Source organism: Magnolia sinica, chromosome 18, assembly GCF_029962835.1.
Source record: "Magnolia sinica isolate HGM2019 chromosome 18, MsV1, whole genome shotgun sequence".
Classification (NCBI taxonomy): Eukaryota; Viridiplantae; Streptophyta; class Magnoliopsida; order Magnoliales; family Magnoliaceae; genus Magnolia; species Magnolia sinica.
The window spans coordinates 7,819,185-7,891,273 of record NC_080590.1 but is presented as its reverse complement, the minus strand read 5'-3'; the positions used below and the strand labels follow the sequence as shown (position 1 = coordinate 7,891,273).

The following is a 72,089-nucleotide window of genomic DNA, read 5'->3' as shown; positions in this document are numbered from 1 at the left end:
TCTCAAACATGTTGGCACTAGGGGTAGAAAGTAAATTAGATGGGCTTGGGTTAAACTCTATCGATATAATCCAATACATTGCAGCTAAGCCAAAATGGCTAGTGGGTCATGCTCCGGCTAGAAAGCAAATTCATTAGGCTTGGGTTGAACTCTACTGGTCTATTCTAACCCATTCTATCAATGAGTTAGTTAAATGATCTGCCCCAACCATGTTAGAATCAAAATAAACCAAGAACTCATTTTTTTAACTAATTGCCTTAGTAGTGTAAACAAGTGTTATCATGATAATTTTATAACCGTTAAATCAAACACTAGAATTATTGGTAAATTGATAATGTATTTAGGAAATAGGTATAAGAATTTATAGTCATTACACTTTGTCATGACATTATTGTGAAATTCTTGAAACCAAATAATGAAATCAATAATTTTGGTGATGATTTGATATTAATGTGATGTGAATATGCTATTATTACAATTTTATAATCAATAACTTAAACATATGAACCAACAATCAAATACAATTTTGATCACGACACTGGTAAAGTAATTTATAATTATTACACATTTTATTTACATTATTATGATAATTAGTAAAAGAAACATACCCTAATAAAAGATAATTTTAGACATAGATTTGATATATTGCACATAATCATTAAAAAAACTCACATAAGATAAGCATAGGCTCAAGGTGGAATCTATGCCCCTACCTCTAAGCAATCTTGGGTCATACTGCTCACACTCCTAAATCTTGCCACTGCCTCCATCATAGTGTGAGTTGGGACCAGCTCTAAAAAGCTAAGCCTACGTAGAAATTAGCTTTAAGTCAGCATCAACAATGACACCGCAGTCAAAAAGTGTAGTTGCCCACTAAAATGATCATAAGTGGTGTATGTATTCACTTATGAAGTTGGGCATGCCTTTTGTTCTTTTTTTTTCTTTTTTCTTTTTACTGTGAGTTGGTTCTCCAGGGCCGGTTGAGCCCAACCCTATTACAATTAAATGAGTGACATGTGGTTCATCTTAGGTGGGTTGATGAGGCTTCATACACTAATGACTCACAAGCCCTATTTGAGCCAGCCCATGTGATAAATAGGCCAAGACTAGGCATGTGAAATCAACGAATGTTGTCCACACGGTGACTCAAGATTGTTTGCATGTGTTGGGATTTGGACTCGGATTGCGTAGCCCAACACTGAGGTGGGTACTGTGTTGATGTGCAAAGTTTTGTAGCCCTACCATAATATATACGTTATATCCACATCATCCTATCCACATCATCCGTCCATTTTTCTATATTATTCTAGGGCATGAGTAGGGTTGTCAACAGGCTGAGCCTGGGGTAAATCTTGGCCTAGATTTTGAACCATTTCAGGCCAGGATGGCCCTATTCAAAATTCTGATTTTTCAGGCACAAGCTCACCCTAACATTCTCAGGCATGAGGTGAAAAATGAGACAGATCTAAAGATCAAATGAACTACCCTATATAAAGTAGTATGAAGTGGTAGAGATTGAAAGCCTATTATTGAAAACTTCTAGGAGGACATGGAAGTTTTGGATCAAGTTGATATTTATGTTTTCCTTCATTCATGCCTCAAGGGTCTTATAAACAAATAAATAAGTTGGATGACAAATAAACATTATGTTGGCCCCTAAGAAGGTTTTGACATTAGGCGCCATTGTCATGGTCACCGCTGCTTTTAGTGGTGTGGTTCACTTGAGCTTTAGATTTGCCTCATGTTTTAGACTCGTGTCTTAAAATAACATGGAAAAATGGATGGACACTATAGATATAAAATACATCTTGTGGGCCGAAAGAACTTTGCCATGTCATACAGCACCTACGTTGGTGATGTGTTCTACACCATGCAATCCCAGTCCTTGCAATTTGGGCCATATACAGAGATGTTATGATGATTTCAATGGTCCATTTTCTCCGTAATATTTAATTTTAACGATGACCATGACCTTTGAGTTTTTTAGTTAGGCGTGATCCAACGGAGCTTCTTAAATTCACCTCCTGCGAATTAGTGGTTAGACCATCAGTTCAGACCGAGTTCCTTACTTTCGTCCATATAACAAAGCAGACGGCCCCATCGGATCATGGAAGCGGATTGCCTACTGAGTAACTCAGTACGGTAAGCATACTGAGTAAACTCTGTGGGCCCACCTTAATTCAAGCATTGTATCAAGTCCGTCCATCCGTTTTATCATATAACTTTAGTGCTTTAAACCAAAAATTAATCATATCCAAAGATAAAGTGGATTCCACCACCTGAAACAGTGTGAATTGAAGTGTATTGTCGAAAAGTTATCAGGGGCCTACAGAAGTTTTAGATCAAAATGATATTTGTGTTTTCCCTCCATCCATGTCTTTGTGATTTTATGAACAGTTTGGATGACAAATTAACATCAATGGGGGCATTAGAAATGTTTCAATGGTGGAAATCAATATTTCCACTGTTTCCTTTGGTACTGTCTACTTGAGCTTTTGATATATTACGATTTTGGGTTCAACCCCTAAAATGGCCTAGAAAAACGGATGGACGGCGTGGATAAACTACATGAATTCACAGTGGGTCTAAAAGAGTTTACTCAGTACGATAAGAGCGTACTGTTACTCAGTACACCGTCCTATTTCTCGGATCATGGTCCCACACGCAACCAGTGGAGATGAAAAAAAAATGTACGACTAGCTGATGTGAGGCCCACCATGGTGCATGTACTCATTCAATCCATCCAACAGGATCACCACATAATTGAAAACGGAATCTCCCAACAATCATGCTGATCCAATCATCAAGTGAGCCACCTCATGAATTTGTCCATTGTTTTTTTATCATGCGGCCCAGCTGATGGTTGGATCGGCTTGACTTATAGAGTATCTCTTTTTAAATATGGCGTGACCATTTTAAACCGGTTGGATTCCGTACACATACCACGGTGGACCCCACGCCCAAATTGCATGTACAACTAATATAGATGAGACATTTCTGAATGTGCCCCGAATGGCACGACGCGGAAGCGGATTACGTAGTGAGTAACTCACTACGTGTGAGGTCCACCATGATTTATGTATTTTATCCGCTCCTTCCATCCATTTTCCCAGATAATTTAGGGCTTGAGAATGTTCACATGAACCACACTACAGGAAACAGTTGAATTGAATTTATACGGTTGAAAATTTCCCGGGGGCCAAAGAAGTTTTGGATCAAGCTTATATTTGTGTTTTCCGTTCATCCATATTGCATGATCTTATAAACATTTTTGATAACAAATAAACAAAACTGTGGGGCCTATAAAGGTTTCTACCGTGGAAATCATTATCCCCACTGTTTCATGTGATATGATCCACTTGATCTTTGGATATGCTTCAATTTTGGGCTCAACCCCTTAAATTAGATGGAAAATCGGATAGACGGAGTGGATATACCACATACATTCAATGTGGGCCCAAATAAGATTACTCAGTACGATGAGAGTGTACTGAGTAACTCAGTACGCAATCGGATTTCGCACGGGGCATGTGGTCGATCCTGATGGGCGACAACGGCAAAACGAACTCGCTAGAATGGCATTCTTGTAGTTTGGAGACAAATCCAAGGGCCATATCCCAGTCGCGACTCCTCCGAAGTCCGATTGGCCCTCTTCCTCACCCTCTCTCTCCAAAAACGAAACATTTCGATCCAGAGAGAGAGAGAGAGAGCCCCACAAAAACAACCCCTCCCATCTTATGAAAAAACCAAACCCAACAGAGAGCGCGCGCGCGAACGAGAGAGAGATAGAAAGAGAGAGCTTTTCAACAAACACAACACCTACATACATGTAAATGCATTACAAGAAATCCGAACTCCAAATCGGAAAAGAAAGCATAGGTTTCTCTTCCGATTTCAACCCCACACCCCCTCTCAACAACCATTTCCTCATCCAAATCAATAACCTCCTCCAATCCCAACAACCAAAATCCCCCCCAACTGATCAGGCGGGCCCCAATGATCTTCCTCCTTCCATCCTTTCCACGCCCCACAAGAGGCCCATCATGGCCCACTCCCCAACCTTGAATTCCCTCCGCTCTTCCCATTCCCACCTGAATTCTTTTTCCCCTTCTCCTTCTTCACCGCCTCTGCTGCCCACTGCTGCCTTCAAGACCGCCTTCCGCCTCTTCCGCCGTCTCCGTATCCGCCAGCGTCGTGGCCTCCTGATCTTCATATGCTTTCCCTCCCTCTACTTCTTCCTATCAAATCCTGCCCGCTCCTTCGCCCTAGACTTCCTGTCCGCCATCGCCTTCTCCGCCGTCCTCGTCCTCTCCATCAACCTCGCCCTCCCCCGCCTCCCCTCCATCCGTCTTCTCCTCCGTCGCTCCTTCCCCATAAAGCTCCCTTCCAATTGCACCCGCCGCCCGCCCCCACCCGTCCTCTGGTCCATTGGGTCCAACCCCAAGCCTGAGAAGCGGCCCAATTCCGGCACCTGGGTGCTGGCCTACAGCAACGGGGATGTCTACGAGGGTGAATTCCACCGTGGGAAGTGCTCTGGCAGTGGAGTTTATTACTATTACTTGAGTGGGCGGTACGAGGGGGATTGGGTCGATGAGAAGTATGATGGGTATGGCGTGGAGACTTGGGCCCGGGGGAGCCGGTACCGCGGGCAGTATCAGAGAGGGATGAGGCATGGGTTTGGGATTTACAGGTTCTACACGGGGGATGTTTACGCTGGGGAATGGTCTAACGGGCAGAGCCACGGGTGCGGAGTTCACACATGCGAGGATGGGAGTCGGTATGTGGGGGAGTTCAAGTGGGGGGTCAAGCACGGCCTTGGGCACTACCATTTCAGGTAAATTGATATTCGAGTTCTTGAATTTATTGGGTTTTAAGGCTTGTTTGGAATTTGAGTTGTTTTAATTTGGAATTTAAGGTGATTGAATCTGAAATCTTGTAATTTGAATTTTGGGATTGTTTAGTCATACAGGTCTTTTAGATTGGTTTTTTTTTTTTTTGTTAATAAAAAAATAAATAAATTTGATTTGGGTGGTTTTGATATGTGGTTATTGAATTGGGTTTATGGATTTTGTGGTCTCAAATTTCGAATTATGTGGCTTTAAGAAATTTGAAACCTTGGGTTATTGGATTTTGGATGTCGCAATAATGTTCTATCAAATTATCATATTGTGTACATGGGCACTTCTTCTCCTTCTTTTCATTTTTTTTTTTTTTTTTTTTTTGTCTATTTTCAAATTGTAATAGGTAGCTTTTGACATGACAGTTTGATGGTTTCATTTTGTAATTTCCCGATGATTCCCTGTTTTGGAAGATTTCCATCGATCATTTAAATGCATGGGTTTGCTTGTGTTCTGCTGCTACATCAGCGGGACAAGGTCTATTCTTCTTAAACTTCCAGCTCTGGGGAGTGATAGGTTTATCTCATTTCCCTTTAGGCATATTATCGCTGTGCTGGTGTCGTGTCATATATCGGTATCTTCTAGACATTGATCAGATAGCTGTAGCCGATTAAAAAAGAAAAAGATCAGATAACAATATATAAAAGAAAAGAATTGATGACCTATGGTCTAATTGAAGGTCTGGTCCTTGATAGAGTGGACTGGTGGAACAGGATTTGTGTAGCTGACCCCAGTTAATTGGGATGAGGCTTAGATGATGATGATGATAAATGTATATAAGACCTCGCAAAATTCGAAGTTACAGAATGTTTATTTGATTTGTGGTATTGATTATCATTCATGGAACATCCGGTATCTCTATGGTTAGGAAAAGAAAAAGTTTGTTACAGATTGGGCTTCTGTTGCATTATTCTTTTATTACTCAAGCTCTCCATGTGCAGATTCTTAAACTTCGCATGATTGGAATTTTTTTTTATATATATCAAAAGTTGTTTCATTTCACTTTGAAAAAGTTGTTTGGAATCTTGAGAAATGTTGTAGCCCACTCAACTTGGACAGTGGGTAACTTGCAGCTCTTTTTTGGTGCTAACTGGCAGCCCTTTGTAGTTCTATGAAAGTGCAGGATACCAACTCCGCTTGCAACTTTTCTCCACAATCACCACCACTTCCACTCACTTTCAATTTTGACAGCTTTTGTCAAAAACCAATCCAAGGCCACCCTTTTTCCTCTATAGGACATTTAACTCGACTTCTTAGCTTTATCCTTGAACTTCTAACACTGAAGCTTGCCTCTTATCTTTTGCATCTCTTCTCAAATTTCACTTGGTAAACACAAGGGGGACAGCTCAACCAGAAAGCATATAACAAGTGGGGATAGCCATGCCTTAGTTGTGACACCTTAGATCACTGACTCCAGTAATTATACTTCCTCAATCTAGAGAAGACCATGCTCTAAATTACTCCTCTCAGATAAGTTCGGATCAGAAAGTATTCCATCCACCTCTGTCGATTTGAGATTGAGACTAGTCTCTATCCACCTTTCTTTTCCTTTTTTCCTTTTTCTTTTTTCTTTTCTTTTTAATTTATATATATATATATATATATATTATTTATTTTGTGAAAGGTACTTTCTTTTCCTCATTGATAAATGCCAAAAAAAAAATTAAAAAAAAATCCATGTTCCACTTCCATCCCTAATGGAAGAGCTTGAGAACTTTAAGCTTTTGGAAATAGTGGTGATGATTAGAAGGCAGTCTATGAGCTCTCTAGCAAGAGCAAAGGAAGCAATCTTACTACTCCTTGGACCCCAAAAAGCAATCTATTCAGCAGGGTTAGGAAACAATTGGCCATTGAACAACGTGAATCTATTATCATGCAAAGGAAACATGGCCTAAAGAGATCGAAGAATTTCAGGTCGTCCACGGAAGGATCCTATGGGGCTAGAACACACCCAGTATACCACCATCATGAGTCATAAGAACCCATCCATCTCGTGTTTGGCAGAAATTGAAATAACTGCCCCAAGCACACCATTTTCAGAATTTCAACAACCCATGCCTGTCGCAAATTAGTTGGAACCAGCTATGAGATGGTGCCCTATTTGATTTTTTTGGGATGACTTCTGGTAGCTACCACTATCATGTCATGGCCATCCTTGAAAGTTTATGCTTTTTTAGCTCCCTCCTTTCCAGGTATACCTCGACCACTGTTAGCGTTAGAGAAGGCCAGCCCCGCTGTGTCATGGCATTGAGGAGCACTGCCTCTTTCTCCTGAAATACCTTATCTTTACTTCAGGTCCAATGTCTCAAAATCCAACTCCCTATTTGTATATTTCCTCCATTTCCAACAAGATCTTGTTTCATGGATAGGAAAGGATATGTTTCTAGAATGTATAGCATATCTTTTCATCCACCCTTGAATTGATTGCTATTATTTGTCTGACAGAACGCTGCCTTTGATCTCCTACTGAGGGCACTAACTCATTCCCATGCCCATCAATCAGTGAAGTCTCTCCTTTTGGAGAGTAAGATCTTGTCATGGTAAATGTTTTTTTTTTTAAAGGCCTGGAAACCAAGCCATTTGCAACTTGTTTTGTGGATAATTGAAAATTTTATTTAGAGAGAGAGATAAAAAGCAAAGACAAAAGGCCCAGAAAACTAGGATCCAAAGAGTTACAGAGAAAATCAGAGATAAAAAAGCATTGAGAAGCTGCATCAAACAGCTACAAAGAACAGGACCCAATTCATCTCCAGTCCACAAGAGACATGTCATCCCTACTGGCACCAGCCTCCACAAGAAAATCCACTTTTTGGTTCACCTCTCTAGGGACTAGATTAGACAGTTACTTCTCATCCCTACAGGTGCTCTTCTTGCATGAAATTTGTCTTTGAAATGTCCAAAATGCCTAGTTCTTTCTCCTTGAATCTACATCCTCTTGTTGTTATGCAGAAGGTTCTTGTCAAATTTCAATGTCACTTTCGGCCCTTGCATTAAACTGTCTCTAGTATCCTCTTCAGGCATGTTAACAGTGGTAGGCCTGCTTGATTAATATCCCAGATCCAGCACAAGTAGAGCTGTCAATTGGTTGGGTTTGGGTTGGATCGTATGGTACCCGTACCTAGGATGACTGGGTCTGGGGATCCCATCGGGTTCTTAGATCTAGGTTCCTAGTTGGGTTTGGGTAAAATGAGAGCATTTCCACATGACAATTTGCATTTGTAAATACACTGTGCATCACTATTAAAACTAACTGGACCCTACCTGACCCAATTTTAAAGCGAGTCCAAGTCAATGGACCCAACCTAAACGTGACTAGACCCGAATTTAACTGGGTCCCAGAAGGTGACGCCTTGACGGGTCCAAAAACTTGGACCCAGACCGTTAAAATTGGGTTCGATCAATTGGGTAACCATTGATAGCCATGTGGAGATCCCTAGTGAGGTTCATCTCTCCCATTGATGTTATGTGGTGTTGATCCACGTCTGTGCCCATGAAGCTTTTGAGTTTTGATCCAATATTCTAGCACCAACTCTGTTTACTGTTTGCAGAAATGGGGACACCTACTTTGGAGAATACTTTGCGGACAAGATGCATGGATTTGGAGTTTACCGTTTTGCAAATGGACACCGTTACGATGGAGCATGGCATGAGGGTAGAAGGCAGGGACTCGGGATGTATACTTTTAGAAATGGAGAAAATCAGTCAGGTCACTGGCAAAATGGCATCCTTGATACTTTGAGCACGCAGAACACTCATGCTGGAATCCCAGTTGCTGTTAACCATTCCAAAGTACTCAACACGGTTCAGGTATGAAAGGTATCTATTCCTTGTAGTAAAATGAATGAAACAAAAAATTCTGCTACACCAGAGTAGATACACGTCACACGTGCAATATCCATGTCATCCATCAGATGGGCCCCAGTTTATATGCCAAAAATCAGGCTGGTCCAGTCATCAGGTGGGGCCATGCTTGAATAATTGGTCAGTTCCTTATAACCGTCCCTTTTTCTTACCCATGCTGCTCAACAGCCCCATTTGGGTTCACTGCAAAGTACCTGGTGGTGCCCACCTGTTGACTGGCTCAAGTCTAGTACATGTGCTACAGTGGAGGGAGTGTTGCAAGTAGCCATTGAGTTTCTCAGAGAATAAATACAAAGATGAATAGGCGAAAGTAATGAAGAATTTGCTGATTGGTTCATATTGTCAGGAAGCACGGCGAGCCGCAGAGAAAGCATTCAATGTGGCCAGAGTCGATGACAGGGTAAACAAGGCAGTAGCGGCGGCCAACAAAGCCGCCAATGCTGCGAGAGTTGCAGCAGTGAAAGCTGTCCAAAAGCGAATGAATTACAGCCAGGACGACGACATACCCATATCAATTGTTTGAGTTTTCCCCACTTTTGGTAATCAGCATGTCGTCCACATCATTAACACATCAGATGAGAGAGCAGGACACTAGAGAGCATTAAACACAAATTTTCAGCACGGTGACGAAATGTAATTTTTCCTTTATATGCCTTTTTTCCCCTTTTCATAGACAATGCGATCATGGTTGTCCGGTTGTCCGCTTGGAACCGCATTCCGTTGTCGACAAAGATGGCTGATTGAGGAGCAGGTGGGCTCCTCATTTGGTTCATATTTATGTACATAAAGAGTGGGTAATGTATGCTTTCAGGTGGCGCCAATGTGCAATGGTAGCCTTTTTTGGGGTGTGGTCAGGGGGGTGTAAGTACTGGTACCTGGATTAAAAGAAATCCAAGGGCCAGCCAACCATAGATGTTGTATGTGACCTGTCTTTACAGTGAGATCATGGCATCACTGGTCATTCAATGTCTTCTTTTTTATTTTCTGTTTTTTTAAAATACATGTAGAGTTTTGATCCAATAGTGTCCACCATACCATATAGTTGGTGTGGGGCCCACCATTATGTTGTGCCGGACATCCAAACCGAGCAACAGAGGCACAATGTCAAGAAAATGATACGTCCCAAAGATCAAACAGATCTTAACTCAAGGTGGCCCACACCATCAGCAAGTGTAAATTCATACGTAAAAAACCACTCAGATCACATATGGTGTGACCTGCCTGTTTTCTGGAATGGCCTAATTTTTGTGCCGCCCGTCCTTGTGGGGTGCACAATGACCGGGTTGTCTGTCATATAAAATACATTGTGGGCCCCACGTGAAAACTAAGTGTGGCCCTCTCGGCTGTTTCTTTTGATGGAGCGGCGGATTTTATTTTTGGGCCCGGGCCTAAAATTTAGGGGCGCACTTGATGGGCAGCTTGCAGGTTTGGTTATGCTCTGGCAGAAATGTTTCATGCCATGAGATCAATGGCTTGCAATGGATGGATAATGAAATACACCTATCTACTACTAGTTCATCAATGCAGCACCAAATTCTATGGTTTAAAGACTCAATCAAGGACTTGGGGGTTAGTAGAAACTAAAAGCTCCAACAAATTTTCACCGGCACAGGTGGTTTATGCAAAGAAGCACAGAGCCCCAGGTCAAATCACCCACTAATCGAGACGACCACCCTCAAAAGAAACCAGGAAAGCAGGCTCATCCCTTTCCAAGCATCCCATCCAAAAGAACCAGCAGGTGTGAATTTTCATACTATCTGGAATAAGTATATGATACAAGCCAACATCATATAACATGGAAGTCCTTGAAAACCATGAAAGAAACATGGAACTGATCAAGGATATCAACAGGGGCATGCATGCTCTTCCCAAACCCAATGTAAAATTCCGGGGATACTTTCTAATTTTGAGGAAGATCTTGCAGGGATATTCGTCACGCTGCACAAATGCACCCAAAGGCCTGCTCCCTGAAATCCCACATGTAGCATCTAAGCCATCCATCGGGTGGGCACCACTACATAGTTCCCCAGTCGAAAACTAGTGTATGGAACAAAAATGATCAGTTGACCAAGGTTTTTAGCTGTCTATTTCAGGGAGTGGCCACGTCAAACTGATGACCTGCTTGGATACCCCGGGTGCTATTTTGTCATGGAGGATCCAAGGAAACTGGGCCACACGTGCATTTTCCATGTAGTATTAGCAACCCTATCAATTTCAAGTACCATGACATAAGCCTAGAGCAATCTGGACCAAGGTCAATGCCTGAAGGGATCATTCGTGCATATGCGGAGGCTGATCATTACTATAAAACGAATGCTCAATTTATTTGTATCTCATCCATAGGATCAGGCCATCAAGCTCCAGCTAAATTCCTAAAACTCATGACGATTTACTAAAGCCAACTCAATATAAGAGCTCTAAATGTTCAAAGACTAGTAATCATCCCAAACTAACAAATCAAAATTTTGGTCCCATTACTTCGCATTCAGAATCCAAACTAGTAATAACCTCAAAACATAAAAACACAAGAAAATCATTGCAAAGCTGATTTGTGAGATCACAGGTCCAATCACCCCTCCGTCTGCTCCCTAAGCCTTCTGATTGTGCTCCGAACAGTAACAGCACTGGCGGTACTGGAAACGGACATTAACAAACACCTCAGCAACTAAACAACTGAAGCATGGGAACACACTAGGAGAGGAAATGGGAAGATATCTTACTTCAATGTGTAAGCACCTCCAGCTTTCACCTTGCCACAATCCTTGCAGCCCCAGATTCCAACAGCTTTCCTCTTCACGGCATACTGCATGCACGCATTGATGATGTAGTATTGAGATGGCTTAATTAGGAGAGTTACGTGAATGGGATCCAGGCTGTTAATCAGGTAGGAACTACCTCATATCTGCTGCGACTCAAGATTTAGGCTAGTCCAGTTGGCACACATACATGAACTGTATGGCTAAGAGGAATTTAATCGAGAGTCTGCATTCATCGTACAAGTCGCAAGCTTGACAACCAGACCAACATGCCTGGATCTCACATATGTGCCAGCATGAATGGAATGGTAAGATCATACTCATGCTGAGTAGAGACTTAGAAAGACTACTAGACCATAATCAAGGTGTTCCAAAATGGTTACATGACAGTAATGATGGTATCTGTTACTCGTTACAGGGCTGTAACAGCAGTTACCGAAAAAAATTGCTGTTACAGAGCGAAGATGTTTTTTTTTTTAATATAAAAAAAAAAAAACTGCGGTGGATCATTACGGCCCATATCATAACGGTAACAGAAGTGGCCGTTACAGCCACTTACGGTTGTGGAATACCTTGACTGTTATATAAGAGTGGAGGATACAATACCTTCCCACAAAACTCGCAGAAGTATTTCGCATGTTGACTCACTTCCATCTTTTTTATCTGCTTCCTCAGACTGGCACCATATCTTGTGCCTGAATCACCACAGTTGGGATGAGTACCAATTTTTTGGTCAGATAACGACGTAGGTAACAGGTAATGCTAGCACTTACCATACTTCCCCACAATCCCAGCCTTCTTTGTTCGCTTAGTCTGCAATCACACCAAATGCATCAACAAGTAAACAGACATCTGTTATAAAGTACTAGGTGAACTGGCACGTGCAAAGCCCGTGGAGAGAGGAAGTGAGAGTGAGAAATGGGCGTGAGATACTTTGAGAGGGTGAGAGAAAAATAGAAGGAGAGAAAATTGGAAGGAAAGGATGTAGTCACATGAACAGAGAGAGAAGGTTATTGAGGCGCCCGTCCACACTTTTTCAATAGTACAGATCATATAGCCTATGATCAATAGGCTATACAACCATCTTGTGGGGCACACTATAGCTGGTAAGAAAGTTCCATGGATCCAATCCCCTGATTGGATATCAGGATTGTAGTTAATCACTGGCTGCAACCATGAATTTAAGCAGTTTTGGAGTGCAACACACCAAGGAACTGAAACCTGTACAACTACACCATATCACTAGGTACTCTATATCAATGCATTTAGGTCAGTTTCATCCCATATTGGTATGGTGACTCGTTTCGTTTCATACCGTAACCAATATAGCTCAAACAATACTGGGTCATATTGGATGGTATTCCATAACATGGCTGCAACATTTACAAAAATCCAACCAACAGTTGATTTTCAATGGGCAATTGTGACCATGATAACTTGATCAGTGTTGTTTAGTGTATAAGCCATCTATTGTAGGACCTAATATATGAACTATCCAGTTCTCATAACAGGAGCTCTGTGTATGGAGATTGCATTCTTGATAACCCAGAAGTATGCGGCACTGGCTCCTTCTCATGAGAAGATTACCAAAACAAATAGCTCACATTATCTGAGACCAATCATATAAAAGAACTATTCATTTTCCATCAATGAGGCACTAGCAGAAATGCCTTGAAACGTATATATGACAGGCGATCTTACCTGCACCTAAATGAGCAACTCGGCTGGCTAACGTGCCTATCACGCAAGGGACATCCAAGCCATGCATAATGCATGCCCCACCAAGAATATCGCCTGGCACAAAACTAAAGCTCGGTCTAGTCATCAAACAGTGCATACATGTTGCTGAATCAGAACATCCCGATGTCCTGTTAGAACTCTCCATTGGTTTTGTACAGTGTGGTTTGATTGATGAGTGGACCAGCCTGACCTTTGTGTCAACGCCCTTATCCTCTTGCAGGAGAATGTATCACAATACTTTGCAATTGTATAGATAAAGAACTCCGTTTTCTCTTTCGACAAAAGGAAATTAAAACTTCTCCATTCAATATTCCATTCCTATCAGTCACGAAGTGAATGATGATTGCGACAACAATAGCTGCTAGCTAATACCACGTGCATGTACCCTGCTGATCTACCCTCACGAACACGGGCCAATATGGCGCAAGTATGCTTGATTCAAGCTTTCCATCAGGAAAGCGGATTACGAACACGGGACAATATGGCACAAGTATGCTTGATTCTAGCTTTCCACCAGGAAAGCGGATTACGTGAGACTCCGGCATCACCCAAGACAGTGCAGCCCTTACTGTGGGGCCCACCTTAATGTCTGTATTATATATCCGCACCGTCCATCTGTTTTTCCAGATCATTTTAGGGCATTATCCAAAAATGAAGCAGATCCAATTATGATGTAGACCATATCATAGGAAACAGTGTTTATTGACCATTAATGGGCCACAAAAGTTTTGGATCAAGATGATATTTGTTTTTCCCTTTCATCCAGGCTTATGTGACCTTATCAGCAGATTGGATGGTAAATAAACACTATGGAAACATTAAGGCGTGCCCTAAGAAGTTTTTAATGGTATGACGGTCAATCGTCACTGTTGCTTATGGTATAGTCTAGCTGATAATTGGATCTGTTTCATTTTTGGGATAATGCCCTAAAATGATCTGAATAACAGATGGATGGCGTGAAGGCATCACACAGACATCAAAGTGGGCTCCACCGTAAGGACTGCACCGTCTTGCGTGAGGCCCGGGATCTCACCTAATTCGCTCTCTTCCATCAGATGAACTATACTGTTTAGATCTTATTGCCTAAAATCAAGCCATTTCAATGCTCAGGTGGGCCACAGTTACAGAACAAATGGACAGCTATGAAAATTTGTTATAACCATCTATTTTGCTTTGCACATGGTGGCCCACCTGGGGAGTGAAGCAGACTCATTATCTCATCAGTTTGCCCCGCATGAGGGAAAGCTCGGATCTCGAACATGTGGACTTGATGTAAGGAATATGCAGGGCAAGACATGCAGTGATCGGGACCGTTGATCTGGTGGCCTGCAGTGTGGATCGGCTATTTCACAAAGGCAGCAGTTATTGGACAACTCTGACCGTCCAGTTGTAGTGAGTTTCCAACTGTTCCATGTAGACCATTGTTCTAAGAGTTCCATTTGCAGGTCGATTATTAGATGGCTAAAACCGTCCAAATCTCGTTGATTTTAGGGAAACGGCCTATCAATATGATGGCCACCAGACTAACAGTTCCGACCTACACTGGGAGGGTAGTGCATAGAATATCTATACAACGCTAGCTGCATGCAAGCATTCCTCAGCCTCAACAACAACAAAAATTACAAGGAAAAAAATAACAACAACAACACCAACAGCAGAAGCAGCAACAACAATGGAAACGGGGAACAGAATCAGCCGTTCTATGATGCTATCTGTATGAGTAGTATAAGGGCGTTGAGCAGAGATGAGCATGTTAAGGGATTAGAATCGGAACGTACCATTTCTTCGCCCTTGAATGTATGCGAGGAATGGAAGAAACGGCGGGGAAGATGAAACCCTAGATGTCGTTCCTTGGCTTTCAGAAGGGAGCTCTTATTTTTATATCGCAAGGGCCCCTGTTAAGAATGCGCGCAGTGCGTAATGCGCACCCCGCCTTTACACGACACTAATTGCGTGCGGACCCAACACCATGTAGCTGCGTGGTGTCAGGGCTCTGTGGGGCCCACGTGATGTATGTCTTTTATCACTGCCGTCCAACCCGTCTTTCCATGTTATTTTAAAGGAATAAGCCCAAATTGAAGTATATCCAAATCTAGCGGATCACAGCACAGGAAATAACCAAGATTGAATGCCTGATATTTGTGTTTCCACTGTGTACAGGTTTGCGTGACTTTTATAAATAGATTGGATGGGCAATAAGGAAGAGGATTGGCTGGTGTACCACACATCAGCTATATAGCTGGTGTATTGACGTCCGCAAGTTCCCTGGGTCTGAGGTATGTGTTACATCCAAACCGTACACCAGCTATATAGCTGGTGTATTGACGGCAAGTTCCCTGGGCCTGAGGTATTTGTTATAATCCAAACCGTACATTCATTTGGTGAGCTAAAAATAAGATAGATCTAGCTATCAAGTAGACCACACTGAAAAAAACAGTGGGGGTCTACCATTGAAACCCTTTTTAGGGTTATAGAAGTTTTGGATCAATATGAAATTTTTTTTTCCTCTTTATTAATGTTTTTGTGACCTTATGAGCATATCGGATGGAAAATGAATGTTATAGTAGGCCGTAGGAATTATTTAATGGTGAAAATCATTATCTCCCCGCTGCTATTTGTGGTATGGTTCAAATGATCTTTCGATATGATTCATTTTTTGTATAATACTCTAAAATGATCTCTAAAAAGAGATGAACAAGGTAGATATAATAAATACATTAATGTGGGGCCCATGTAACTTTGATCTCCTTTGAATGGTTCATACACCTCAGAGCTCGAGGAGACACGGTGCTCGACTTCACACAACATGTACCTAAAGCAGCTATATAGCTAGCATGTGGTACACCAGCCAATCTGCTTCTAACAAATAAGCATCATTACGGGCAATAGGAATGTTTCAACTGTGGATGTCATTACACCTGTTATCTTCGATGGTTTGGTGCACTTGAGCTTTGGATATGCTTAGATATAAGCACATGCCCAAAAATAACCTCACAAAATGGTTTGGCAGTGTGGGTAAACACACACAGCATGGTGTACCCTGTAAAGTCTTGTTAAGGTCACCGTGCAATTGACGTCCCCCAAGCAATTTATTGATGAGCATGACTCATCGGTGATGCCAATTTTACTATGCTTTTATAAAATGAAATTGTGCATCAAAAGGTTTCACAAGATCTAATAATAACATGGGTGTTGCTGGTACTTCGGTTTGCTTTCTGTAATGTGTAATGTGCGTGGGTTTGTCAGAATCAATAAAATAGCCTGATCCAAATCGATTAACCTTGACCACATGCTTGAAATAAGCATATATGTTTAATAGGAATATATATATATAGAGATTATGAGAACATTGATTACTTACTCAGTTACTTACAGAATTTTTATAATGATCGGGCGATGATAAGAAAGTAAGCGTCATCCTCTCAAGATGAGTTTTTTTTTTCACTTTCACAAGTAATAATTTTTAGAATACTAATGCAATGAAATGAAATGAAAAACTCACAATCATTTACTAAAAGTAACTACAAAAATACATCTTTTGAAATAACTACATGATATTGGATAGAAAATAAATCCAATATATAAGCATAGATTTAAATTACAAGTAAAGATTATATCTAAGAATTACTGCTACTTATAGGATAAGTTGAGATAAAAAAGTAAATTTGTTTGGTTTGATTTATAGATGATTCATTTATTATTTATAGAGTTTGTCATGCAGCTTATTCTTCCAAATCCTCGTTTCATTATTACAATGGTTACTATGATAGAAAAAGTCTTTCTCTATGTCATTATTTTGGTTATGTTTCTCTTTTACAACTGTTCCTCTCTTGTCGCCTGAGCTTTGCTCATTTTAGTTGTCTTTTGTACCTCAAATTGTTCGACCACATTTCTGTCTTTGCTTGTTGGATTTTTGAGTAACTCGATAATATCACTTTGTCAACCATCCACTAATGTATAAAATTCAACTGACAGCGAATATGGTTTCACAAGAAGCAATCCAAGTATCTTGAAGATCTTTTTATTAAACTCCTATTTCTCATATAATGTCACATGTTGCTCTTTAATTGATTTTTCTAGAATGGTCATAAATAAGGTACAACATGTGTGACATTCACTCCATTCATCAATTACACTAGCTCATGATAAGATATAAGGTCGGCAAGCAAAAGGGATGAATGCACCTACCAATGATATCTTTATAAGGCTCTAAAAGTTTTAAATTGAGTTGATATTTGTGCTTTCCTTTCATTCCAATATGAATTGTTAGATGACTCTCATAAACTTAATGGTGAAGATTGTTCATCTTAACTAGTCATTAATTTCCATCACAAAGAATGAGACAAAGATATTGGTTATTTGAACTCGTCGAAGGTTCCTTGCTCTTGCTTCTGTGGTAGACTCACATGACTTTCAACATGTAGTCATGGGTTGAAATCCCATTGTGGTGTAAGTGTGACAATACCTGCATTAAAACCTAACTAAGGTGCATCATTGAAATAATGTATCTTCGTTCTCCTAAGGAGTATCATCTTAACTTGAGATTCTTTGCCTTATTCGGATTGATTGCCTTACTTGGATTGATTATACGCATGTGGATGCATGATGCATTAGTTTAAAAGTTTACCTCCCAAATTTATAGAAAAAACTTTATCTTCAAATATTGTGGGGGGTTTATGATGATGTATGTATGACATAGAGCACAAAGGTTTTATTATCACAAAAGTAGGACTCTCCAAAAATCATATCAATCCAACCATTTTATGAGCCAAAAGTGAACATGTTTTAGAGTGGTTGTCCATTGTTTTCTATGCTATGGTCTAATTGATAGTTGTATAGGTAATAGTCTTTGAAGATCCCATCATCATGGTGGGGCCTCACTCGATGCATAAGTTGGATCATATCAAAACAACATGGTGGGCCACACTAGAAAGTAATGGATAACTTTAAAAAAAGCTTTCACTACACATGGCGAGCCCCACACACACACACACACACACACACATATAGGAATGCTCCCATGCGCACCTTCTTATGTGAGCACCTATGCGCACCTTTGCACATGTGTCATGGGCACATAACCTGAACGGTCCACGTGATGCGACACCCCTTGAAACCGTGTAGGGCCAACTTCTAGCCCGGTATAAAACTCTATTGGGCCATAGAAAAGAGAAATGCAAATCATGGGAGGAAATTGTTTCCTTTTTCCGTGGCCCACCAAAGTTTTGTATCGGGTTGAAAGTTGGGTCAATAGGCTTTCAAGGGGTGACGCATCACGTGGACCGTTTAGATTTTTTGTCCATGACACGTGTGCAAAGGTGTGCATGGGTGCTCCCGTAAGAAGGTGCGCATGTGAGCATATATATATATATATATATATATAATGGAAGTCATTCTTGCGTTTTACTCCAAAACGTAGGCTAATACAAGACTCACGTGAGCTACGCCATATGGAATGGCGTGAAGTCATTCATAAACGTCCAATTCATGCTGCATTGCTGACATGAATTGTAGAATGTCATGAATAATTTCAATGTGTCCCACCCTCCATGTGAGGCGCTATGGATGAATGGATTGGATAGCGCATATATATATATATATATATACCGTGATGGGACCCATACACAATTTGGCATGTTTCCCCATCCCAGATGTTCCCTTCTAAGGGTGGCAATGGGCCGGGGGCCTGTCCTATCCAACGTGCTTGTCCCAACTTAGACGAGGCTTGGACCTATTATTGGAAATGGATTGGCTACTCCGGTGCTCTGTGGGCCCCACCATGATGTATGTGTTTCATCCATTCCGTTCATCCATTTTTACAGATCATTTTAGCGCTTTATGACATAAATGATAGGGATATAAATCTCAGGTGGACCACACCACATGAAAACAATATTGATTGGATATCCACCATTAAAATCCTCCTAAGGCCCACTGTACTGTTTATTTGACATCCAATATGTTGAGTAGGTCATAAATACCCAGATGAAGGGAAAAAACAAAGATCAAATTGATCCAAATCTTTTAATGCCCCCCAAAAGTTTTTAATGGTCGACGTTCATTCAACACTGTTTCTTGTAATGTGGTCCACTTGAGATTTGGATATATTTTATTTTTAGTCTCATACCATAAAATGATCTAGAAAAACAGATGGACAGCATGGATGAGACACATACATCATGGCGGGGGCCACAGAGCACCAACCATCAGCCTTTGGCAGGTGGCAGGGGGAGTAGCCAATCCGTCTCCCCTATTAGGAGCCTACCATGCACGCCGCTCAAATTTATAGTGAGCTCAGGCTCAAGTCATTCTGGCCTGACCTGTACCGATTGGACCTGACTTCATTCCTTTAAGTGTCTATTTCCTTTTGCACATGTGGCCTACTTGATCAATGGATAACTAAAAGAACATTTAAGTGGGAAAGATGGTTTTAATCAAATTTCAAGGGACACCCAGATACATAGCTCAACTGGCAGACTGAGTGGATATACCTGGTTTCAACACTTGAGGTCTCGGTATCGATCCCTAAATAAAAAAAAAAAAAAAAAAATCAAATTTCAAGGGGAGCGAAGTTGGCCCAAGCCAATTAATATTTTTTGGGCTCAGGCCTGGGTGTATTATGCTGGTCCCATGCTGAGCTTGGGCTTTGGGCTTAGGAAGTTTTCAACCATAGGAATTTAATTCCTGTTGCTTCCTGTGGTGTGGTCCACTTGAGTCTTTAATTTGGTTCTTTTTGAACTCATGTCCAAACTGGCCTTTCAAATTGGATGGACGGTGTGGATAAAACATATACATCACTGCGGGCCCCACAGATCCCCTGACAGGACCGTCCGTCTCTATGGCTAGGTCTGGTGGGCCAGGATAGTACCCTATCTACGCCCCTCAGTAAGGAGCTTATGTCGACTCGAATCGTGGCCATTCCCCCTAACGGCATACGCCTCTGCTGGCTCCACTATCCAGCCACAGACCGTGGCTTGCTGGCTACCATGGCTCTTGGTGTATGGCATGCCTCCAGGTGGGTGGGATCCCTGACTGTGGGCCCCACCGTGATGTACAGGCCTTACATACACGCATTGAAAACTCATCTTAGGCCACGATGCAAAATTTGAATTAGATCCAAATTTCAGGTGGACCATAATATAGAAACAGTCGTGATTGAATCTCCACCATTAAAAACTTCATGGGGGTCCACAGGGATGTGTATTTTCCATCCAACCTGCTGTTAAGGTCACAAAGACGGAAGTGGATTATATACTGAGTAACTCAGAGGGGAGCCAATTGGCTCTAAGATGTGGGGCCGCTTCTCTCTTCCAAACGCTAAAACAAACATCGTTAGCTTCTCCCCTTCTCTCTCTTCCATGTGAGGAAACGTTGAAGAATCTACCGCTGCTTAGAAAGATTTCAATTGTACTGAGTAAACTTTGTTGGGCCCACTATAAATGGATGTAGTCTATTCACACCGTCCATCCATTTTTCAAGCACATTTTAATGGTTGAGACCAAAATTGAATCATTTCAAATGCTCAAGTGGACCATGGAACAGGAAACATTGGGAATAATAATTTCCACTGTTGAAACATCACAGTGGCCCTTAGAGAGGTTTCAATGGTGGATGTCATTATCACCGCTGTCCTTTGGTGTGGTCCGCTGGAGATTTGAATTTGCTTAATTTTCTAAATCATGCAGTAAATTTATTTGGGAAAAGTTATTAACGGCGTGGATAAAATCCTTAAATCACGGTGGACCCCACAGAGCCCTGCCCAGACAGATTACCATCCGAGCGGGGGTAGGACGCAATCCGCTTCCATTGCATACCGGGTAATAGGGGTGCACATCGAACCGGACCGGAACAGACCAAACGGTCCGGTTTGGTACAGTTCTAGAGTGCATCGGTTCTGGTTCCGGTTCCAAGAATCAAAAAACCGATTACAACGGTTCGGTTCTCGGTTTGGGGGTATGTAGAACCGAACCGAACCATAAACCGATCCGTAGAACCGAACCGTGGATCCAAACCGCGGAACCGAACCGTGGAACCGAACCTTGAACCGAACCAAGAACCCTTTGATTGTTTCCATCTTTAACTCATGATTTATGGTTTACAATGCACTATTTGATTGTTTCCATAAATGTATTTTTGCACACCTTATACAATATCTAAACCATTCATCAAATGGATCACAACACGAATGGACATGGGCTAGATTATAAAATAAAACATGCAATTGGGCTGGATTATAAAAAGCCCAGAACCGTGGAACTGATCTGGAACCGAACCGGTTTTAACGGTCCGGTTCCGGTTCGGTTCTAGGGTGCTAACGGTCCGATTCCGGTTCCGAATATCCTAGAACCGTTAGGAACGGTTCGGTTCCGGTTTCACCCCAGAACCGGACTGAACCAACCCGTGTGCACCCCTACTGGGTAACTCATTAGGATTAGCGTGCTTATTAAATTCGGTGACGTTCACCATGATTTATGTATCTTATCCACTTCGTTCATCTATTTTACAATATAATTTCAATGCTGAGCCCAAAAATGAATCATATATAAAGTTCAAATGGACCTCACCATAGAAACATTGTGAATTGAATGTCTACCGTTGAAAAATTCTTAGGGCCACAAAAGTTTTGGATCAAGCTTATATCTGTATTTTCCCTTCATCTATGCCTTTATGATATCACGAACAGGTTAGATGACAAATAAAAATCACTGTAGGACATAGCAAGGTTTCAACGGTGGAAATCATTACTTCTATTGTTTCGTATGATCTACTTGATCTTTGGATATACTTAAATTTTGAGTTGAACACCTTAAATTAGCTATAAAAACTAATGGACGACGTGGATAGACCACATACATTCAAAGGTGGGCCCAACTAAGTTTACTCTATTCGATAAAATAGTACTGAGTAACTTGGTACCCAATCCGATTTCTGTTGGGAGCCTGGGAATAGAAGAGCGGTAGATCCTTCTCCATTTCCTCCTTGTACGGAAGAGAGAGAAAGAAAGAGAAGCTACGGCGTTTCTTTTGGCATTTAGAGGAGGGAAGCAGCCCCACGTCTTAGAGCCAATAAGCTCGTGACACGTCAACTCAGTACCCCTTAGCTTATTGAGTTACTCAGTACACAATCCAATTCCCACAAAGACTTAGATGAAGAGACCATACAAATATAATCTTGATCCAAAACATTTCTAGCCTGCGGGAAGTTTTTGATGGTCATTTACTACTGTTTCAGTACTATGCTCCACCTAAGATTTGAATATGCTTCATTTTTTGAATCATGCCCTTAAAAGAATTTTCAATAAGGATGATGGCATGGATGTAAGGCATATATATATTAAGGTGGGCCCCACAATGTTTCACAGATCCACCGAAGCTTGCGCTCTGGAGAAAACGCGAGCAATTAATGTTAGAAGACAATTGATGGATAGATTGTATGATAGGCCTACCACCTAATTAGGCCAAAATTGACAGATGAAAGGAAAAAAAAAATGATGGATCGAATTATATGATATGCTTGCCATAAGCATTAGGCCCAAATGGATGGATGGACTGAACTGGGAATTTATTCTGCCACGCACGTCTTGCCATTGCCTTCTCCCTTTCGAGTGATAAAGAAATAAAATAAAAAAATAAAAAAGTGATTATTATTATTTTATTTATTAAAGCTTGACTTGAACGAAACCAAGTTACACGATGGGAAGGAAAGTACTAAAATGCCCTTGTTTGGATTTTCTTAAGCGATCAAGTTGAGAATTGTGGGCCCACAAGTGACATGTGTACAACATTTAATCTACCTAACAGACGCAGATTGGGTATTACCGTCTATGAAGAACCACTGTGATGTGTGTATTTTATTTATACTATTGTCTATCTTGAATAATTGCAAATTTGAGGTAGATCCAAGGCTTAAGTAAACTACAAAGGGAGGATTAAAGACTTACCATTGAAATCTTTTTGGGGCCTCACAGTCACGTGTTCTATCGAGCTGATATATTTTATCCCCTTAGTTGGATGTCATATTTTATCCTGTTGGATGTCATTATTATTACTACTTCCTGTGGTGGTCTACTTGGGCCTTAGATCAGCTTCATTTCTTTTTAAAAATTCTAAAATGATACTTATATTAAAATGGATGGACAGTGCAGATCAAACCTATACATGATGGTGGCCGCTCATAGCTCCTGTCCATTCCTAGCTAGGGACCGAGTAGTACCCTCTTCACATCCCTATCTAACATATAAAGATGAATATATACGTCTTGGAGTGGTGTATATTAATTTTTATGGTCCAACCTATCTTATCCATGTATTTGTAAATTTTTGGTCGGTATGGTAAGCATCGTGTGGTGTATCTATTAGACTGATTGAATGTCTGACATATGCTGTGTAGGTCCCACAATTCTCAGCGAACTACATTTTAAAAAACTATGGTGTTTATGTAAACTTCTCTTCAAAAATCACTGCCGAATAATTTCGATTTATAGATGCATTATCTGATAAAATAGAAAAAAAAATTAAAATTCAACGAAGATTAAAGAAGATAAAACGACGAGACTTCGTGCGACTTCGAGAACCCTCCTTTCCGTGTCTTAATAGCGTAAAACGCGTCAACAAGAAATGAAGAAATATTCTAGGAGCCGAATTTTTTAATTTAACAACAAGGTTAGTATTTTGATACTCCAGCAGATGGTTGATACACAGACACTCGCAATTTGCAGACATGGCATGCATTAACTTAAATTAAACTAGCTAGATTTTGCAATCCATATTCCTCTTAAGTCACATTCCGAAATAAGAATGGTGAGCATTCCGAAATTCTGATTCGTGGACACTTGTTTGTTGAAATAGGACCATTGGATGATATTTACTTTTAACAGCTTGATAAATCAGTCGTAATTTAAGGTTGCATTTGAACTAAAACCCAAAATTTGGACGGTTCGATTTGAATCACTTGCAGGCCACTAATGTAATTTACACGTAACTTTTAAGTGCCTGATTATCATCCGCGTGCTACGTGGGAATACCAAAGTTTCTCTTGAAAATGACATCCTCATACGCCCTTCTGTCAGCAAAGACCAAAATACCCTTTTATGAAATTTGTCAATATCAATCACAGCTTCGTATATTAAATGCTCGGAATGCCTCTTCTCGTCAACAAAGGGCCTGTTTGTTAAATATGAAATCCTAAGTATGAATATTAAATCTAAATCTAAAGTTTGAATTTAGTGGAAAATTAGTAGTAAATTTAGAATAACTTGTTAACTAATGTTTGAAATGTTTGAAATATATTAATTTGACACATTTATCCGGTGAAACAATTGTGATTGAATCCCTACCATTAAAGACTTCATGGATTTCACTGGAATGTTTATTTGTCATCCAAGCTATTGATAAGGTCACAAACAGCTATATGAAGATACCACACAAATATCATCTAGATCCAAAGCTTTTGTGGCTCACAAGAATTTTTAAATGGTCACTCACCACTGTTTCTTATATTATGGTCCATCTAAGATTTTGAGCTGCTTTACCTTTTTGGATCATGCCCTAAAATGAGCTTTCAATATGGATGGATGGTGTGGATTTAGTCACATACATCATAGTGGGCCCCACTGGCAAGAGTCCCACCCACCTCCGTGGATCCGGGGTTACACCTAATCCGCTCCCCCCCATATATGGAGGTAGATTGGCTAGTGAGCCTACCACTAGCCAATGGCTACTGTTCGGTGTTTTGTGGGCTCCACCATAATGTATTTGTTTCATTTGCTCTGTCCATCCATGTCTCCATATCATTTTACAGTATGATTTCAAAAATGAGGTATATACAAATCTCAAGTGGATCACATCATAGGAAACAATGTTGATTGAACGCCTTCCATCAAAAACTCACTGGGGCCTACAAAAGTTTTTGGATCAAGTTGATATCTGTTTTTCCCTTCAATCCAGGTTTGTATGACCTGATCAATAGGTATGACGTCAAATAAACATTACATTGGGCACTAGGAGGTTTTGAATGGTGGGTGCTTAATCACTATTGATTTTTTGTGGCTTGGTCCACCTGAGATTTATATATGCCTCATTTTTTGTATCAATCTATAAAATGATCTGGCAAAATAAATAAACGGTATAGATGAAACACATATATCACAGTAGGGCCCACAAAACACCGACAACTAGCCACCTAGCTAGTGACAGCGTCACTAGCCAAACCGTGTCCCCATGGGGAGGTGGATTTCATGGGAAAGCCTTCCCTAGGAAGGCCATCGCTAGAAATCTAGGTGGGGCTCACCATGATGTTTGTGTGAAATCCACCCGTCTATCCTTTTTGTGAGATTACTATAGGACATGGGGCCAAAATTAAGCCAAATACAATACTCAAATGGGCCAAAAACACGAGGATTGGACGTCCATAATTGAAATATTCGTGGGGCCTCGAAAGTTTTGAATCAGGCTAATATTTGTGGTTTGAGTTCATCTAACTAGAAATGACGTTATGAACGGTATTGATGGCAACTGTCGACCTAGGGAAGTTTCAACTGTAGGATTTTTCCTACCCACTTTTTCCTTTAGTGTGGCCCATTTGAGTCTTGTATGCAGCTCATTTTTGGTCTCAAGTCCTATAATTATCTCAAAACATAGATGGACAAATTAGATTTATCACAAACATAATGGTGGGTCCCACCTAGGTTTCTAACGAAGGAACTTCCTGCCAAAGGCTTTTGCACAAAATCGTCGCCCCCAAATCGAAGAGGGATTGCGTACTTACCCACCAAGATCTCGCTGGAGACGGATAGTCTAAGGCTTTGTGGGCCCTACCATGATATATATATTTTATTCATACCGTCTATTCATTTTTCCATATTATTTTAGAAATTAATACAAAAAACAAGGCAAATCTAAGGCTTAATTGGGCCACATTACAAGAAACTATGAGAATTGGGTGCTTACCATTGAAAACTTCTTAGGGCTACATAAGACTCTGATTAAGATGATTTTTGTGTTTTTTTTTCATCCAGGTCCATGTGACCTTATGAAGAGGTTTGATGGCAAATAAGTTTCATGGTGGACCTCAAAAAGATTTTTAACATTAGTTATTCCAGTCCTACTACTTTTTGTGTTGTGGTCAACTTAAGATTTGGATGTGCATCTTTTTTTTTTTTTTATCATGCTTTAGAACAACATAGAAAAGTTGATGGATGGTGTGGATCTAACACATAAATCATGGTGGGCCCAAAGAAGTGACATACGTTAAATGTTGGGTTGTGTATTATATAAAGGAGAAAATATTCTAGATTCACCATTAAGCTAGACCTTACTCATTGAAAATTTTCAACATAAAATGGCTAGCACTTTCCTTATTCCGTGTTAACAAACACCACTAAACAATAAACATGGAGCGCTTTCCAAATTCTGCACTAACTAAAAAAATTTAGTGTTAACAAATACACCCTAAATATTGAATCCTATAGGAAACCCAAAATTTGTAGGGCCCACCATGTTCAATATGTAAAATCTATTACATCCATCATTTTTTGTCCTCTATTTTTTACAATGGAAAACTATTGGCCTCTAAAATAGATTATTTTGGATAAGTAGAGAACTCCCCTTCATCTATGTTTTCAAGACCACCTTCCCCATCTTTCACTTTATGTTGCAGCTTACTTTGGTTGTGGTTCGATATACATTTTTTGTCACGTGACAAATGCACACGTGTCATAATTGAATGTGCAGTTCAATTCAAACAAAACAACTATGACCCCAAGCGCCAAGATATATAGGCAGATACGTAGTATGTAACCGATCTCGAATAAGATCGATTGCCTATTCAACACTCCCATGATGTGTTAAAATGGTCAGGCAATAGTTAGATAGTAGGGTTCGTCTTTTGTTGATGAGTTACACATTTGACTTCTGTACGAAAGGATTTTTTAATACAAATTAAAAAAAATTTAAAAAAATGACCTCTTACAGTCGTTCGCAAAGAACAATGGCAGAACACCTTCTATATGGAGGATTCTTATTAATGCTCGAATTGAACCCAGCGTATGAGCGTAGATTCAAATTATAATTAAAGTTAACCACTAATTGATTAACGTTACGAATTATACTAAGGAATGTAAATAACAAGCAAAAGTAAAGGTTTGCGATACGAAATATAATTAATTGATAAAAAGTAAAGAGATTACACCAAGAAATGTAAATGATAAATAAATAAAAGAATAATTGAAAGATTGATTTGATTTGATTAGGTTGGTATGAAATAATTTGTTTTACTAAAATCTTTTTCTATTTATAGTCTTAACCCGACCATATAGATGTTTCCCACGTTTTGACGATTGCTGTAACTGTTTAGCATATGACTTAACCCTCTTTGCTTCTAAACCTGTCATCTGTCTTGTAATCGTTTCAACACGATCACTATTTACTTGACTACTTATTGGATGATGTGGCATTGCTCTATGCACATTATCTATATTACCATGTAATCCTCTCTATATATCTCCAAAGATCTCTAAATACACCACACAAATCCATATAGATCACACACAACCTACTTTAATTGACTTACACAGGAATTTACAACGATGGAGATGAATAACTCCCATGTTAAATAAGAAATCTTATATAACCCATAACAATAATGGCATTAATTCTTATTTGTTTTAATGTGTGAAGAATTTTTTTACTTGAGTTTGTTAATTACACGTGGCATGATCCACTCGAGAGTGGATTGAAGATCTCTGTGCATGAGATCCACCCTGTTCATCAGGTGCACGCTTTTTGAACTAAGGCCAAATATGAAACCATCATTCAAAACTCAGGTCTACTATACCTCAAGGATCGGCTAAGAAGAGGACGCCCACCACTGGTATCATCCATCCAAATTGTACGTGGGTTCCATCATAGTGTATTTATGCCATCCAATCTATTCAGTTGATACCCCACCAAGATGAAAGGGTGGATGGCACCCAACCATAATATATCTATGCAAAGGTGTGTATCTATGACATCGTGATGAATGAGACTAGAGTCGTCCAACCCAGGATCAAACTAGCATTTAACATTAGGTTGAGGATGGAATTTGATATATAGCGTGGATTTAACATTTACAACATGGTGGGCCCACAAAGTTGAGTGTTGATGTTGCAAAGGTGTTCAGTTCACACCTGGACCAAAATATCTATAACACCTGTTTTACATAGTACAACGTGTAAAACACCCTAAGGTCTGTGAGGCTCAACTGTTGCATATGCTCAATCCTTTCATTAGGTTCCACATCCTTGACTTTAGATGGGCAGAAAAATCAGTCATATCCACATCTTACAACAAAGAACAAAGGAGATGGAATGGCAACCATGGGTTTGTGTGTGGGGCTTCCACGGTGTGTATCTTTCATCAAATTCATTAATTAGGTGTCACTCATCAGGATCAAGTGAAGATACAAAAATCAACATGGTCCAACACTAAAGTAGAGCATCCCATGTGAATTTAAAAGGTTTTAGTGGGGCATTTTTACATTGTTCCCATTGGTGTGGACCATCGGAGTTTTTTTAATTGGATATCTTTTAATTTTTTTTATATATAGTTGAAATAAGGGTTCTAACCTTAGAGATGAGGTGCATTTATATGTAAAGATTTTGGGGCAGACATATCTTGGGTTATAAGCAGCTGCGTGAAACAAGCTGTTGTATATGGTCCCCTGCTACCGTTTCTGATAAAAGCATAGGCAATGTTATTTATTAAATTCGAGTGGTAGGTTGGAAGAAGAATAAAAAGGAAAGGATGGCTGGTCCAAGAAGTATAATTAAGGGGTATCAGGTTATCATCCCATATTATTCTTGTTTTGCAAGGTAAAAATAATATGGTGCCATTTAATTGACGAAGTTGATTTTATGCAGCCAGGACAGTGGCATCCCAAAGCTCTGTTGTTGCATGATACCATACAGTAGATGTTGTGGAGGATTCCAATCTCACCAGTGTGGGTGTAGCTCAAGGTGGAAATCCTCCACAACATTGACTACACGAAACCTCTAAAACACCCAAGCTTTCTAGGGCCCACTACGCTATATGTGTGTGTGTGTGTGTGTGAAATCCACTCTGTCCATTAGGTGATGTCCTTGATTCTAGGCTATAGGAACAAAAACCAGCCATATTCACAACCTAGGTGGGCTACACCACATGGAACAATGGAGATTAGATGTTGACAGTAGGTTTCTATGTGGGACCACCACTGGATGTATCTCTGATCAAACCCACTAGTCAGTTGTAAGTTATTACTCAACAAAGCAATGAGAAGATACAAGAATAATTCTTATCAGAAACTTAAGTGGGTCACACTAAATGAACTTGGAGGTTTTAGGGTAAATTATATTATTTCTATTTGTTATCCCAATTAGTCATGACTTTATAGGCAAATTAATTATAATTACCATTTCACAATATTTATTTAAACATATATTACAATAGATATTTCGAGAGCTAACTACAGATGTATGTAATAGGAGACGGATAAAGAAAATTATAATTACTAAAATTTTACAATGTATTACAATGAAATTCCAATCTAAATACTAATGTCAGCTTATTTTAATATTAATTTAACATTGAAATAATGTAAAATTATAATAATTTCATCTTTTCATAATAAATTAAACAATGTAATTGATGTTATTATTGTAATCAAATGCAACTAATGTTACTAAACAAGTAAAGTAATCTGTAATTATTGTCCATTTTATTATTTACGATTGTAATTGCTGAAATAAATAGGCTTTAAAGGTTGTTTGAATATACGTAAAATCATTAGTTTAAAAACTCTTATAATTAATTACTTTACAACTGCTGTTTAGATTAAAAAAATCATATGACTTAATAAGTAAACTCTTTTAATTTTATTTTTATTTTTTAAATCCAAGCAAATATCCACCATACAAGTGGGTGTTTAGTTGATACTATGTTGCATCGAGGTCACTATTATGGATGTGGTATGTCTAATATGTCCATCATGTGCATTAAATGATGCTCTCCTTTAGCTATAAAAAATAAAATAAAAATGATTGACTGATCATTAAGTGCTTTACACAACATGGATTAGCTGGGATGACATGTCCATCATTAAAAAATCTTTTAGGTTGTGTGCCTATTGTGATGCATGTAGGATATCCACTCTCTAGCATGTACCTCCATTGATGCACCCATTGCTCTCGTAAGATAAGAAAAATCAAGTCTCCTTTCATATGATTTTATGACTTTGGTGGGATTTGCCACCTCAAACTCTATATGGTATTAACACCTACGTTATAGGTTGTAAATACTTAATAAATCAACCTTACACATAAGTTAATTACCTATAAACACTTTACCACTTAGGTGTCATTTGGTAGTGTCTGTTCGAATGTGTTTGGAACTGGAGGTATTTGAAATTCATAATTTGGTGTGCTTTAAAATTTTGACATCGGTGAGATGCCTTTTTTGGCTCATCCTTAAAAGTACGAGGGTCACACATATAATAAAAGTGTCGCTAGGTTACTAATCAATTATTCACATGACACCCCGATGATATCCCAAAACAATTAAATTATCACTGCATCACTAAAATTACATAAATAGAATGAATTGAACCTTCCAAACATTGGTCATGTAAAATAGCAGTTAAGAATATTAGCATGTGTAATCCTATACCTTTAGCTTGCCTCAAGCTCAAAATTTCATTATCTTTTTCCAATATATATTTCAATGAGCTTATTACAATAATTTTATTAAATTATATATATATATATATAAACACACACACACACACACACTAATTTGGAATATTGAAGTTGATTTAGTAATTAAATTTAAATTCATATAAAAATACTATAGAATTTTAATATATTCTTTTCTTTAAGTCGGTGTATTTTAATTACAAACTGCCAAACATAATCGACTCAAAATCACATTGATTTGTAATTTGGCTTCCAATGCATTCTAAATACAAACTCTTGATGAGCAAGTTTTAAAAAAAGAAGAAAAAAGGCTTAATAAGTTTACACTTAAAACTCTTCTCAGATATAAACCAATTACAACTTAAATTTTTATATCCCCATAACATTTTATTTGGTTGATCTTTAGCATGTAAGGGGAAGATAAGACAACCTAATGGATGAAGTGGATTTCATCTATAAAACATGATAGGCCCCACATAGATGGGCTTGTCACCCGCTGCCTAAATCAAAACAGATCATGCACCGAGTAACTTAGTAAACTCTTGTGGGGCCATTGTGATTTATATCTCTTATTAATGCATTCTATTTATTTTGGGCATAGCCCATGATTGAAACATATCAAAAGCTAAGAAACCATTTGAATTGACTGCCTATCATTGAGAACTTTCGAGGGATACAAAAGTTTTGCTTCAAGCTGCTGCTGACAAATACACATCATTGGCCCTACGAAGGTTTCAACGGTGGATGTCATTATCCCCTCTATTGCCTGTAGTGTGGCCCACTTGAGCTTTGGTCATACTTCAATTTTGGGCTCATGCAGTGAAAACACGGATGGACGGCGTGGATTAGACATATACATCTAGCGTGGGCCCAGCGTACCTGGTAACTTACTCAGTAAGCAATCCGTTTCCACGTAAATCAGTTGTTGCAATGGTGGCATTTTCGTAACTTGGGTAATCTTTCCGACGTCAAAGTCTACTAAAAACAAAGACTCCCTTCTCTTTCAAAACCTCTCTCACCGGCCCCTCAATGTTGAAATCTCCTCCTCTGCAAATCTCACTTTCTCTCCCACATACCCCTCAACGTTGAAATCTCCTCCTCTGCAAATCTCATACCCCTCAACGTTGAAATCTCCTCCTCTGCAAATCTTACTGTCTCTCCCACATACCCCTTAACGTTGAAATCTCCTCCTCTGCAAATCACCCTCCCCTTCCCCAAATTTACAGCCTCTACCCCTCCTGATAGCCATGTTGATGCTGGTGAACTGCTCCAACTGTCAAACCCCGCTGCAGCTTCCTCCCGGCGCCAAATCGATAAGATGCGCCGTATGCCAAGCCATCACCCGAATCGCTGAATCTCGCGATATCGCTCCTTCTCCTTCCCATATTTACAGCAATGCCCCTCCCCATTTCCCACCTCCCTCCCCTTACAACCACGCCCCTCGGGGCCCTCCCCCGGCCGTACACGGCCGCAAGAAGGCCGTGATCTGCGGCATATCGTACCGGTACTCCCGGCACGAGCTCAAGGGCTGCATCAACGACGCCAAGTGCATGCGCCACCTCCTCGTCAACCGTTTCAAGTTCCCGGAATCATCCATCATCATGCTCACTGGTACGGACCCATCTCACCCGTCGGTTCGGATCGCGCTTTGTTTCATCGATCCGTTCGGTCGTTAGGTCGCTTTAGATGTCAATCGTTTCATGTTTTGGTTTCGCATTGCTGATGGCGTGGATTTTGTGGTGTTGATGAATCTGTTTTCTTGTTCTCAACCGAGTCGGATCAGGTGTTACCCGGGTAACAGTTAATGGGTGTTGCGCTGGCTCTGGGGCCCACCTTGATGAATGTGTTATATATCCACACCGTCCATCCGTTTTTCCAGATCATTTTAGGATGTGGTTCCAAAAAGTAAGCAGATCCAAATCTCAGGTGGACCACACCACAGGAAACAGCGGTGATTGAATACCCACCATTAAAAACTACCTAGGGCCCACATAGGGTCCACTATAATGTTTATTTGCCATCCAACCTGTTGATAAGGTCAAACAGAAGTGGATGATGCGGAAAATACGAAGATCAGCTTGATCCAAAACTTTTATGGCGCACAATAAGTTTTTAAGGGATCGTTTGGATGCTTTTAAATGGTTTAAATGTAAATCATTTACAGCCTGTCCTGTTTGGCTGCAAGCTGTAAATGATTTACACGCAAATGACTGTCTGTGTTTGGATAGCCTGTAAATTGTTTAATTCCTGTAAATAGAGAGCTAACGTTTCCATTTATAGCCATCAGGCTGTAAATGGAGACCCTTTAAATGAAATCACAGCTTTTTACCTGCAAATCAAATGGGGCTGAAAGCTGTAATTGATTTACAGCATGTAAATCATTTACAGGAAGTTTTTCAGCATCCAAACACAGACGGTAAACCATTTATCTGTAAATCATTTACAGTTAGCCCCATTTTCAGGCACCCAAACAACCCCTAATGGTCAATCAACACAGTTTCCAGTGATGTGGTCCACCTGAGATTTGGATCTGCTTAAGTTTTGGGATCACGTCTAAAATGAGCTGGGAAAATGGATGGACAGTGTGGATATACAGTACATTCATCAAGGCGGGCCCCTCATGGTTAGGGTAGCACCCATTTTACCTAGGTAATACCTAATCCGCTCCCCCCCAAAATCATCTATCATCATGCTCACCGGTATGGCCCCATCTCACCCGTCGGTTTGAATTGCATGCTGTTTCATCAATCCGTTTGGTCGTTAGGTCGATTTAGATGTCAATCATTGCATGTTTTGGTTTTGCACTGTTGATGGCGTGGATTTTGTGGTGTTGATGAATCTGTTTTCTTCTTTTGGTTTACACACATCTATGCCTGAGTGTGTGGGAAATCCGAGCTGCACTTTAGTTGGATCCTGCCACAAACATGACTTGGCTTGCGGTAATTCAAACTCCAAGAGGGGATGCAAATATATTAAAGAAAAGAAGAAAGATTTTGGCGAGGAACCCAACAATCCTATAGCCAAATACTAGAAATTGGATTAAAAAAAAAAAAAAAAAAACCCTCTCCAAATCTTCTACCGATTTTTTTTTTTTAGAAAAAAGAAAAGAAAAGAAAAAGAAACATGAAAATTGAAATTTTATTGCATAATCATAATACCAATGCATTACACCTCCAAAACATAACCTTATACATGCTTGGGCCTATCTCACCACCAAAATGAAAATCATAATAATATAAAATAACTTAACTGCTCCTCAATCCTGTCACTACTATATGAGCCTTATGTAAATGGGCCAAAACTCACCCCGAAACAGCATTCATTCCGAATCCCGGATCAGTCCACTTGACAGTGCCTTGCTGTTCTCTCTCCGTCAGAACGAAACATCTTTGACTTGGGCTCACTTGAAAGCTTACTCGATAAGTTATCAAATGGACCAATTTTGTGTCGAGCATATTTTGGTGCCCCAAAAATGGTCCGCTAAGAAAGTGACAAAAATCCATAGGAGAATTTATTAACTAAATCATGACTTAGTCTCACCCTAAAGACTAATTAAATAAATAAAATTGATAACCAATTAACCACATGGTTGATCCCATGGGCCTTATAATTTAAGTTGATCGTTAATCCATCTAACCGGTCATCAAGCTTGCCTCTCCAAGTCCTCTTTCAAAGGAAAGAAATAGAACATCAAAGAAGTTTTATTCAAATCATCATGGGATCAATCATATGGTCATCAATTTCATAGGTTTTACTTATTTAATCAATCTTTAGGGTGAGATTTAGTCATGGTGTAGTTGATAAATTCTCTTTTGTATTTTAGTCAATTTCTTGGTGGGCCACTTTTGGGGCACCAAACAATGTCCGGCTGACACAAAATTAGTCCCGATTGATAGCCTATTGAGTAAGCTTTCAAACGAACCTATGATCATGCAATTCCGGGGCCGTTTGAGTGAGATATGCATTGCTTATATAAGGCCCATATGGTAGTGACAGGATTTAGGGGCAGTTTGGTCATTTTCTATTATTAGGCTTCTCCTTTTGGTTTTAAAGCTGTTATGGAGGTGTAATGCATTATTGTTTTGATTATGTAATAAAAATTCGGTTTTCATATTTCTTTTTTTGGTTTTATTTGGTGGAAGATTTGGAGAGGGTTTTTTTCGCAGTTTGTAGCATTTGGCCCTAAGGATTAATAGGTTTTTCCCCACAATTTCTTTCTTTTTTTCTTTGATCTATTTGCATTCTCTTTTGGAGTTAGCAATACACAGTGTGTGAAAAAAGAAACGAAAAAAAGATGGTTAAAAACAAGTTGCCAACAGTCCACATTCAGCATACACATATGACCTGCTTGATGAATTGAATGGGTTGGATTTTGGGCTGGGATATTTACATGGTGGGGCCCACCTGCTGCAAGGGTCAGATTTCCCAAGCGCTAGATTGGCCATACGTAGACCTGCGTGCGGGCTTAGGAAAAATGAATTGCCAACAATCCACATTCAACATACACACTTGATGTGCCTGATGAATTGGCCAGCTTGACTTTTTGAGCCAGGTCAGTTATACTGTGGATCCCACATGTTGCACGGTTCAGATTTCTTGCATGCATGCCAGATTGGACATGTGTAGACCTGCCTGTGGGCCTAGGATAACAAATTACCAACAGTCCATATTGAACATACACATGTGACCTGCAAATGACCTGTTGCACTGGTCAGATTTCTTACATGACCCAACTGGCCATATGTAGACCTGTGTTTGTTCTTAGGAAAATGAATGCCAACAGTCCACATTCGACGTATGGAAATGATCCGCCAATGAATTGCTTGACTTTTTGGGCTGGGTCATTTGCATGGCATAGCCCACCTATTGTACGGGCCAGATTTACAGACCTGCCTGTGGTCGTAGGAAAACAAATTGCCAACATTTCACATTCAACGTACATTAGCTGCCTGCTGAATCAGCTGGATTGACTTTTTTGGGCTGGGTCATTTATATGGTGGGGCCTACCTGTTGCAAGGGCCGGATTTTAGACCTGCCCATGGGCTTAAGAAAGCTCTTACAGTGTTTGGTAATCGTTGACCAACTATTGCATTGCAGTCTTCCATATGGTCAATTACTGACTTTATCATGTTTTGAGAAATCATGATTAGCGGCTCACACAATCTAAACGAGCTTACAGTTTTGAGAAATCATGATTAGTGGCTCACACAATCTAAACAACCCTGCAGTTTCAATAGCTTCCCACTGTCTTCATTGGTGCAATTGTATACATCTCGTCATATTCTGTATAAGTCATTTGTTCGCTGTTTTCTTGGAGTCAGTGTTAAAAATATCAAAATGTTATGTATTTTATTGAGGCTGTTCAAAAGAAAATGCATTTTATCTATAGAATGTAATACATTCCCATAGTGGTACAACTTATGAGTAGAGAATCGAAAGTGTCCCATGTATAAACTTTTATCCATTCTATACTATTTTGTCACCTTCTTTCGCCATTCTACACTTTTATCACCTTCAAACATGGATTTATTATTATTATTATTTTAAAATTTTTATCTAGTGACTCGAACAGACTCGTTTTCTCTTGAGTTGAATCAAGACTAGGCCAATCTTTGGGTGAATCAGTCGAGTTGAGCTTGGTTACACTTTATTCTCAATCCCGAGTCATGATGCTAAACTGGATTGGACTGGATCAAGTCTGAGCAAGGTATTCAATAACGGTATTGGTGGCTGTAATGGCTAGCCTTATGGCTGTTGCAATATGGGTCGTAACTCGTAACACTGTAATAGCCATTATGGCCCTGTAATGGTCAATTTTTTTAAAGAAAAAAAAATGTATCGGCCTTGTATCAGCCCTCTATGGGCCTTTATTGGTCCATTATGGCCTCATATTGGCCTGTTATGGCTATTACAGGCCTTTTTTAAAAATTCAAAATCGGGTATTGCGGACCATATTGCATAACGGTCACCATCATTACTGTTACATAATGGCCGTAACATAACCATTTTTTAATACCATGTGTCCAAGTCGGGTTGGACTTGGATGAGTCACATTGGACTTTGGACTAGTTCATTTCTTGCCTTCAAGGGGTTGCATTCCTTACTTTACTGAGGAAAACAATTCTAATATGCATGTATGGAGTTTTAGTTAGGAGCCACCATTCACAATCACCCTTTCGACTTTCAGTGATACAGAAGCCCATAGGTGTAAGTTATACCATTGCTTACCAAAAATTGGAAATTAAAGGATGTATTTATCATTGCGGTGGGTGCCGATATCAATAACCTTTCATTATCTCAACTAAAATTCCAAATTTTCTTTTTCATTTTTCTCGTTCTCCTGGATTTTTTATTTTTTTTTAAATTTTTAACTAAAGAGTGTCTCCAGATTGGATGTACTGAATGTATCAGTTGTACCATATGCCCCAAGGATTGATACTTTTTGGGTAAAAGGAAATAATATTTTGAACACTGATTGGAACATACCTTTGAACTCTTTGGGTGAATTCTTTCTTCGGAATCTATATGGCATACTTAGCTGTGGAATATCATCACCAACACCATCATCATAGCCTTGTCTTAGCTATTTGAGGCTGTCTTCCATGATTGATTGGCAAGCATTTCGCAGCAGGCTGCCACCTAACATCAACCCTCCCTATTTAGCCGGGCTTGGGACTAGGTGGTGGTTTGTAGCAGGTGGAGTTTATCTGTCACAAAGCCTTTCTCCCCGCCCCCCTTTCATTTGTCTAAAGTTTGTAAACTAATTATCTAGTATCCAGTTCTAGACAATGATATTTAAGTTATTTAGGACTCAGTCTTAGTGCAGAACTCCAGCTATTTATCATACCTTTCTGTAAATTAATGTATTATGATCTATTTATCTAGTTTTACTTGGAATGTTGATATGCAATTTGTTTTAAGTTTTTATTATTCAAATAAGAAATTTGCTGTCGACAGAATTTTGAAAAGGTCTTATCCTTGGCATCGAAATCTGTCCATGTTTTTGGCAATTTTCCAGATATCTAATGATTACCATTTATGAGCTTTTGGTCCCTTGAATTGAGTTCCTTCAGTATCTTTCATTCTTTTAGAATCTTGAAATTGCTGAAGGTTAAGCGTGTCTTGAAACGAAATAGTTCTTGAAAGGTCGTTATTGGTTGAGCTAATAAAAGTTTTGAAGAATTCAAGCTTATATTTCTGAAGTCTTGTCCTGTTGTGCATATAATCTAAGGTGGTCTCACGTAGTCTGCAATTCCGATTGTGTGTTGCATGTGTGTTTCATTTTCATTGTACTTCGAGTATTGAGTGTTGTTCTTCCTTGGATAATACTACTGCAGAAAACAGACACTAAATCTCAAACCTGTTTTTTATTTTATAATTATTTATAATACTAATGAGGTTCTGGTAATAATCTATTTGGAGCTAGATCTAGGGATTGGGAAGCCCAATCAAATCATCTGATATTGAGTCGATTTGTCCATGTCCCGTATCAGCCCTAGAGACGATTCAGTGTCCCAATTCAGAAAAGAGGTCCAAATCTAACATGTCCCTTTTAACTTGTTCCGACTTGACTGATTCAGCCCATGACCTGTTCATTTTGAACCAGTCACTCATTGTGACTCATCAGTATCGAGTAGTCGCAATGACGGATATATAATGAAGGGGGACGATGTAAGTCAAGGATTCAGACTGATTTCAGCGCAACTTGTCCTAGTGACATCAGTTTTGGCAATCCGACTTAACAGATTCGATTTCCAAAACCAGGATTTCTCTCCCTGGTAATATAAAGCGAAAATGGTCTTACTTATATGCCCGTACTTGGTTAAAAGCGCCATCAATGTCTTGGATATTTTCTTTTCTTATTCCACTTACTTTCTAACCAGTTCTAATATCATAATTTTCTGGAAGTTGATGTGCAGAAGAAGAAACTGATCCATTCAGGATCCCAACAAAACACAACCTGCGGATGGCATTATTTTGGCTCATACAAGGTTGTCAACCTGGAGATTCATTAGTATTCCACTATTCTGGCCATGGATCAAATCAGCGGAACTATAATGGAGATGAAGTCGATGGATATGATGAAACTCTTTGTCCGTTGGACTTTGAAACACACGGTATGATTGTCGATGATGAAATCAATGCAACAATTGTCCGACCGCTCCCTCTTGGGGCGAGGCTTCATGCAATTATAGATGCTTGCCACAGTGGCACCGTACTAGATTTACCATTTCTCTGCAGAATGAACAGGTCAGTGACCTCATACTTCTTCTTTTTTTCTAGCAAGCAGATAGCAAAATTTTGTTCTGTTTTATCAATTATATAAATAAATAAATAACTTGTTTTCCTCAATTGTTCATATTTATGATTTCCAGAGTCCATTTGTTTTTATGTTTCCTCAGAAAAGAGTTTTTACTGGCTTTGGTGTTCTTCTGAAGTCATCTTGATACATAGATATATATATATATATAAAATCATTTAGCTCTCATTTGTCAAAATGCTTGCTCAATTGGATCCAAGAACATACTTATCCATTGTATCTGTAAAGGTAAAATGCCTCTTTCTTCTTAATAGGCTCCAGCATACTGTTCTTTGGACTTCTCTTAATAAGCGTGACCCATCAAGTTGATTGGAGTGTCGCTTATCCTTCATGAGTTGTCAGTCGATCTCTTTTCTTTTACTTAACGATGTGGTCCACTTAAACAAGGACTTGGAATTCTTTTCCTTTCTTTTCTTTTCTTTTCCTGGAAAGCCTTGTCGCTATGAGGAGATGTGAAAATGGTGTTGGGTTGCGCCATGGAGTTTAGATGCAAGATGTTGGGGAGGGCTTGATTAAATATGGAAAGTTATCAAGAATGTAATATGAGGACCTTATTTAGCTAGGTGGAAGAACTAGATCGATTCATAGTGTCTACATGATAACCATTCTGTTGATCCGCATAGAAAGCATTTGAACTTGTGACTTCTGGAATTTACTGTCAGTTATTCTAGATAGATACATGATAATATTCAACTCTCTCCTGCATTTCAAATATATATATATATATATATATATATATATATATATATATATATATATATATATATATATATATAAATGCATGCCTAGCAAAGTGTGTATGTGGTTGTGGCTTCTTGAAATGTTTTTTCTTTTTTTTTTTTTAATTTATTTAAAAAGGCGAATTAGATTAAAAAAGAAAGAAGTACAAAGGAGGCTGCCGAGGTGGCAGAAAGCAACAAAGAAAAGGAAAACTAAGAGCCTAAAAACATAAAGTCAAAATCCTTAAGATGGGAGACAGTGGCGGCCCATTCTATGATGAGATATTTCGCACTAGAGGCCACTAATTGAGGCAAGGAATGAGTGTTATTGAAACATCTGTTATTCCTCTCCATCTAAACAGTCCACCAGATTGCGACGATTGCCAATCTCCAAACTCGTGTTCTTGTTTTGCCCAAATTGATCCCATTCTAGAAAGCCAGAAGCTGAAAAGCAGAGACCGGAAGACACCCGTTGAAGTTGAATCTGTTGAAAAAATCGACCCAGATGAGGGAGATGAACGGACAGTGAACAAGCAGATGGTCAACAGATTCCTTACTGTTCATGCAACAAAGGCAGATATTAGGCAGTTGCATGCCTTTCCTTTTCAGATTATCGATTGTGAGAATCCGATTCTTAGATGCAAGCCACACGAAACAGAGAAATTTGGGGGGGGGGGGGGACGAAGGGATTGTTTTTGTCAATAACCTCATAAAACGACTTCATCGAGAATCGACAAGATTTTTCCTTAGTCCAGATGATGCTATCAGTCTCCTCCGGAATTGGGGAGGCAGTGGATAGGCATTCTAGCAGATGAGCATAATCACTAATCTCCCAATCGTGTAGGTTCCTGCGTATGAGGATGTCCTAGACAGTACCCGAAGAAGAAATGGAATAAAATAGGGTCGAGAGGCGGTAAATTGATTGGAACCTGTCTTTCAGCGTAGACTCTCCCAGCCAGGTGTCCTCCCAGAAGCGAATCACTGAACCATTACTGAGGGTGAAAGCAACATTATGGAGAACGTGTTTTTTGGATCGTAGAACATCCCTCCAAATGTGTGAAGCTCTATAAGCTGTCGAGTCCCTAGTCCACCATCCTCCTGGTGAGTGACCGTATTTGCCTTTAACGATCTTGCACCATAAAGCATCCTGATCCGATGCCAGTCTCCAAGACCATTTGCCCAAGAGGGCCTTGTTCATAATTTTCAGCTTTTTAATGCTCGCACCACCGTCACGAAAGTGGGAGCAGACTTCCTGCAAATCAAGGAGATGGAATTTCTTGTGATTATCCTTTCCGCACCACAGAAAGTCTCTTCTCAATTTATCGATCTGAAGCAGAATTGAGGGCGGGCATTGGAGAAGAGACATGAAATAGATGGGAATGTTGGATAAAGCTGCTTTGATAAGGGTAAGCCTGCCCCCCATTGTCAGGTATCTGCCTTTCCGCGACGCAAGCTCTTTTTGAATTTTTTCAACGACATTGTACCACATCGATTTGGGTGGAGAGACAATAGCTAGAGGCAGGCCAACAAAAGTCGTCGGAAAGGAAGCCGATTTGCAGCCCAAGGATTCAGCGTAGGAGGACAGGTCAAGATCCGAGATGTTCACCCCATAAATCTAAGATTTGGACATATTTATGCTAAGGCCTGAGACTGCCTGAAAACATCTAAGAGCTGTGTGGAGGTTGATGATGGAATCAGAGTCTGCCTCTATAATGATGAGGGTGTCATCGGCAAATTGGATGTGGAAGATGGGAATCTGAACTCCTGGCATAGATATACCGTTGAAGAGACCTGCGCGCTGACCGTTTAGGAGAATTTGAGAGAGGGCCTCGGCAATCAGCAGGAATAGGAGGGGTGAAAGGGGGTCTACTTGTCGAAGACCTCTGGAGCTAGGGAAGAAGCCTTTGGGGACGCCATTTAGGAGGACAGAGAAGTGGGCCGATTCAAAGCAGGATTGAATCCACCGTCTCCATTTCCATCCAAAACCCATACGGAGGAGCATATAATGAAGGAATCCCCAGTCCACGTGATCGTATGCTTTCTCCAAATCCAATTTGCAGAAAATACTCTTCTTCCTCGAGCTGTGGCAAGAATGGAGGATTTCTTTGGCGATGAGAGCACCATCGATGATCTGCCTGCCTTTTATGAAGGTGTTCTGATACTTGGAGATTAGTTTCCCGATGACAGCGGAGAGTCTGATAGACAATGTTTTAGCCGAGATTTTATATGGGCCACTTATCAAACTAATCAGTCTGAAATCCGAGAAAGAATTGGCGCCAGCTACTTTAGGAATGGGGGCCAGAAAGGAAGCACCGACACCCTTGGATAATTTGCCCGTAGAATGGAATTCATTCAGAAATTGCATGACATCAGGGCGGACGGTGTCCCAGAATTGCTGAAAGAAGGAGATGGGGAATCCATCAGTGCCAGGGGATTTGTCGCCTTCCATTGCATTTATAGCCGCCTTCGCTTCTTCCTCAAAAAAAGGGGCCTCGAGAAAGTCCACGTCCGCCCTCAGGAGGGATTGAAAGAGAATCCCGTCCAATTGAGGCCTGGACCATCCTTCAGAAGAGAGGATAGATTTGAAGTGAGCAACTGCTTGGTCAGAAATCTGATCACAGTCGTCGATTAGTCTGCCATCAATTTCGATAGAGATAGTGGTTTTTCCCCAAGCCCTCATGTTGGCTAGGTAGTGGAAATATTTTGTATTCCTATCTCCTTCCAAAACCCACCTAGCTCTTGATTTCAATTTCCAATACCGTTCATCTTCCAGAGATCTGGACGACAAAGATTGGATGATCTGAATGCGTTGAAGGAGAGTATCCGAGGGGATATCAATGCCTTCAACCGAAGAGTCGATACGTTGTAGCTCAGCAAATAAGGCCTCAGTTTCGAACTGTCTTTTCCGAAGTTCCTCTGACTTCCAAACTTTAATATTTTCCTTGAGAGCTTTAAGCTTACTGATCAGGCAGTGACCCGCGAAGCCTTCAACCTGAGAGGAAAGCGACCAGTCCATGACCTTTTGCTTGAATCCGTCGATGAGAAGCCAAGAGGAGTTAAATTTGAATGGCTTGGAGCCCCAGTTGACATCCAGGAAGGAGAGGAGGATAGGGCAGTGATCGGATGTCGCTCTAGGGAGAGCTGATTGATTGGCCATGGGAAATTCCTCAATCCAGTCCGTTGAAAGGAGAAATCTGTTGAGCCTCGATTGAATTTGGGATTTTCTTCCGTTGGTCCAAGTGAATTTGGCGCCAGCCATTGGCAGATCCACAAGCTCCTGCTCTTGAATCCTATGAGAGAAGGATTGCATCGCCTGGCTTAATCTCCGAGTGCGAGAGTGCTCTTCCGCGTAGCGAGTGACATTAAAGTCACCAGCGTAACAACAGGGCCCTAAAAAGGATTGTCTAATGGCAGACAGCTCATCCCAAAAGGATGGCCTTAAGGAATCATCGTTAGGACCGTAAACAGTGATAATAATACATGTAAAGTGCGAAGACTTATCTTGAAGGACGACAGCTTTCGAGAAGGATCTCGATAGGGAAAAGAGAAGTTCCCAACTGGAGGATTTCCAGGCGATAAAGATAGCTCTTGACGAACCAATGACGTCCAACGAGATGAACTTCTCGTCATGGACCCCCCAAATTGTAGACAGAAGAGAGTCCGAGAAAACAGGGACCTTGGTTTCCTGAAGACATATGACGTCCGGATTCTTGCGCCTGATAAAACGCTTGATCAAACTCCGTTTCTGCTTAGAGCCGATACGCCTTACATTCCAAGAGAGAATAATCATTGGGGAACTGAGCTGCCCCGAGGACCCTTGCGACTGCGTCTAACCGTAGATATGGGAGCTGAGATCGGAGATGGATGAAGCCTAAGGAGTTCGCGGTTGCTAGTAGAGCGGGTGACTTATTTGACCGGAGTCTTTGGCGCTGGAAGAGGCCTGCCCCTATTCTCGATAAATTGGAAAAGACCATTATAGTCTTCAATTCTGTTGCCGAAGGAGAGGCCCAGAGATCGACCCACGCATCCCACTGCGTCTCTAATCCATTTTTTATTTCTGATTTCTTCAAAAATTTCTTCTCTGCTTTTCTCTCTCGTAGACCTTGGTAGAGGTTGATCCTGCTGCTGCGGCGGAAAATCGACACAGATCTAAAGAGGTTCAGCGATGATAACGTCACTGAGAATCTGTTCCTAGAAAAGGGTGATGGGACCCATGTCCACCCAGTCCGTACTCTGAGGGACGGTGGTAGCAGGGGAAGAAGGGATGGAAGAGGTGGACTGGGAATCGGACAAACGAAATCTGACAATTCACCACGAGAAATATCGTCGCACCAAGCTGAGTGCGAGGGAGGGGGTGGATTGAGGGAGAGGGGGGTAGTAGGGTGAGTTTGAGGTCATGTACCGGGTCGGGGTATGTCGGGTTTGGGTGAGCAGGAAGAGGATTGGGGCAGGTCGGGTCTGGATGGGTGGTGGAGGTTGAGGGTGGGAACGGGTTCGGGTATGTTGATAGTGGCCCATTTGTTGGGAGAGATGGAATCGGGTCTGGATGGGTGGTGGAGGTTGAGGGTGGGAACGGGTTCGGGTATGTTGATAGTGGCCCATTTGTTGGGAGAGAGATGGAATCAAGTCGGGTCGGGAACGGGTTCAGGTATGTTGATAGTGGCCCATTTGAGGATGGGAACGGGTTCGGCTTCTTGAAATGTTTGTTTCTTGCAATATCAGATTATTTTGGCATATGCATAAATGCATGCACATGTAGCCAAATTTCTGATTAGGAGATTCCTAATTTTTACAATTTTAACAGTCATAACTCCCATACCCTGCTTTGGTATGGCTAAATCATTTCCACTGCGGATTTTGGAACCTTTTATCTGGAATTTCCAATAATCATCTCTTGGTTGTATGGATCTAACTCATGCCTTCAGCCTTCACCAGCCTCCCATATTCATGTATACATGGACAGAGTGGTCAGTGAGAGCATGTTATGGTTTAGGTAACAAGATTAGCAATTTCAGGTCTACAAGTAACTTAAACAATAGGTTACAAGATCAGCAATTTCAGGTCTACAAGTAACTTAACGAAGGGGTCCTTATCCTTGACTCGGTGGTAGACTTCCAGGAGTTTCAACGAGAGGTCTGGGGTTTGAGTACCCATAGGTGTTGAAATCCAACTACGGCGTGAGTGCGGGGGTGTGTGTGTAAAAAAAAAAAAAAAATAACTTGACAAAGACTCAAGGTTGAAAGTAATTTCAGGAACCGACATGGTGAAGTAGTTGTAGTTTCAACTTTGAAATTTGGACGAATATCATGTGTGAAAATTGTTGTGATTGAAGATTTTTTTTGAAGGATGGGGGGGAACCTGTTTGCAACAGCAAAGCAGGAAAAGAATACAAAAGGGGGCCTGCCAACCACCAAGGAGGCAGCCGGCTAGCTTTCAAATGATTACAACTAAAATCTTTCCTTTCAGAAACCGACAATTTAACCACCTCCTTAAAAGCTGCAACCAAGCAAAAGTTGTTGTGATGGAAGATTAGCTTCCCGTATTTGCTAAGTCAAATGATTTAATGGCTTGAATCTTCTCAAACACTTGTACTTCACTCAATAAAACTTTTTTCCCCTCTTTGCTAATATGTGCCTTCTTCTATGTGTACAGAACTGGACAGTATGTATGGGAGGACCATCGCCCTCGATCGGGTGCATGGAAGGGAACTAGTGGAGGGGAGGCCATCTCATTTAGTGGATGTGATGATGATCAGACCTCTGCCGATACCTCGGTGAAGTCCCAATTCGACAATCTCTCGAGTATTAGTGACTTTTACAACTCAAAAAATCAAAGCCAAAAATCTAACTTTTAACTTTTTTCTATGGTCTGTAGGTTAGGCAATTCTCTTAAGTGGTGGCTATTGACAATTAATTTCCTGAATTCATATGAACAGGCATTATCGAGGGTCACTTCAACAGGTGCCATGACCTTTTGTTTCATCCAGGCAATTGAGCGTGGAAATGGAGCTACATATGGGAGCATACTGAATGCCATGCGAACCACCATCCGCAATGCGGGTGATGAAATGGGAGGTGGCATAGTGACATCACTTCTCACCATGCTTTTAACAGGAGGCAGTGGTGGTGGTGGGTTGAGACAGGTATGGGCACATAGTTCTAAAACTTGTTTACTCGACTCGGAACTTGATTCATTGGGAAAACTTGCTTCTAAGTTTGAGTTGGTCAAGCTCATGGGACTCGTAGAGTTAGCTCAAGTATTCAGTCGACCTGCCGCTACTCATGGAGACTTGAACCATGTCATTCAGTTTAATGACTGGTCATAAAAATTATAAATGCAGTGAGTGAGAATTGAATTTATAACCTCCTCTGAAAACATAGCTTGTAACCACTGCTCTGGCAACTGCCTCTGGGCTCATTGCAATTAGCTTAAATATTTATAATACAAACAATTTAAATATTTACAACTGTTTTTAATACTTCTATTTAATTATTAAATACCAAGTTGAGCCAAGTGAAGACTCAATCTGACTCTGCTGGACATCGAGTTGAGTTTTTGGGTTTTGAACTATAATTGGCTCTCATCACATGAGCACAAGCACCCAAATAAGTTATTATACATATCTTTACACGCAAATATATGATATATGTGTGTGGATGCTAGCATGTGTGCATATGCAAATGTACATGCACAAAATATTATGGTATGCATTTGTGCACTTGTAAAAAAAATGCATTCCCGCATACAATAGGCCCAATAAAGAAACATCCATCTGTGCCTAATACATGTGCCTACGTACGCATGGACAAGGCATTCATGCCTTATACATCCCTTAGTGTTAAGCATGCATGCATTAAGTATGTGCATGAGCATCCACGCATTTATGCATGGATTATGCACATGATTTTGTTATGCATGGGAATTTACTGCTGCACACATGAAAGGGCCCTTGATAAATAGAGAGTGAAAATAATCTGTTGTATAACCTTGGAGATTCTCAAGGACTGCAGGTTTCTTAAGTAGGATTTGAATCCTGAGTAGATGATTAACACAACTATTTACAGACTGATTTCTGGTTTTGCCTCTGCTGCAGGAGCCACAACTGACATCCTGTGAGACTTTTGATGTGTATTCAAAGCCATTCTCCTTGTGATTTATATTCTCTCTGGCTCTCTCTCTCATGGCTTTCCTACGGCTTGGCCTGCATCGTGATGTACGGTCCCATAGAGTTGCAGTTGGGGCCTACTTGGGTAGGAAAGGTGTCTTTACTTGGGTAGAAAAGGTGTCTTTTGCTGTTGTTATCCGCAATTTTTTTAACCTGTTGGGCTGGTACTTGCCTAACATACATGTATTGGAACTCTTGCATTCCTGTATTTTCATAATGTATCTATAATCAAATTGCTGTGAGACATTTTGGTTTATCATCATCGACGTCCATCTGTTCATGGAACTAAAATTGCAGACTGTGAACTGTCATGTACCTTTCCTTTTAGAGCCTGATTTCAATGTATTGTAGGTGTCAATGGATACAAAGCTCTCCCCATCCAAAGGTTGTGGGGGAATACCCCAAATAGCCTGCCAGCGGTCCAAACTCAGTCCTCATATTTGGGGACTGAATTTTCAGCCCAACAGGTTCTGACTGAGACTAGGTTTGGCATTGTTTTCTTTTGGGGTATAGCCCCATTCACGTAATTTACCAGGCTTAGGCATGGGGCCATTCAATTCCAAGAAATCAGTCTGTCTTGGACTAATGCACCTCCTGGCCCTTTGTTTGGACCGCATGTGATTGAACCTAGAAACAGCTGTGAATCATATGGATCTTGGGCATCAGAAATTGGATGGTGTGATGATCAACACACTGTAGGATGCTGTAAATGGGTTCAACATCAGTAATTCAGACCATTGATCTGATGGGCCCTGATATGGACAGGGAATATTCGAAGTCTCCCCAATTGACGATGGTGACCTTTGATCAATGGTCTTCAAAGGCCTTCAAATAGGATTAGTTAAAGAAAAATACAACCGACATTCAATGTAACGAAGAATTTTTTTTTCATGATGGAACATTTCATTAATTTTGGTGCACAAAATAATAAATCCCAAACAACATTCTAACCCTTTTATATAGTCAAATTCTGGTGCATAAGATGTTAGACGACCATTGTCTCATAAATATAAATCTTTTTACATATTATTCAAACAAAACGCTTAAAAATGAATCTATAAATTCATATTTTAATAATGTACCATGAAAATCATTGTTGGATAATTATTACATTTTCTTAGTTTTTCCCACTAATCAAATGGGCCTTAAGTGTAATTTCCAATGCTTAAAAATGAATCTATAAATTCATGTTTCAATAGTACCGATTGAAATCATTACTGGATAAGTATTACATTTTCTTTTCTTTTCTTTTCTTTTCCCACTAATCAAACAGGCCTTAAGTGTGATCTCCATTTCTATTTGAAATGAAACACTTCTAGGGGCCTGTTTGGGATGGACTAAATAGCCAAACAGAGAGTCAATCCTTTAATATGGCATTTCCATGAATTTAACTGAAAATGTGAAATTAATTTGGATGTTTGGTAAATTGTTGTATTTCCATGGAAATGACATCCTATTTCCATTTCTGTTGTTTGCAATACTTCTCATAGCGGAAATACACAAACAGCAATTGATGAAAAATGCACGATGTTAGAAGGCTAGTCTTCTATACCCACAAGATTTTATGGGAGCCCACCATGGGCTAGCCTATCATGTCAATGGTCTGGATCAACTAAGCATGGCCACTTGTACGGTATTGATTAACAAGAAAAGTTTGGATGATCAATCCAAACTCTCTAAAATGAAGGTCACATTTGATAGGCGTTCCCTCCAAGGAGGAACAGCATTATGAAATAATTCTAACCATATGATCAATGGTTAAAAGAAGTGGTCCAAATGAATTATATGAGTGGGCTCCCCATTTAATTGCCCAATATTCTCATCATTTGTGGTGATTGTAGACTGTATAACTAGCACCTTAGAGCCGAAGAGAGGCTTTGATTCCTAAACACGCAGTTATTTATCTCCACCCATATTGCCCAGAGGACCGCTAGCAGGATACACCTCCATTTTCTCTTGCCTAAAGCTCCTCCGGACTCGACATGCCAAGAACAAAAGATCTAATTGAGAGAGGAAGGCAGACCAGGAAAACACCCACAAGGTGGAGAACACTCCACTAGAAGGCAGAGCTGAACTAGCAGTGAACAAAGAGATGATTGACAGATTCTTCCTCATTGAGGCACATTAGGCGAACATTTGGCAACACCATACCTCTTCTTTTAAGATTGTCAATCGTAAGAATCATATTCCTACCAGCTAGCCAGCCGAATGCTGCCACTTTGGAGGGTACCATAAGTCCAAATCGCTCTCATGTGGCTGCAAGGGGAGGATATAGACGAAAAGGACAAGTGATTGTAGAAGGACCTGACCAAGAAAGTTATCGAACTGGACAGCTTCAAGGAAATGGCATCTTATGCCCCAGGATTAGTATAGACATCCTGCAATAGAGACAACAATGAAGTAAATTCACTAATTTCCTCATTGATGAAATTTCTCTTGAAATGAGGGATCCAAATCCCCCCTTGACCATTATGATAAAAACAATCCTTAACAGCTATGTTCTGGTTAGGACATAAAGCAAACAGAGATGGGAAGGCAACAAGCGTAGTTTGGCCGCACCAAAGATCTAGCCAAAACCTGATCCTATGCTATCTCCAAACAAGAAGCAGACATTCGAGTAGACGTACGGGGCTAATCTGGCTATGTTTTTCCAAATATGGGATGTTCTGCATGAGGCTGATTCATTAGTCCACTGCCCCAGGGAAGCGTCACATACTTGGCCACAATGATCTGTCTCCAAAGACTGTTAGATTCCACCCCCAAATCTCCAGTTCCATTTGCCTAGGAGAGCCCTATTAACAAGCTCAAGATTTTTTTATGTCCACCCCCCCTTTATTATAAGGAGTGCACACTTTCTTCCACTCGAGCAAAGGAAACTTGAAGGATCGATCCATTGCTCCCTTGCTAAAAAAATTTCCTACATATGCTATCCATTTTTGAAATAACAGATTTGGGACAATGAAACAGAGACAAAAATAAATAGGCATGCTTGAGAGGAGGAAAGCTCTCTCCACTCTTTCCAAGATATTATTCACAAGTAGAGAGGAGGTTTACCTATACACGGAGGCAAACCAAGATGGAGCGCGAGGGTTCCCACCTTACAACCAAAAAAGTCTGCAAAAGAAGAGAACAAATTGCCATATTTGGGAAGGTATCATCACTTCATCTGCATCAAAAAAGAGGTGCTTATCATCAGCAAATTACAGGTGATTAATTTAATTAGAAAAATATATAATCAAGAACCTCCTAAAAAGACCCACAGCCTAGCCTTTGGAAAGCATTCCACTAAAGGCTTCTATAACCATTACAAACACAAACGGAGACAGGGGATCCCCTTGACGAAGACCTCTAAAAGATCTAAAATAACCGAAGGGAGATCCATTAATTAGGACTGAAAATTTAGGAGGAGACAGATTCTCATCCAGGATCTCAATTTAAAGCCAAACCCCAAACTCTTAAGCATGAAATTCAGGAAAGACTAGTCAATGTGGTTATAGGCCTTCTTAAGGTCAAGCTTATATAAAATTCTTGATTTCTTGTCCCTAACACACAATCAATGCATTCATTAGTTACAAAGGACTGAATCTAGAATCTGCCCACCTTCTACAAACCCAAATTGGAAAGGGGAAACAACACTGGATATCACTTGTCTCAATCGGTGAGCCAAGATTTTGGAGAGGGTATTTTATGGGTTTCCAAGAAGGCTAATATGACGAAAATCTTTAATACTTTGGGCTCCTTCCATCTTGGTATCAAGGCCAAGGTACTGCCAAGTTCCTTGGACAGTCTGTTGTGCTCGAACAGTTCACAGTTCCTAGACAAACGCAAATAGATCTTCCTTAACCGATTCCGAGAACACTTTAAAGAACACTGTAGGGAATCCATTAGGGCCTGGGGCTTTCTCACTCTCAAGATCCCACAGAGCAGCTTTCATTTCTTTGACCTACACCAGCCTATTGAGCTGCATTGCTTCTTATTCCAATATAGAGAATTCCATATCATGGATCCTTGGCCGATCCACATCCTCTACAGCCAACAATTGAGAATAGAAATCAACTATCAATTTGCAAATAACCTATTTATCCGTTACCAGCTGATCATCAATCAAAAGGGAGGCAATAGCGTTGATTCTGGATCGAGCCAAAGCATAATTGTGGAAGAAATTAGATTTGCAGTCTCCGAACTTATATTTGTGGTCTCATTCCTTGAACTAAAGAGCGCAGGAACACTGCCCCCATTTAATGTCCTCTTCCTTGAGTCTGGGCGCCGTGAGTTGTGGTTCTCCCTGGAGGGGTTTGGGTTCTTGGCTAGGGTTGTGGCCTTCGTATCTTTTCTGGTTGCATTTTTTTTTTCCTTGTAGGGCTTTTGTCCCCCTTTTTTCTTTCTTTCAGCAGTCCTCTGTCCTTCAATAAATTTGCTTATCTTTCCAAAAAGAAGAAAAATCAACCGGCAAAATAACAGATGTTCTTTATCAATCACATGAGAGAAATGCTGATTCATTCAGTTACATCATCCATCATGTGGGGCCCATCATACAATTGTCCATAACTCTAAAAAATCGCTTTCATGGGACAATCCTAATGGCATCCCTGATTTGAGGAACACGTGCTTATGTGTCCAATTGTGTGGCATTTGGGAAATGACAATTGATATTTGGAGCAAATGGCAAATAAGTCTGTTTTGTAGAAAAGTTTTTACAAAAATACGTGAAAATAAGGTACGTAGGATATTGTTATTCACATGAAAGACAAATCCGTGTGATTTCCAACCCAAGTGGAGATTTGGGCACATCCAAACGATCATAAGAACAGTGCAACCCTTGACAGAAGGTCCAAGCTGTTCGTCAGGTGCAGTGCAAAAAAAAAAGGTCATTCGATTTGCCAGGTGGGCCACATTGCCTGCATTCAACATGCGTGGACTGATGCCTGTCATTTGGCTTTGATCACACTTGACATTGGCACATGATGAATGCGTCAAGAAACCCATTGGCGTGACTGCTGAGAGGAGATTTGATCGATTTTTTGTGGCAATTTCAATCCACCTCACAGGAAGAGAGTAAAAAGGATGATAAAGAAACCATTACAGAAGCATGAGAGAGAGATGCAAAGCACAGAAATATGGAAAACCACCTCTTCCTCGCTGCTGCCATCAGCCTGGCTCCATTGATCTTTTTTTTTTTTTCAGCAATTGCAGCACAGTAATGAATAATAATAAAACATGAAAAAAGATGACCATATATAAGAGCCCTGAACAAGATAACATCTCTAAACATGAATTCCTTGCCCCATACAGTCCCATCTTCTAAATAAATGCATCCAACTTCTTTGTTTTGATGGGATCTGGGGGCTGAAAATCCTCCAACCGGAGGTTGGAGCTCACCCGGATCTCATTTAAAACCTTGTCCCCTTTCTCTCTTCTTATGATCTCGAGAATGCTCACAAGAACATCGGATGCGAGCCCACTTTGTAGCAGGCATCCTGATTCTTCCCCACCTTCGTGTATCAATCTACCAATCTCTTTTAATGGAATGACATTTTCTGCGACGACTTGCCCGATGATTCTGCCGAGATACTCTGCAGCCTTTGGAGAATCGGTCACAGCATCCTCCAACATGGAGAGCACAGATTCAAAGCTGGCAAGAAAACAATATGCAAGGTAAGAAAAGGTTCCAGCATTTTGGATTGAGGAACTAAATCATGGTTTCCAAGTACAACTCAGTCACAGCTCACTCTCGGTCCATACGGTTGCAAAACCAACCAAAAACAGGTCAAAGTACCCGAAATGGCTGAAACTGAGTCCAACCTATTAGATTAAAAACAGCGCATATGAACTTATGTAAACTAATGGAAACGTGTATTTTACCCTCTGACAAGCTGTACTTGACTTAGCAAGCTATCCCGAGACTTGCTAAGGTTTACGAGAAGCTTAGCCAACAGATCCCTGTCAACATCATTCTTCCTGTCGAAGGAGTCTGTGACCCAGAGCATTACCATGTCTGGATAGAAATCTGGGGACTTCAAATCTTTTATGCATAGCCTAACCTCTTCCTCATTTCTGGCACTGAAAATGAGAAACGGAATTTTTAGCATACAAACTAGAATACCAAAGCAGAGGCATCCGAAGATTTGGAATGTAAGTACAGAGTCTCACAGGCGATGCATGGTAGGAATCAAATGCAAGCAAAAGACCCATGTAATTCAAAAATTGCCTTACCATAATTGAAAGATTTAAGAAAAAATAGTATATTATTCTCTTACAAGTCATGATAGAATTGAGGTTCGTTTTATCCCAGGAGTAGTTGAACAGTGCAAAACAATTAAGGTCTCACGATAAAACTAATTGGGAGAGAGGAAAATTGCAAGAAAGGATTGAAAGCAGAACAAAAAAGGTGTCCCCTACACTATTTTATCAATATTCCCACTATTCTTTTGTGCTCTAATAACCCATTTACATTCAATCCCGTTGGGAGTCCTAAATGCCTTCAATTGGGAGGAGTTTTCTGCGTCCCAGCATACAATTCTCTAAGGCTTTGGTCCCTTCACAATTTGGAAGCAATCCGACATCTTTGGTCCCTTTACAGACCAATTGTTTTTTTCCAATGATCCTTTTTTCTTTTTTTCTTTTTTTTTTCTATTTTTTGAAGACACAGGGTGTCCCCGCCTCCTTTTGAAGTGAGACTAATCCACGCGGATACACACAACCACCCACAACCACGTGTATCGGGTAAAGCCACGCAGGGGAATCGAACCCTCACCTGTAGGGAGCAAACCTACGGTGAAGACCATTCGCCCAAACCTCGTTGTGGGTTTTTTCTCTCTTTTCTTTTTTCTAAATCAAAGAACAAATGTTTATTGAGGAAAGGCTAACCAGGATTATGATAACTTAAGTTAGAGAAGCTTTGAGAAAGATGAAAACAGAAAGGCCCTCGGACTAGATGGTATACAGCAGAGTTCTAAAAGTGCATGGGAAATATTGGTTTATTTTGGTTGACAGGGTTGCTCAACAAGATCGTAAGATCAAAGCAATTGCCAAACAAATTGAGAAGTACAGAGGTAAGTATGCGTAAGAATAAAGGAGACATACAAGGTTGCAGTAACTGTCATGGGATTAAACTCATGAGTCATACATTGAAACTTTGGGGGAGAGTGATTGAGAAAAGATTAATTCATGAGACAAATGTATCAGAAAGTTTAGATCCATGCCACAACAATTGACCATTGCGGGTATTTTCCTACCTAGACAGCTGATGGAAAATAGCAAAAGGAGGAAGGATCTACAAATGGTCCTTATTGACTTGGAGAAGCATATGATAGGGTCCCTAGAGAGTTAATCCAGTGGGTATTTAGAAAGAGAATCTCAAAGGGATATATTGGCATGACTAAGGGGATGTGAGGGAGCAGTAACAAATGTGAGGTCCACCTAGTGGAGAGACAAGTGAGTTTCCAATTAATGTAGGCTTACACCGCGGGTTGGCATTGAGCTTGCATCTTTTTGCATTGATTATGGACAAGTTAACGAGCCATTTACAGGAAGAGGTCCCATTGCATATGCTGTTTGCAGATGACATAGTTCTGACTGACAAGATGAGGGAGAGGGAAAACACAGCTATAACTATGGAGGGATGCTTTAGTATTTAAATGTTTTAAAAATTTACTCAGACTAAAATAAATCGCATGGAATGCAATTTTAATAACAATAGGAGTGGAAACAAGGAGTTAGTTAAGATTGCTGACCAAGAAGTACTCCAAAATAACCCTCTTCAATATCTTTTTCGATAATTCAGGAGAACAGAGAAATTGAGAAGGACGATGCTCATAGAATTAGAGTCAGGTAGATGAAGTGGAGATGTGCCTCTAGAGTTTTATGCGACCGCAGCACATCAATGAAACTAAAGGAAAAAACTTATAAGAAAGCCATAAGACCACCCATGCTTCATCAGTCAAAATGTTGGCTAGTCAACGAGGAACATGTTCATAGGATGAACACAGCTGAAATGGGGATGATACGATGAATGATTGGCAAGACAAGAGTGGAATTAGAAGTGAAAGAATTCCAGGGGACTTAAAAGTAGCAGCAGTAGGTAATAAGATGAGAGAAAGTAGACCTTGGATGATTTGGCCATGTGCAAAGGAGACCAAGAACTGCACCTGTCAGGGTAAGTTGGTTCAAGTTGAAGGCTCCAAAAGCGCAAGCAGAACGCCCAAAATGACGAGTAGAGATAGAAAAGACTTGATTAACTATGATTCAACTGAGGCTATGGTCCTCAAATCTCAATAGAGTGGAATTGTAGAACAGGATTCATATAGCTGACCAAAATTATTTAAGATAATGCTTAGATGATGATGAGTCATACAAGCCCTCTTAAACAACAAATTGCCCGTATGTTTTGGATCAAAATCAAGACTTCCTGGATAGACAATTTCCCCATGTACCCTATATATTTCCATCTACCGGTGTTTTAGGATTAACTAAAATGATTTCTTGATGGTGATTTGAGCATTGGTTGGTGATGTTCATGAGATTAAAAGACGTATCTTGGAAATCTAACTTTGCATGAGAAATTTTCAGCATCTCTAAATCAATCAAAGCTTTGTATTTTTTTTTTCTTTGGTTAACATTCATGGAAGATGGTAGCGTTGTAGGGATGGATTTCAGCCTTCTGGGATAATGACTCATCACCTGATCTGTTGAATTGCTTAATTTGGACTAGTATTGTTTTATATGGTTCTAAATTTGTAATTAATCTTTTTATTTGCATGATTCAATTCATATATAGAATAATATCTAGAGTCGATGTGAGTTCAGGGACTGGAGCTTCCACCTTTTTGCAGGTAAAACAAATCTAAGATGACAGTTGTTAGTGTTGCAAGTGGTAAACCATAACGATTTTGTTTACTACTGTCATCCAGCAAAACACTTCCACCTAAACTAGACTTAACCCCAGACATTAGCACAAATGCACAATGGGACTCTTCTCCCCTGGAAGACGAAGCAGGGACAAAACTTGGAAGAAAAGTTAACTACAATTCCATTTCTGACCCTCATCATTCCCTGCTGTTTGATGCATTCACTTCTCCCAGCATCCTCATCTTGACCAGGATTTCATCCCCATTTACATTTTGAGCAAACATGATTTTTTAAAATCAACTTCCCATCTAACTCTCAAGTACGATTCTTGATTCTTAATCCCAAAAGTACTATTCAAACAGTCTTCCAAGGCATTAGAAGATATTGTTGCCAGTCTAAGAGTGGGCCCACAAATTCTTGGATGAATGCTAAGGGCCCCATATGTCCATGCAGTTTGGGTTGTTTTCTTTCAGTTGGTAGTTTTAACTGTTAGGAGTCATATATTAGTTGCTTTTTTTTTTGTAGATTAGTTGCTCTGTTTTTTTTTTATAGATTAGTTGCTTCTTTTAAATGGTATAATTGTTCTCTTAGTTGGTTTCCCTTTTAGAGAAGTTATTTTTTTTATTAATAACATCAATTAGTTAATTAAAGTTAGCTTTTAAATGTGGCAGCAAACTGTGACTGTGTGACAGGTCCAAACTTTCCTAATCAATTGTAGCTTCCCAAATAAAGAGTAATTTTTAAATGTGACAGCAAACTGTGACTGTGTGACAGCTGCAATCCTAGTTTAAGGCCAATCGTTCCTGATCAATTGTAGATTCCCAATTAAAGATGGATCAGCCAATAGCAGTTTGTAAAGCCCTCCAAGTGCAAACACATGAAGTTATCTACAGATAGATTTGATGGAGAATCCTTTCTTCTATGGTGGTGAGACGACCTTTTTCATCATTTGACCATAACAGTTTGTGGAATGCGACGTTTGTTTTATTCTGCTAGCTACAAGCATCCCACCAAGGTTGAAAGTATCATCCAAAAGCGGCATCTATTGCGGTATCACCCATGGACGATATGGCTGTATTGGCTCAAAACAGCTAGATATAGAACAATACCCAATACACCGATTCTAAACCTTGCATCCCACAGATTAGGACCACTTTCTGTTTCCAGAAAATCCTATCCTTGATTCCCTGCCGAATTGATGGAATTTTCTGCTCTGAATATTTGTGCGGCGGGTGCAAGAAATTCACTGTTTTGAAATTAAATCAGATGATGACCTGGAATTTGTTAATATTGGAGGTTTCAGGTAAGAACTCATATACATGTTCAGAGCAGTGTTGTCATGTGCAACCGCACATTCGCATATGCACACATTGGAGGGGAAATCACATATGCGACAGTGGCATATGCGATCGCATATGCCACTCGTGCAAAAATATGCAATCGCATATGCGATGTATGCAATCACATATTGGCCAACGTTCAGAAATCTGACCATTTTCTGACCGTTTGAATTTTTTTTTTCAAAATTCAGCAATTTTTCCCTATAAAAAGGCATTCATACCCCCCCTATTTGCATTCTACATGCACTCAAACTCTCTCTCTACTCTCATACACTTTCAAAGTCTCATATCTCTCATTCTCTCTTACATAATTACATTCTCCATCTTTCAACTCTCATACACTTTCAAAGTCTCATATCTCTCATTCTCTCTTACATAATTACATTCTCCATCTTTCAACTCTCAAATTCAAAGCCTCTGAAGCCCAAGCTCCATCTTCTTTCAAGTTTCAATCAAGATTCACGAAAGTAGAAGCAAGAATACATCGAAATTGAATTCCAAGTCAAGTCTCGCATTTCATTTTCTACATCTATCTCTTTCTAGTTTCTAGATATCATTTCATTTTCTACATCTCATAATTCTCATTCATTTCATTTTATACATTCTCTTATTTATTATATTCATTCTCTAGTTACATAATATTCACTCATAATCTCTCTCTCTCTCTCTCTCTCTCTACATTCAAGAGTCAAGAGACTCAAAATATTTTTTTATTTTTAGTTTGTTACAACTTACAAGAAGATTCATAAGATTCAACTTTCAAGAATCAAGCAAGAGTTTAAAGAATGCAAGAATTTACATTTTGCAAGAGCAACAAGAGTGCAAAACTACAAATACTCTACAAGTCTATAACATTCAAGAATCAAGACAAGAAGTCAAGAATATATTTCCAAATTTTAGATTGTGTTTTTGTTATTGTGCATCTCTCTCTCTCTCTCTCTCTCTCTCTCTATTACTACTAGTGTAAGTGTAACACGCACGCGCACGTGCGCGCACACACACACACACTCATCTCTTTAGTCTCGACTCTTTACTTTAGTTTTTAGTTTTTACTAGTTTACAACTTACAAGTTATAACAAGAAGAATCAATACACACACGCGCGCGCGCGCAGACCATGTCTTCTTCCCAATCTTCCTCTTTGAAACCCGGGGTTCCAATGGCATTGTGCGGCATAAGTAACACCTTGCACATTTACCGGGGTCAAATGCAAAAGAATGCGACAAAATTACTTCAGAAATCTGAAGGGAGATCGTGGAGTATATGGATAAACAATTGTGAAAGAGATGTGATAGTATCCTACGTCTCAAGGAATATATGAAACTAGACGTTTACGAATATATAAACGTAATTGATGTAGATGAAACTAGTCTCACTCCTACTTCGATCGAACAGTCTAGACCACCACTAACGACCTTGCAAGAGCCCAAGGGCATGAGCTCATGGATAGATGGTGTAGACCACACCCCAAGGATCTGGTCGACCAAAGGGGTCGGCTCAAACAACTTTAAAAAACCGGTATAAACAAAAAGATGGGAAAACCATTAATCAATGTATTGCTAAGTGATTTTACCAAACCGGCATTACTTTCAACGCAGTTAAATCAAGAAGCTTCAAAGTTATGGTTGAGAATATAGGTCAATTTGGACCTAAGCTTAAACCTCATTCGGATCATGAAATTAAAGGTGCACATGGAACAAGTAGAACCAGTAAATCGGACCAGAACCAACCAAACCGCATAGTTTGGTCCGGTTCTGAAGTGCACTGGTTCCGGTTCCGGTTCTGAAAATCAAAGAACCGTTTAGTTCGGTTCGGTTCTCGATTTGGGGTCCTTTAAAACCAAACCATAGAACCAAACTTGGAACTGGACCGTAAAATCGAACTCAAAACCGAACCTGGAACCGGACCAAGTTTACAATATATTTTAGTTGTCTATTTTATTAATTTACAATATATTTTAGTTGTCTATTTAACTCATGATTTATGGTCTACAATGCGCCATTTTATCGTTTCTGTAAATGTCTTTTTGCACATCTTATGCAATATCTAAACCATTCATCAAATATATCACAACACGAATGGACATGGGATGGATTTTTTAAAAAAAGTATGCAATTGGGCTGAATTATAAAAAGCCCAGAATCGTAGAACCGAACCGGTTTTTACGGTCCAATTCCGGTTCGATTCTAGGGTGCAAACGGTCCGGTTCCAATTTTCCCGAAACTGTTAGGAACAGTTCAGTTCTGGTTTCACCCCAGAATTAGACCGAACCGACCCGTATGCACCCCTACATGAAATGAGGGAGACGTGCCTCAGAGCCGAAGTTGATTATACACGATCCTTTATAGCCAAATATAAGGAATCGTGGAAAATGTATAGGTGTTCACTCATGGCTGATGGATAGACCAAGAGATCCGATTGGTCTCTCATTAACTTTTTAGTAAATTGTCCACCTGTGACAATGTTCTTAAAGTCCGTGGATGCATCGGATCATTCGCATACTGGAGAGTACTTGTTTAACTTACTAGATAATGTAATTGGAAAAATAGGTGAGGAATACATTATCCAAGTAAATTACAGACAACGCAGCCTCATATGTAGTCGCCGGTCATCGTCTTATAGAGAAGATACGCTGTTTATTTTGGACCCCCTGTGTGGCCCATTGGGTTGATTTGATGTTAGAAGATGTAGGTAGATTATTTTTAAATGTGATTTCAAGGGTTAGAAAAATCACGGTCTTTCTGTACAAACACGCCCATCTTCTGAATCGAATAACAAAACACATTGGAGGTAACATGCTACGTCCAGCAGTCACCCGTTTCGCTACAACATTCTTAACACTACAAAGATTAAGTGCAAAAGAAAAAAAACTTAGAAGCTTTGTAGTGTCGACCGATTTTATAAGTGGGCCTTGGTCAAAGAAGACTGAAGGGAAATAGGTTCAACAAACAATCTTTTCGCAAAGTTTTTGGACCCAAGTGGTAAAGGCGCTAAAAGCATCCGAGCCCTTAGCCACTGTGCTGCGATTGATGGACGAAAATGAGAAGCCTCAAATGGGTTACATATATAATGCAATGGAGAAGGCGAGAAATAAGATAATGGACCATTTTAACTATAGAGAGCGTAATTATAAGCCCATAATAGATATTATAGATAGAAGATAGAGTAACTAAGTGTCATCTTCATTGTATTCGGCTGCTTGCATCCTTAACCTAGCCTATTTATTCGCTTCTCCTTATCCGTAAGAAGCGTTTACTATACATATAGTTGGATTTATTGATGTGTTGAAAAGAATGATTCTAAATAGAGAAGAACGAGACAAGATCTCCACTCCACTGGATTTCTATACAAAAAGTGGGGGCATATTCTCTGCGGATATCGTTATCAGGAATCGAACAATAAAATTGCCCAGTAAGTAGCATGAATGTCTCAGTTCTCTTATAAATAATTTTTTTACAATGTAATCTATAAAGTCTAACCTACTTAAACTGTTTTTCTCAGCTGACTTGTGGGTTACCTATGGAGTGGACCTGAAGAGGAAGGATACGACTCTAAAGAAGCTGGCCATGGGGATTCTTGGACTCACGTGTTCTGCAAGCGATTGTGAGCACTGGAACACGTTCGAGGCGGTAAGTTTGGAATGAATATGTTAATATGTTAGCATGTTATAGACTTACAGTTTGGTAATTGTAACTTCAACTTATAAGTGTAAGCTAATTAACTAAATAGATAATGCCAAATGCACTTTCTTTCACGCAGATTCACACCAAGAAAATGAATCACCTTGAGCAAAAGAAGCTCAACAACTTGGTCTTCATTCAATACAATCAGAATTTGCGATAACAATTCTAGACTAGGAAAGAAAAGACTGGTTTCTTTGACCGTATCTGCTTAAATGAACTGGATGCAGATAACGAGTGGCTCGTAAATACGGAGGACTTGATATTTGCTGGGGAGGACCTGACATGGGCGCAAGTTGAAAATGCCGCATACGGATCGACACCTGCAGAAGGTACTTCTACTTTCACTCGAAGGTGAATGATTGAGGGGCGTGTAGTAGTAGTCAACCCATGGAAGAGATTAGGGAGATAGAAGGAGAAGGAGATGATGATGAGCAGGATGAAAACCCACCGTTGGAATTTGATGAAATATTAGTACATACAAATGATGAAAGGACAGAAGAAGAAGTGTATGTGGAAGAAAAAGATGAGTCAGATGATGACGATGGTAGTGGTGATCAAATGCCACAATGACAAATAGATCAATGTATATATTAGCATTTACCATTTAGTATTATTTTGTTATAAATAATAATAGATCAATAATAAATAAATAGATTCTTTATTTTGTTTACTAAGTGTTGATTAATATTTGTTAACTATATTGTCGAATGTTGATGACTTAATGTTTAATTCATTGTTTAATTGGTTTTATTTCACTCAAATGTATTTTAAACATATAAAATTATTTATCTATTATCTTAGGAAAGTTCCCCCTACTTTCTTATATATTTTTCATTTTTTCTTATTTTTTTCCTATTTTTCTGATTTTTAAAAAATTTCTCAAAAAGATTATATATGTGTGCGCGCGCGCGCCCACAAGCACATATATGACAAAATTGGTTCAGATACACATGTGAAACTACTTAGGGGCATTGCTTCAACTTCAATTGCTAGAAATGGTCCTCCAGTCTTTTTATAATCTTCAACCAATGTGCGTGCTCTAGAGGTGGAGATGTGTGAAACCTTGCAAAAGGTTTTTTGTTCAAGGACTCCCAATACAATACAACACAATATATGTGTGTGTGTGCAGGTCATGTCAGGCCTGGCCTGGCCGGTGCTTAGGAATCTACCCATGGATTGGGCCTGGTACCTCAATCCATGGATTGGGCACAGACCTAGATTATGAGCCTGCTTAGTGAATGGAAGGGGCTCAAGGCTGACCTTGACTCACCCAACCCATTACCCCCTAGATGTCCGCATGAGAACACCAACACTTCAAGATTCTCAGTACAAAGAATGAAAAAGATGCAAGCTACTCACATTTTTATTTTATTTTATTTTATTTATTATTTTTTTTTGGTGAAGGGCAGAAAGTTCTCTCCCCCATGTCAACTAATCTTCACCAACTTAAAGACTCGAGAGTGAATCATCGCCATCATAATCCAAAAGCCTTATACGGTTATACCAGCTACTTGTGGTCAGCAACTTCAAGAGCAAGTCTAACAAACAACATTAGAGTATTCTCTAGCACTGCATTAATCAGAGTGATTCTTCCCCACAAAGATATCATATAACACAGAATCCCATGTGCCAAATGCCGCTTACTAACACCCAGTGGCATTCCCAACAACTTAACAGGCAGATCCCACTACCCTGCACTCCACTGATTCCTCCAAACCTCTTTAACTTATCCAGCTTCAAGGTTCATCCCTAATATACTGTTATTTCCCATGTTAGGCCGGAGACTATTGCATAGCATCCAAGTGAAATACTTAAAACCGAGGGCCTCTTCATTTTCCACCCAAACCAAACAAGATGGTGTTATACGCATACTTCATGTGCGAGTAGGGTACTTCTGAATTCCCCAGTGACATTCCTTCAATCACTGCTAAGTAGCAGTTTTCTCCAATGTATTGTTGAGAGCTTCAGCATTGTCAATGAACAACGAGAATAGGGAATCCCATTGGCAGATGCCACGAGATGTCTTGAAGAAGCTAAACAAGAAATTTTCTTGTTAACTACTGCATAATAAATATGAAATAAGGAGACCATTACATATTTGCGCTTTTTTTAAAAGTGTTTTTTTTTTTTTTTTGGAGAGGTGTATTGTGTTTAGTTTAAATGATAAAACTCATTCTGGATATAATTGCATCACTTGTGGCCGGCAACACACAGTTTCATCCCCTAAACAATGAAAAACCTATAACGCATAGTACTTTTTGTGATGTTTTGCGATCAAAGTGTGTAACATCTCATGAACTTTGATTGAAAATTTTCACCATTCTCCTGAACTTTCCCGATGTTTTCCCACTCAGACTGTGAGACCTCACAAGGTACATGCAATGTTTCCGTTTCACAAGGGTGCAATACATGGTGCAATACTAATACAAAAAACATTGGTCACAAATGATAAGACATAAATTCATTCATTGGGCTTTTCAGTTATTAAGGTGGGATCTCTCAAACAACAGTTATTCAATAGATCACATTTTTAACTGATTTTTCAAGTGCAGACAACCTCACAGTTCTGGATCAAAATCTGGGTTGAACATGGTACTAGAAGAACAGAATAAATCAAAGATCTTTGTCTAATAATAACAATAACATAACATTTATCCAACCTGGTCAAATAGTTCTATGAACACAAAGAAAAGTAATACAGGAAGAACAAAACAAGAATCTTTTGGTGATCACTTGAACATTATTGGCAGAGACACAAGCAAAAATAAACGATGATCATTTACTCATTTTTGTAGCGAATCTGGCAAAGAAACCGCAACCTCAATATTGCATGTTGGTAACTTGCGTTTTCTTTTTTCACAAGTGGATATTAGAAACTCGGAAACCAGAAAACAGGCCTAAACACGCATGAGGAAACGAAATGTTACCTGTAGAATTCCCGGATGGCTGCTATGGACATATCTCGCAAACGATCTTCAGACAAACCAGGTTCAGAAGAAACAGTATGGGCCCCGGTTGAAGGTCCCTGCACACGGCCTGCGACAGGTGAAGTTGCCATGGAACTATCAAAAGGACGATCTGCATTTCGGAAATCCCTGTTCCCAAAAGATATAGTGCGGTCTTGGGAATTTGATTGGTCATGAGCAGGTGTTGCTGCAAACCTATCTGGAATATATCTCGGCGTGAGTTCTTCTCGTGAGTAATAAGGTGTCCAATCAGATGCAGAACTGTAACCATTTGGACCCGATGCCATTCTTCTAGGGTCACTAGTGCTAGGAGAAGAATCAGCCAAGGGAACACTTGACATCAGTGGCTGTCCTCTGATAGACATGCCCCTGGCAAGACCACCTTGAGGACCTAAGGTAATAGAATCATCATCAGTGGACCTTTGTGGCAAGGGAACTGACAATGTCCTGCTTTCAAAAGGATGCCTGTCTTCCAACCGAGCATCTTGAGCAGATATATATCCACCACGGAGCGGAGGTGGCAAATTGCGAATGCCACCCTGCTGGGAGCTGGGAGAAAACACAGTGGAACTACGGGGACCATAATCGATAGGTTGTCCTCTCCTTGCCGAAGAAGTTATACTAGGCCCACGTGACGATCTATTTACTTGTAGCTGCCGTTCTTGAGCTGCATCCCTATGAACTTCCTCAATCTTTTTTGGTCCTTCAACTTTCCTCCTCTGCTGCCATTTATTCTTTCTCAGATCAATCGCATCCCTCAACATGAATCGCACCCTAGAAGATAGGTTCTGGTTGTTTGATAAATTCAGCATCATGTCAAAATACGCATCCATATGTTCCTTGGCTTTGGGATGATCTATCATCTCACCAATTGTGCTCATTAACTTGCACAGAGCTTCAACATCCTCCTCGTCATGATTCTGATACTGACCAAGCAACTTCTTAATGCATTCATGCATGATTCTCTCTGTCAACATCCTTTTCTTGTAGAGTTCTCCAATCAACCGAATATTCCCCAGCATACGCCTGCGTGCCTTGACCTTCTTCTCCTCTCTTTCCTCTTTGGACTGTTTAATTTCCCCCTCCTCTTCAGCTCTGTTAGCTTCAGCTTGCTCTCTTTCGCCCCTCTCAAACTCCTCCTGGCACTTGTTCAAAAGCAATCTTTTGAAAGTGATCTTCTCATTGTCCTCACTGAAATCAGGCAACTCACCAGCAAGATGTAAGCAGAAGTTTGCATACATTTCACAGAAAGTTGGCTCCGTCAGAGCTTTATCAAAAATCTGTGAGATGACGCCAGTAAGAGTGACAGCATTGTCAATGTTAACTTCTTTGACTTGCTGAAAAAGTTTTTCAAAGTTCTGAGGCGTAAGCTTGTTGAGAATGCCTTTCAATTGTCTTTGCTTCACCTCTTCCTGATCAGACACTTTACCCACTTCATACTTTTTCTCTGCTTTGTGCATTACCTGTAAAGGAGTCTGAGGAGAAGGAATCAAACCCTTATGAATGCCAGTAGCACGCTGCCACCTGTCAGCATCAGGGCTATTCCGTGGCATCCCTCCCGGAGATGCCAATGACTGAATAGGCCCAGAGAGAATCCCACTACCATACTGACCAGATGGCTGTCCACGTGGATTCCTTAAAACCCCGTGATTGCCACCTTGGCCAGGCCGAAAATTTATAACAGCACCACCATGACCAACATCCAGACGTGGATCACGTCCAGAAGCAAAAGGGCCAGGTGCTTTGCTCCATTTGTCATCATCCACAATACTGCTACCACGGCGGTCAGGACGAGATCCTCCACTTGGCCTATCTATAATCCTTCCAGAACTTGGATATGATTCACGTTCGACAAGATGGGGATTAGCCACCGGACCGCTCATTATCGCATCTATTATATCAGATCCAATCTCAAAGCCTAAAGGAAGGTCAGTATATTGCTCTGAAAGCGTCAAGAGGAAATCTTTAGAGTACTTCTTTTTACCTGAAACTCCACTTCCATATTCATCGTCATGCTTACCGGCACCATCTAACTGTTCCCCATTTTCTAACGTTTTCAGTTTTGGACTGGAAATCTCCACCACATCTTCCCAATCATCGATTTCCGCTTTACTCTGCGCATCATCCTCAGTTGCTAGAAGATCCTTCTCAGTAGCATCTGCAGATACCTGCTTGACATCAGAAGTATTATCCACAATTTCTGGAGTAATAGCTGTCTCAGGCTTCTCCTCTGGACCCTTGTAAGCCATATACAGGTCAGAACTTGTCCCTGCAGCATCTGCTTTCAAAAGAAATTCCTTTCTCTTTTTCTTCTTGCCGGCAGCCAAGGCACCCTTGGCTCTATTCTGTTCCAAAGAGATCCTATCCTTGGATGCTGACAATGAAGTAGAAACTGGACCACTGCTCATGTTATATGCACTTCTCCCTTCAAGTTTCTGGGCACTTTCAGACGAATCTGAAAGCATAGCAGGGGCAGTCTCCTGACATGATAGCCCAGATACTTTCTCTGAAGTTTCTTGATCGGGCGTCCTTATTTCACTTTTAATTTTAGAGGCATCTGCAGCTGAACTTTTATCTTCCTGAGCATCCATAGAAGAAATATGATGAGAACTGGTCGGATCAGCATCAATAGAGCCCGAGGATGTGGCAGTAGATGAAGTGATTAAGTTATCTGTAGTTCTGTCAATCTCTGAGCTACAGCCCACTTCTTCTGCGATGGTGTTCATCTGTTCAGTTTCCGCACAAGTAGGCTCATCAACAGCATTTGTTTCTTCCACATTGCATATCGCTGCGCTCTGTTGAGATACTACTTCCATTTGGTTACTGTCTTCAGTGGATTCTGAAACAGCTGATCCTGTATGCACTTCGAAGCTACTAAGATCTTGTTCAGAACCATCAGTTATTTTGGTTTTCCTCTGTTCTTCTGTTCCTGGAATTTCTTGTTTCTCCAACAAAGTGATATCTTGCTTTGTATGATGAGAAGCATCCAAATCTTCAGATGTGGCTACATGCTCTTCATGATCTGGCAGGTTTTCTGGCTCACAGGACCCTCCCTCCCCAATTTGAACACCACCAGTCAGATGTACATCTTGTGATACTTCGGTAGCAGTGTCCACGACAACTCCTGAGGTTTCTGACATAGAAGGGATGGCTTTACCTTCTTCAGTTTCAGGCTGCCCAACTGAAGAAGTGCTAGCAGTAGCAGGTGACCTGAGTGCCTCTGAAGGAGCCTGCACATTCTCAGGATTTCTGGACAGTTGCTGGCCATTTAAGTCAGAGGAAATGCTATCCTTGGGTAACTTTAATGAAGATGTCTTCAAACCACCTGCAGAATCTGATATATCTGCCTGCACCAAAGGAATACCAAGACCACAAGTTATTAAAAAGAAAGCTGTTCCACATGTAACAGTGTGCAGCCTGAGATATGGGAGCTATAAAGTGACATTCAAAGAACAATTTGAATGTTGAAAGAAGCATGGGTACCTGATGTTGTTGCTGGGAGTGCCGTGGTTCCTTTTTGCTCGGTTTTTTGTGCTGATCCTTGAAAGAGTCCGACCTTCTAATAGATTCTTTTCTTCTGCCTTCTGCATTGCTCGCAACAGATGTAGACTCCTCAGCAGGGGCTACAGGAACTGATTCAGTACTTGAGGGCGGAATGTGCATTGAAACAGCAGGAGATGCAGCAGCAGAACTTTTAACTGTGGCAGGCAATGGAATGGTTTCGGGATTTTCAGAAACAGATTTTGGCTGCTGAAAGTTATTTTCTGAACCCATCTCAATTTCCCTTTGCTGATGATGAGCAATAGCTTCACCAGGTGATCTCAGTAACTTGGATGGCTCACCCTTGACAGTAGATGGATTCACTGCCACAGAAGAGATACCAGCCTTTGCTGCAAGTGGAACAACAGGTGGCTTCACTGTCACCTGAACCGAAGCTGTTGGGGCAGAAACCATTACATGACCATCATGAGTGCGTTCCACATTCATGGGTTCGGACATGCCCTGCATAGGAGGCCCGGCCTTACTAACAGGCAAGGGGTTCATAAAAGATATGGCTTGCCCACCTTGTCCAACGGAATAGTTATATCTTGATGCAGAGGAACTGGGAGTCATTTGGGAGCCTGTTAAAGGAAGAGAAGATGAAGGTTGAAAGAAGATGGGAGCGGAATTATAAGAATTGGGTATAGGATAGTAATTGATTGAATGAGCAGGAGGGAAGGATGGAATGGGCTGGGATTGAGGGGGCACATTAGGATGAGACCTTGGCCCCGAGGAGCCAACATCCAAATGCGAGTCTGTCCTTTTATTATCAAGTTTCAATTCTTCGTGAGTTTCTGGATGAGTTATCTTGACAGCTTTTCGAGGAGCACCAAATTTTCCAGCCTGCTGTTGAGCAAATTGTGGGGGCATTCCAATTCCGAGGTTGCCCAACTGGGGGACCATTTGATGACCCATCTGAGGTGCAAAGCCCAGGCTTTGTCCCTGATGCATCATCCCTTGAGGCTGCAATGGATGAGATTGGAGACTTGGAACAAAAACCTGCTGCTGAACCTGGGCAGCATTTCCCACAGGTAGCATTTGCAGTGAAGGGGCCGTGACACCCTGTGACTGAATCTGTTGGGTAGGGCCACCAAATTGTATAGGAACTTGTGGCTGCTGAAATGGCATGGGCATAGACATTCCGGTCATAGGCAGGACAGAAGACTTTTGGGCTGTCGCGGCAGGGGCAGCTGGAATAGGAATGTGTATATCCCTCTTTGCCTGTGGTTGTGGATGAGATGATGCTGTGTTAGACTGGTTCATGCTACCGACATCCTTCCTCATCTGCTGCTGCTTAAGAACAGGAGGGATAGGCATCGTGGGCACGCCTCTAACAGAATTATGACGTGCCTGCAAAGTAGACTTACATACTTTTAAACACATCACATTTGAAGATATGAGACTAACAACAATAGTTGCATATGGCTATGTTACTTTGAGAATACACAGTTGTCGGAAACTTGTGCTGAAGATGCAGGGAAGACCAATAGTACCATATAAAAATTTTTAACTCTTTAACATCAGTGTGATATCAGCTGATTGGCAACATTCTTGAAGATTATTGTGCAGCAAGTGTGGTGGGTTGTCCAGGTGATGGGAGTGTGTGCAGTCTCAGTCGCCCGTTGCTTCTCAGGCCCAGGGTCATGGGGGTGTATGGGTCCCTCCTTGTAGGAGGAATCTCAACGACGCTGGGATCAAAGATATGGGGCAGCTCCTCCCTCGTTTGCAGGGGCTCCAACCTTCTTCAGGCATGAAGGATTCAATGATTTGGCTTTAAAACAAATCAGGATCATTCTCCGTGTAGTCCTTCTATGATATGATATCCTAGAGAGAGGCCTGAGATAGTTGCCACCAAACATGTTCAGAAGCCCAAGATAGTTGCTGCCACACATGCCCTCTCTAGTCTACGGAGCCCCTCCCAAGGTTTTGGCCTTTTGCATGTAGGAACAAGGTCCTTACCATTGGCAACCTTTGCAAACAGGCTTTGGTGCTACAGAACATCTGTCCCCTATGCAGAAAAGATGTGAAATTAGTGAACCACATATTCATCCATTGTTCCTTTGCTAGGGGAGGGGTGGCTGGTCCAGAATTGTGGACTTTTTTAATGTTCCCTGGGTGATGTCAAACTCTATAGAAGGGCTCTTCCAATCATGGCATCTTGGTGGTTCCGAGAAGAAGGGAAGGTTAAGGTGGAGGATGGCGTTGCTTGCCATTCTTTGGACTCTGTGGGGCGAGAAGAATAATCCGCAATAGAAGTGGCTTTCTTTTGGGCACTATTGGTCGGGCTAAATTGTTCACCAAGTGGGTGCCCTGATTTCCTACTTGTATCTTGGTTTGTTTCAGTTTGCATTTGTTTGTGTTGGCCTCTTGGCTCTCTTAATAAATTGCATTACTTTTTAGAAAATAATAATAATAAGACGGTGGCAGCGAGTCAAGCACAAGATGATGGTGAATTGGTTATTTATAAAGGCATACTGGAAGACATAATATCGCCCCACCATCTCTCTCGCTTTTTTAAAGTGAATCACATCGCCCCACTAGCATTATAAGTTTATAACAAAAGAAGAGAAAGCTATATTAAACCTATCTGGCAACTACAAACCTGGTCACGCTTTTGCTCATCCAAATTAGGTGGAGCTGAGCTAGTCCGAGCAGGAATCTACAACCACACAGCATTTTTCCAACTAAATGAATTAAAAGGCAATAACCTCATAGAACAATAAGCAATCACAAATGACTGTCTGACGCACAAATAGATATGATCAATAAATACCTGCATCCCATTCATGAACCCCGGACTTATGGTCCCAAACTGAAGAGGAAATGCTCTAGGCGCATCTCCTGTGGCAAGACCAGCGTAGAGAAAAATCAGTGTAATGTTAAAAACAACAACAACAAAAAATAAAATAAAAAAAAATTATAATAGTGCATGAACTAAAAGGTGACAATTGACAAAAGCAAGAACAGACTGTTTCCTGCAGCTAGAAAACAAAGGAATATCAATTGTGATATGAAGAAAAGTCTCACACATAAACCATTACTGATCCACATGTCAAAGGTAAACTGAGCCATGCTAGTAAAACCAAAAAAACAACAGTAGTAGCAACAGCAGCAGCAGCAGCAGCAGTAATAGTAATAATAGTGATAGTAAGTGTATTAGTGATGATGATGAGAGGAAGAAGAAGCACTACCTTTCGATGGTGTTGCAGGAACTGCAGAATCTGATGCTCCAGAAGTGGTTTGAGAAGATGGAGCCTTTGGAAGGGATCGGGAGCTTCTTGGAACAGATGATTCGATTGGTTTGGCAGTGACTGACACTGGCACATCTGACACCCCTGTTAGAACCCAAATATTAATCAAAAGATCCAATGAAAAGCCCTTTCCTCCAGTTCATTCACAACTCAACTGACGTTCCAGCTATTCTACAGAATCCAAACAACCAAGAAACCCTAAAACAGAAAATACCATCTTTATCCAAAATAAAATTTCCGTACCATGCACATGAGATTGGACATGAGTGCCATTTTGCACGGCACGGTTGGCAGCGACAGCAGCATTCGGTTCGGAATTTGTGCTCGCAGGGCCCACCCTAGACTGCCCTCCCTGTCCATTACCAGACTTCTTGAAGCTACAACACACAACCCAAAAAAAAAAACCCTAATTTTCGAAGCCATTCTCTTCAAATCAACAGTCCGATGAAACCCAGCAATATTCTATCATAATTAGAAGAAGAATGAAGAAAGAAAGATACCCTTTGTTTGTTGACAGCGAGGGCGACGAGGAAATCGAAGGAGAGGGTGGAGGGGCGGTCCCGCTGCCGCCCTTCCCTGCCCCACCCGAGGAGCTCCTTTGGTTGTTAGAGCTTCCGGATCGACCCGGTTTCCTCACCTGGGCCTCGCTCTTCTCAGCCCTAGATTGATTGAGGGACATAAATCCGAACCGTCGTTCCACTAAATTTTCTCTTCTCTGCAATAGAAAAGGAACAGATCTACCGATCAGAGAATCTAAACGAGCATAAAAACAGATCAAGAAAATGTGAATAAAGAGAAAGAAACCCTAGAAATCGGCATTTGGGAGGAGCAACGAAGAGCCCGTGAATTGCATCCAGAGACGGAGGGTTTGGATGATTTTTTACCTGAAGACGATTTGCAGAGAGAAAGAGAGAGATGTTAGGGTTTTAAACGGTGGGAGAGAGATTGAAGAGAGTGGCGGGAATCATGACGCAAGCGAGCGAGCAAGCGAGAGAGAGAGAGTCGAATCTGGATTTTTGGAAAGAAGGGCAGAGTAATAAGCGAAGGATAAAAAAAAGTGGAAGAGAGAGACGAAGGGACGCGCTCCTGGGAGTTGCTTTGCTGACGAGTTATATCATACGTGGCCCGTATCTTTGAACGGTATATGCACGTGTTTTCAATTCTCACAAACGTGGCCCATGAATCGTTAATCTAGACCATTGATGTTTTTCATCTCAACATGGATGGAAAATTACCTACAAAATATTATGGATGTACCTGGTTAATGTCTCTTCTGCTTCATTTGTTATCTTCTACTG

At 40.4% G+C, this 72,089-nt stretch overlaps 4 protein-coding genes across 4 annotated transcripts; 2 read left to right on the top strand and 2 right to left on the bottom strand.

Annotated features, from left to right (window-relative positions):
• The first annotated feature begins 3,643 nt into the window (after positions 1–3,643).
• On the top strand, positions 3,644–9,720 carry LOC131233914 (uncharacterized). The gene is made up of 3 exons (XM_058230763.1): positions 3,644–4,834; positions 8,447–8,705; positions 9,106–9,720. The coding sequence occupies exons 1-3, from the start codon at positions 3,834–3,836 to the stop codon at positions 9,280–9,282; spliced, it is 1,437 nt and encodes a 478-aa protein (XP_058086746.1). The 5' UTR covers positions 3,644–3,833; the 3' UTR covers positions 9,283–9,720.
• Positions 9,721–11,058: 1,338 nt separating this feature from the next.
• Positions 11,059–15,162, bottom strand: LOC131233915 (large ribosomal subunit protein eL43z). Its single transcript, XM_058230764.1, has 5 exons — positions 15,034–15,162; positions 12,289–12,328; positions 12,122–12,210; positions 11,480–11,562; positions 11,059–11,392 (listed from the first exon to the last, which is right to left on the bottom strand). The coding sequence occupies exons 1-5, from the start codon at positions 15,034–15,036 to the stop codon at positions 11,329–11,331; spliced, it is 279 nt and encodes a 92-aa protein (XP_058086747.1). The 5' UTR covers positions 15,037–15,162; the 3' UTR covers positions 11,059–11,328.
• A 17,046-nt stretch (positions 15,163–32,208) lies between these two features.
• LOC131233695 (metacaspase-1-like) lies at positions 32,209–47,259 on the top strand. The gene is made up of 5 exons (XM_058230483.1): positions 32,209–32,572; positions 38,881–39,211; positions 45,653–45,773; positions 45,936–46,142; positions 47,094–47,259. Exons 1-5 carry the CDS (start codon positions 32,209–32,211, stop codon positions 47,151–47,153), a joined length of 1,083 nt encoding a protein of 360 aa, XP_058086466.1. The 3' UTR covers positions 47,154–47,259.
• Positions 47,260–52,281: 5,022 nt separating this feature from the next.
• LOC131233693 (eukaryotic translation initiation factor 4G-like) lies at positions 52,282–71,880 on the bottom strand. Its single transcript, XM_058230482.1, has 10 exons — positions 71,676–71,880; positions 71,292–71,506; positions 71,035–71,168; positions 70,732–70,875; positions 70,314–70,381; positions 70,143–70,199; positions 67,484–68,890; positions 63,962–67,347; positions 53,028–53,225; positions 52,282–52,797 (listed from the first exon to the last, which is right to left on the bottom strand). The coding sequence occupies exons 2-10, from the start codon at positions 71,468–71,470 to the stop codon at positions 52,467–52,469; spliced, it is 5,904 nt and encodes a 1,967-aa protein (XP_058086465.1). The 5' UTR covers positions 71,471–71,506; positions 71,676–71,880; the 3' UTR covers positions 52,282–52,466.
• Between the last annotated feature and the right edge of the window lie 209 nt (positions 71,881–72,089).

Excerpts from the sequence above, each read along its gene's own strand:
- LOC131233914 (XM_058230763.1), top strand. The coding sequence starts at position 3,834 with ATGCATTACAAGAAATCCGAACTCCAAATCGGAAAAGAAAGCATAGGT. Across the intron at positions 4,835-8,446 it reads CTTGGGCACTACCATTTCAG|AAATGGGGACACCTACTTTG; the intron begins GTAAATTGATAT and ends TACTGTTTGCAG. Across the intron at positions 8,706-9,105 it reads AAGTACTCAACACGGTTCAG|GAAGCACGGCGAGCCGCAGA; the intron begins GTATGAAAGGTA and ends TCATATTGTCAG.
- LOC131233915 (XM_058230764.1), bottom strand. Across the intron at positions 12,211-12,288 it reads TGGGATTGTGGGGAAGTATG|GCACAAGATATGGTGCCAGT; the intron begins GTAAGTGCTAGC and ends GTGGTGATTCAG. Across the intron at positions 11,393-11,479 it reads GGAGGTGCTTACACATTGAA|TACCGCCAGTGCTGTTACTG; the intron begins GTAAGATATCTT and ends GTCCGTTTCCAG.
- LOC131233695 (XM_058230483.1), top strand. The coding sequence starts at position 32,209 with ATGTTGATGCTGGTGAACTGCTCCAACTGTCAAACCCCGCTGCAGCTT. Across the intron at positions 32,573-38,880 it reads ATCCATCATCATGCTCACTG|AAGAAGAAACTGATCCATTC; the intron begins GTACGGACCCAT and ends GTTGATGTGCAG. Across the intron at positions 39,212-45,652 it reads TTTCTCTGCAGAATGAACAG|AACTGGACAGTATGTATGGG; the intron begins GTCAGTGACCTC and ends CTATGTGTACAG.
- LOC131233693 (XM_058230482.1), bottom strand. The coding sequence starts at position 71,470 with ATGTCCCTCAATCAATCTAGGGCTGAGAAGAGCGAGGCCCAGGTGAGG. Across the intron at positions 53,226-63,961 it reads GCCATCCGGGAATTCTACAG|TGCCAGAAATGAGGAAGAGG; the intron begins GTAACATTTCGT and ends TCTCATTTTCAG. Across the intron at positions 52,798-53,027 it reads CAAGTACAGCTTGTCAGAGG|CTTTGAATCTGTGCTCTCCA; the intron begins GTAAAATACACG and ends TTTTCTTGCCAG.